Source organism: Nansenia antarctica (genome assembly GCF_963989245.1).
Source record: "Nansenia antarctica genome assembly, chromosome: 9".
Taxonomy (NCBI): domain Eukaryota; kingdom Metazoa; phylum Chordata; class Actinopteri; order Argentiniformes; family Microstomatidae; genus Nansenia; species Nansenia antarctica.
In genome coordinates, this window is record NC_137679.1 from 1,768,430 (window position 1) to 1,838,165 (window position 69,736).

Sequence of the window (69,736 nt, forward strand, 5' to 3'; positions counted from 1 at the left end):
CCATGGCTATTAATACCGGAGCCGCTGTTAGCGTACGAGAGTGGGTTAGCTGGCCATCCCCCCAGTCAGGCTTCATGGGGGTACTGACTGATGTAAAACTGGCAAGCATGGAACATTCAGCACTGCCGTATCACATGACAAACCCACCGACCAACCCTGCTGTCCTGCCGTTGACTCCTCCCCTTCTTTCAACAATCTAGGCACCTTCAAACACGAGGCGTCAAACATTTTGCCCCGGTAATCTACGGCCTATTTCTTGCCCGGCGCCACTAGGAGGTCCGCATTCCTGACAGGTTTTCCTGACCGGTGCATTCTGTCCCCAGAACAGCTGTGCCGTGACACAGGAAGTCTCCCTGACCCACATCCTGACCTTGACCTACTGATGTTTACATTACTACCTTTGTACTACTGTATATTGCACACTGCACATGTCTCCTGACATAGCTTCTGTTATACTTCTGCACATTAGATACTGTACATAAACTACCTCACTGTACATAACCCATAACTGTACATAACCTACCTCACTGTACATAACCTACCTCACTGTACATAACCTACCTCACTGTACATAAACTACCTCACTGTACATAACCTACCTCACTGTACATAACCTACCTCACTGTACATAACCTACCTCACTGTACATAACCTACCTCACTGTACATAACCCATAACTGTACATAACCTACCTCACTGTACATAACTCATAACTGTACATAGCTCATAACTGTACATAGCTCATAACTGTATATACCTCTAAACTATACTGATGTTTACTATACTACCTCTGCACATACTGTATATCACATAGTCACCCATCACTCCCTCTTGTTCTATTTATATCATCATGTTCTTATATCACTATTTGCACTTCTGGTTGGATGCTAAACTGCATTTCGTATTGTACTTGTACTCTGCCATGACAATAAAGTTTAATCTAATCTAATGTAATGTAATCCTGTCTATGGCAGACTGGCCTACAAACAAGACATGGACCCATTTCATATTAGGACCGTTTCTGAATGTGCCATAAAAGACCATGCATGGCGGACCTTAACAGCAATGCCACACAATGCTAACCTAACATGACGTCAAACTTTCCACGCACCCCCCAGTTTATTGTTAGCAGTGTCATCCTTTCCTCTGAAAATAGCGTAGCCTCGTAGCGTTGGCTATTATGTCAACTATTTCTGCTTTACAGGGTCACCTGAACTCTGCCCTAAGCCATAAGCATTCACTGACCCCTGTAGGTTAGCCTGCTCATAATTGTCATCTCTAAACACCCCTTTGTCATGAGCCTTCAGTGTGGCAGCACCCACCCTCTGGAACTCTCTCCCCACAGTGATCCACAACACCCCCACCCTGGACACCTTCAACACCCCTACCTACCCTGGACACCTTCAACACCCCTACCTACCCTGGACACCTTCAACACCCCTACCTACCCTGGACACCTTCAACACCCCTACCTACCCTGGACACCTTCAACACCCCTACCTACCCTGACACCTTCAACACCCCTACCTACCCTGGACACCTTCAACACCCCTACCTACCCTGGACACCTTCAACACCCCTACCTACCCTGGACACCTTCAACACCCCTACCTACCTTGGACACCTTCAACACCCCTACCTACCCTGGACACCTTCAACACCCCTACCCACCCTGACACCTTCAACAACTGGATGGAGGATGACTCCTCTATCGTCGGTTACATCACAGACGACAGGGATGAGGAGTACAGGGCCCTGGTGGAGAGCTTCGTGCAGTGGTGCGACACCAACTACCTTTTGCTTAACACCAGCAAAACAAAGGAGTTGGTGGTGGATTTTAGGAGGAAGAGAAGGACCCCAGCCCCCATCACCATCAAGGGGGTGGAAGTCGAGAGGGTGGACTCCTACAGGTACCTGGGAGTACAAATTAATAACAAACTGGACTGGACTGACAACACCGAGGCTCTTCTCAGGAAAGGGCAGAGCAGACTGTTTTTCCTGAGAAGGCTGAGGTCCTTCGGTGTCTGCAACAAGCTGCTGCAAATGTTTTATCAGTCGGTGGTTGCCAGCGTTCTGTTCTTCGCCGTGGCCTGCTGGGGTGGAAACATCTGTGCCAGGGATGCTGCGAAGCTAAACAAACTGGTGAAGAAGGCCAGCTCTGTGGTGGGGACCGGGCTGGACAGCCTAGAGGTGGTGGCAGAACAGAGGATGGGGAAAAAACTGGCGGCCATGCTGGCCAATCCCTCCCACCCGATGTACTGCGAGCTGGCAGGGATGAGGAGCAAGTTCAGCCACAGATTTGTTCTCCCCCGTCAAAGTACAAAAAGATTTGGACAGTCCTTTATTCCAGCTGCACTCCGACTCTACAACCAGGCCCGGCAGGGTGGGGGAGACCTGGAGATGGAACTTTTGGAACTTTTTACTTATTGAGCCTGCACTGTTTTATGTATTTTATTGAATGTTTTTCTGTTTTCTGTACTGAATGTTTTCTGCCCTAACTGAGCTGTTTGACAACAAAATTTCCCCATTGGGGACAATAAAGGTTTTCAATCAAAAAAAACCCTACCTACCCTGGACACCTTCAAATCAGCCCTCAAACCTCATCTGTTCACCATCAAGGCCTTTGGCCCCTAGTCCAGTTTTGTCACTGTCGCTGTCTTTTTGTTTTCTTTGTTTTTTTCTGTTCTGTCTGTCTGACTTTCCGTCTGTAAAATCTATAAAGCGTCCTTGGGTTTGAGAAAGAAAGGCGCTACATAAAACCAAGTTATTATTATTATTATTATTATTATTATTATTATGACACTATAACGTCTCTCTCTCTCTTACCTTCAGAAGTGATTCGGGCCATGCGTGACTCTCTGGCTCTGTATGTGAGTCTTTTTATTTTTATTATTATTTATTTTGGTACGTTTTTAAACAACAAACATCTAGACGTCACAACAAGGACAGACATTAAGGGAAAACAAATAACTCCATGAAGTAGAAAGTAAGAAAAAAGAAAGTCATTATAAGACAAAACACAACAGCAAACTAAAAAGACAATAAACAACAGCAAAGAGACAAAAACTAAAACAAAAAATGACTTATGCCAGTACACAAAAATGTGTGTGCAATGAGGGAAGGGGGGGGGGCATTACCACCATCAACAACCACGTAGATGTAAGAGTTCATATATAAAAAAAAATAATTAAAATAAAATAAAGTTAAAAAGCGGGTCTCAAATAACGTTGCCTAATTTGTCAAGGATTCTCTTCCATAAAAGATAAGAAAACACATGCGCCTTATCCCCTCAGGTCGTATTTAAGTCTCTCCCAGGGCAACACAGACATGATCTGGGTGAACCATAGCTGTTCAGTAGGAATGACATCAGCGTTCCATAACATGTAAATACTCTGTATGTGAGTGTTTATCTCCCGGTATAGTCAGCCTCTGTTGTGAACGTCAGTGTCTTGTAGTGACTCTGTCACTCATCCCTGCCTAGTCCCTGGTTTGACTCTCTTTGTTCTCGCTTTGACTCATTGTCGCTTTGTTTAAGACAGCTCCTCTACTTTTTGAATCGTGTCTCATGATGTCAGTCATTGTCGTGTCTCTCATATCTCATCTGTGATTTTGTCGGCTCTGACTGTGTATGTGTAGTTACTTTTTCACTTTTGAAAGAAGTAAACTCCTTACCAACAGAAGAATATAGGGGATTTTGGCAAATATTTTTGGGCCACTACCCACATGTTTAGCTGTGTTGCTCATTCCACGAATGCATGATCCTTACAAGTTGTACCTCGTTGTAAAGGTGACTAATCAGGCTTTCCAACAATATAAAATACAATACCAATTGGTATTATTAAAGGGGAGGAATAATCAACCGAAATAGCGTTTCCGTATTATTTTTTTGATGGGTTTAGATGCCACACTAACATTTAAATTAAGATTAATTTAAGACTTGGCAAAGGCTACGGACGAAACCGTTTGTCATGTTAAAACCACATTTTTGCATCTGGAACGAGAGTGTGCGGCTTCTACTTGGTGTTTAAGTAGTAGTATTTTGCACCTCGCCCATGTTTCTTGCGGTGTGCGCTCTCTTCTTTTCCAATGAAACTTTTTCACTGTTGACAACGGTCTCTCAAACTGCTGTAGTTTCTAATTGTCTCTCTCTCTCTCTCTGTCTCTGTCTCTGTCTCTGTCTCTGTCTCTGTCTCTGTCTCTGTCTCTCTCTCTCTCTCTCTCTCTCTCTCTCTCTTCAGTGAATCTTCAGTGGCTTGTTGTCAGCGTCTGTCTCAAGCTTTGTTGTTTATCAGGTCCTGTCTCTCTCTCTCTCTCTGTCTCTCTGTCTCTCTGTCTCTCTCTCTCTGTCTCTGTCTCTGTCTCTGTCTCTGTCTCTGTCTCTGTCTCTCTCTCTCTGTCTCTGTCTCTGTCTCTCTCTCTCTCTCTCTCTCTGTCTCTGTCTCTGTCTCTGTCTCTGTCTCTGTCTCTGTCTCTCTCTCTCTCTCTCTCTCTGTCTCTGTCTCTGTCTCTGTCTCTGTCTCTGTCTCTGTCTCTCTCTCTCTCTCTCTCTGTCTCTGTCTCTGTCTCTGTCTCTCTCTCTGTCTCTGTCTCTGTCTCTGTCTCTGTCTCTGTCTCTGTCTCTGTCTCTGACTCTGTCTCCGTCTCCGTCTCTGCCTCTGTCTCTCTGTCTCTGTCTCTCTCTCTGTCTCTCCCTCTCTGTCTCTGTCTCTGTCTCTGTCTCTCTGTCTCTGTCTCTGTCTCTCTCTCGGTCTCTCTGTCTCTGTCTCTCTGTGTCTCTGTCTCTCTGTCTCTCTGTCTCTCTGTCTCTGTTGATCCCTCTTATGGCTGTTGATCCCTCTTATCCCACATCCTTCCTATCTTTCTGCCCCTCTATTTTGGGAGGCAGTGGATCGTCATGACAACAAAGCCCGCTAAGCGGGTAACAGATATGCCACTCATCACTGTACAGTACTGAATACCAGAATGTGGCTTGGCTTTCTCTGGCTAACCAAACATCATACTTCATACGTTTGTTTATAATGAAGCACTTCTCCGGAAACTACCATCGTACCTGCCCTTACCTACTTTTGAACCCTGCTTTTTCACAAAATTATCATGTTTCTTTTAAGGCTTTTCTGTAAAAGAGACTTTTAGGTCTCAGGAAGTTCACCCTGTTTAAATAAATAAATACATATATATACCTTATATATATATAAATAGCTTCATACTAGCTTATCCTGATGTGATTTTGAAAATGTAAGGATACTGGGTGGTAGAACGCACATATCTAGGAAAAGTCATGAAAGGAGGGTCCTGAAATTTGATCGAGTGCAAAGATAAAACAAATATATTACTCACAGGGTCAAATGACCCCACCCACGGCTGTTCTGTGTAATCTTCTTATCTGACTGAATCATCACCTAGAGGAGGTGTCCGTGAGGGAGGCTAGCATAACAACGCTGAGCTAAAAGAGATAAAAAAGCCCGAACCGTGACCACAACAACCCCGACCTTCACTATGTTTGCCAGACAGCACAGGACAAGGACACACTGTCACTTTCGGAACACTGGGTCCCCACAACAACACGCTGCACTGAATGAAACACACTGTGCCAGGATTGTCTACAACGTTACAGGAACCAGCAGCAGTCTTTTATCGAATTCCCCCTTTTTTTTCTTTTATACTCCTTGCCAAACTACAGTGTAGATAACACGCTCCTGTCACACAGTCTCCTAGCTCAGTGAGAGCTCATTGCATTGCTTGTTTACCGTTGCTGTATGCACAAAAAAACCAACATTATGCCGCCTGCCCTGTGGTTATACTACAGATCACCATATTGGGAAATGTTGCGCGCTCTCTGTGCCGTGAAGCAAACACAGTAGTGAAGAGGTGGCAGGGTGTGTGGAGAGAGAGAGACAGAAGCAACAACAGGATACAAACTAACCACACTAGCCAAGCCAGCCAAAATCAGTTATTAGTTCATCCAAAAACATCCAAAGTAAAGTAAATATGTGAGGGAGTGATAAACACTCTTAAAGAACATTACAAAGCCGTGAGAGTCAGTTGCAGTTATGTCTTGTTTTACCTGTTCAGTCTTGTGTTCAGTTGGGTTAGGGTTAGGGTTAGGCTAGCTCCTTCAGTTAGGCTAGCTCCTTCAGTTAGGCTAGCTCCTTCAGTTAGGCTAGCTCCTTCAGTTAGGCTATCTCCTTCAGTTAGGCTAGCTCCTTCAGTTAGGCTAGCTCCTTCAGTTAGACTAGCTCCCTCAGTTAGGCTAGCTCCCTCAGTTAGGCTAGCTCCCTCGGGGGAGTTCTGTTTGTTTCTGTTCTTCCTTCACGGCTGATCTGGGTCACCCAACCTTTCCTCTGCTTGACAGGAAACCTGTCCTGCCTCTGAAAGAAAGAAAGTCCTTCCCTGGCCCATCCCCTTCAGCGCTGTGAGCCAGTTCTATCATGCCCTCCTCGACACCAAACCTCCCTCCCTCCCTCCCTCCCTTATCCCCTCATTCCTACTCCAAGCCACACTCCAAACCATTGTGTTTCTGTAACGTTATCATAGGAATGGTAGGCTATTACATAAGACCTATAATTGAAATAGTAAATCATTGTGATGGATTTACACTGCAGGCAGAACACCAACAGTATGGTATTCTTCTCTAAGCCTAGTCTTATGGTTATAGTGTGTATGCGTCATAATGGCTGCCTCAACAAAAGTGCGCAGTGATTGGATAGTGAACCCAACTTGAATAGCCAACTGAACAAAACCCCCCCAAAAACAATGCCATGGACTCACACGACAACTGCAGTTGTTACTGTCTGTCTGGTCTGGTTGCAAATGCTGTCTGTTGTCTGTGCTGCTGGGTTAGGGTTAGTGAAATCTGTATCGTATTCAGTACTCTGGGAAGATACCCCCACCTTTTAAATACCTAATGGACAAAAATACTACTTTTTAACACAGGGTTCCTACAAGTTTCAATAAGTCCAATTTAAGACCTTTTTATACCTTTTTTTTAGACCTCTTTGGATATAATTTTAGACCTATTCGCGACACCATATGATAGCTTTTTGTCATCCTCGAGGTGATGAAATTAGGGATTTCATTGCCACACAGACAAAAAAGGAAGCAAATTGGCATTTTTTGGGTTCCAGCTTGATTCATTTCCGCGGAAATAGACGTGGTCGGACTGATTTCCTTGCAGGATCTCGTTTTTAAGACCTAGCACCTCATTTTCAGACCGAATAACTGACATTTGGGACCTTTTTAGGCCTTGTAAAATTGGACTGCTGGATTTGAGACTTTAAGGCTTTTTAAGACCAGCGCGGGAACCATGTAACAGCAACAGCAGACGGTAGAATCACACCTGACGCATGGGCGTTACGCTGACAGTAGAATCACACCTGACACAGTAACAGCAGACAGTAGAATCACACCTGACACAGTAACAGCAGACAGTAGAATCACACCTGACACAGTAACAGCAGACGGTAGAATCACACCTGACGCATGGGCGTTAGAATCACACCTGACGCATGGCGGGCGTTACGCTTAAGTTACACTTGAGCTCACAACAAACCGGTTCTAGCACGTCACTGCGCCAACAGGGCCTCTGAATGTAGGACTTCAACCAATCAGAGAGAGAGACAGATATGGGGACCAGCCTCATTACAACTCTCTTCTAGAAGAAGGGTCTACGTACATCAGATATATCTCTGTTACGGTACATGTGGGAATACGGTACATGTGGGAAAACTAGGGTTAGGGTTAGGTGCTACGTCGACTTGGTACATGCTGGCATGTCTAACCCTAACCCTAATCCTAACCCTAACCCTAACCCTAACCGTAGCACCCTAGCACCTAACCCTAACCCTAGTTTTCCCACATGTATCGTATTCCCACATGTACCGTAACATATATATATATATATATATCCTGGGCCAACAGTCGAACTGTTCGAACCGATGCCGTCCAAAAGACGAAGCCTCTTCCGGAGCCTCAGGGCCAAAACTCAGAGGCCAACCAACAGCTACTTCCCCCAGGCCATCAGGCTCATGACTCATAAACAAGCCTACTGTAGACAATTGCCTATTATCCCCAAGCACACCCCATGTATACGGACTGCCTAACCTTAAGCACACAGCCACTTTACTCAATACTACCTCTCACACCCACGGCCACTGAGTGCAATACTCATGTCATTGATTCTACTTGTACTATTTTATCTTGTTTGACCATTTGTACTGCTCAACTGTATCCTGTCTTAATTGTCTTATGTATCTCCCATACCTTGTACACAACACTCACGTCTCGCACTATTGTCACTTTATTTGATCTTGACTTATCTAACCTCATTGTCTTGTGCTGTCAGGAACCGAAGCCTAAGACTGTGACTCTCTTACACTTGTGACGTAACAGTAAAACTTGGTACTTGAACCTTGGAAAGTGCAGTATTTTCACATTATGTGCATGTGTGTGTGTGTGTGTGTGTGTGCGCGTGTGTGTGTGTGTGTGTGTGTGTGTGGTGTGTGTGTGTGTGTGTGTTGTGCGCGTGCATGTGTGTGTGTGTGTGTGTGTGTGTGCGTGTGTGCGTGTGTGTGTGTGTGTGTGTGTGCGTGTGCGTGTGTGTGTGGTGTGTGGTGTGTGTGTGTGTGCGTGTGCGTGTGCGTGTGTGCGTGCGTGTGTGTGTGTGTGCGTGTGTGTGTGTGTGTGAGGTGTGTGTGTGTGTGTGTGCGTGTGCGTGTGCGTGTGTGTGTGTGTGCGTGTGTGCGTGCGTGTGTGTGTGTGGTGTGTGTGTGTGTGTGTGTGTGTGTGTGTGTTGTGCGCGTGCGTGTGTGTGTGTGTGTGTACATGCATGTCTGTCTCAGCATGCTCACCTCTCCCAAAGTTGGGCGTGGACTGCTGCTTGCAGAAGGGCGTGTCTCTCTTCCTCATCCTGCCTGGAGGCGGAGCCTGCTGGACACAATATGACCTGCTGGACAGAAGTAACAACCTTAACAACTACACATCAACATAGGGCAGGAAAACAGTTAATAACAGGGGTCAGGGGTCATACTGTCAGGGGAGAGAGAGGGAGGGAGAGAGAGGGAGGGAGGGGGAAGGAGAGAGAGGGGGAAGGAGAGAGAGGGAAGGAGGATGAGAGAGAGAGGGAGGTGGAAGGAGAGAGAGGGGGAAGGAGAGAGAGGGAAGGAGGGTGAGAGGGAGGTGGAAGGAAGGGGAGAGAGAGAGAGGGAGGTGGAAGGAAGGGGAGAGAGAGGGGGAGGGGGAGAGAGAGAGAAAGAGAGAGAGAGAGGGAGTCTGGGCCTGCTGGACAGAAGGTAAATGTTAAATGGACTGCACTTGTGATTGCATGGCAGGTTAAGCTGACCGCATAACATTAACAGTATCAATCACAATGCCGCGTATCAAACTCTTTTAGAAGAAAAACAAATGCGCTTCCTATTTGGTGAAAGTAAGTCATTGTATTCTATTTTCATTCTAGACTGGGAGAAAGAAGTTGTTCCCCGTTGTCGGGGGGAACTCCTTTTCAAGTTAGAAGCACCTTTCCGCCATGTCTGACCACAAGTATGGCATCAACCAGCTCTCGCCTGCGTGCCTGGAATAAAAGTCTGTGAGAAGAATGTGGAGGAGGCAGACAGACATGAAGGTGAAGGACATTCAGTTCTACACAGACACAGATAAAACAGAGAGGGGAGACGAGGGGGAGTCAGAAAACAAAACGTGGAGGAGGGCAGTTCCCAAAGGCAAAACAAGAACATCAACAACAGCTCCTTGAAGTGTCGTCTGACTGGAGAGCTCCCCGTTGGTCTCAGCCGTGAAGGGTCCAATGGCGGACTCAGGGGGGGGGGGACAGGGGGAGCGACCGCCCCTCCTGGTGCCCCCACGGTTGAGAAACGTCTTTTGAGTGGCAAAAATGCCCTTTTGAGTGGCGAAAATGAGAGGACGTGCCCTATTGGCTGCCCCTCCAATGGTCTAAACTTGACCATGTGCACAGATGGGGTCTCATGTTGTGCAGTAGGTGCCCTTTTTTTCTTTTCGCCCCCCCCCCCCTGCCCTTCAAACAGTCCACCACTGGACGGCTCCCACAGTTCACCATCTTCATCCTCTGGCCTGAAGCCAGAGATCACTTCTTTTATTGAAAATGGTAAAACTGGTGGCCTGGGGTGGTCCAGTGGTCTAGCACCATGGCCTGGGGTGGTCCAGTGGTCTAGCACCGTGGCCTGGGGTGGTCCAGTGGTCTAGCACCGTGGCCTGGGGTGGTCCAGTGGTCTAGCACCATGGCCTGGGGTGGTCCAGTGGTCTTGTACCATGGCCTGGGGTGGTCCAGTGGTCTAGCACCATGGCCTGGGGTGGTCCAGTGGTCTGGCACCATGGCCTGGGGTGGTCCAGTGGTCTAGCACCATGGCCTGGGGTGGTCCAGTGGTCTAGCACCATGGCCTGGGGTGGTCCAGTGGTCTGGCACCATGGCCTGGGGTGGTCCAGTGGTCTAGCACCGTGGCCTGGGGTGGTCCAGTGGTCTAGCACCATGACCTGGGGTGGTCCAGGGGTCTAGCACCATGGCCTGGGGTGGTCCAGTGGTCTAGCACCGTGGCCTGGGGTGGTCCAGTGGTCTAGCACCATGGCCTGGGGTGGTCCAGTGGTCTGGTACCATGGCCTGGGGTGGTCCAGTGGTCTGGTACCGTGGCCTGGGGTGGTCCAGTGGTCTGGTACCGTGGCCTGGGGTGGTCCAGTGGTCTAGCACCGTGGCCTGGGGTGGTCCAGTGGTCTAGCACCATGGCCTGGGGTGGTCCAGTGGTCTGGTACCATGGCCTGGGGTGGTCCAGTGGTCTAGCACCGTGGCCTGGGGTGGTCCAGTGGTCTAGCACCATGGCCTGGGGTGGTCCAGTGGTCTAGCACCATGACCTGGGGTGGTCCAGGGGTCTAGCACCATGGCCTGGGGTGGTCCAGTGGTCTAGCACCATGGCCTGGGGTGGTCCAGGGGTATAGCACCGCGGTCTACAGTGCACACATATGCCCATGTCGGCATGGGTTGGAATCCGGCCCATCCCCTGCTGACATGCCCTCTCTCTCTCTCTCTCTCCCTTCTTCTCCTTACTTTCCTGTCTGTCTTCACTACATCTGTCCAATAAAATGAGAAATATGAGTGGGACTGCCCCCCACTCAGAAAAAAGAAGGAAAAAAAAGAAAATGGTAAACTGTGGGACCCCTCAGTGCTGAGGTGATATATCCTGACATATACTACATATAAACATATAAACTACCTCATATATACACATATATATGTATATATAAGGTACCCAGATCATGACATTTTATCCCTACACATTATCCCTGACATGGATGAGAGCAGGGGAGGCTGGTGACTTCCAGAATTGAGGAGGCCAATTTTTTTTCCGCTTGCTCGCTTCACTCGCGATGGAATGTTCCCTGTTCTTCTTATCTGTCTTTGTTAAAAATTATTAATTTGTGTTTGGCGGTACTGAAGGGATTGGGACACTCTCAGGATCGTGGATGAAGCAGCTTTTATTGCCTGCACAATGGGTCATCAAATAAACAAAACAATTGGCATGAATCTCTGGTCCGCCTGCAGCAGCTATTGTCCCTTCTGTTCAGGCTCACAACATAATTAATAATAATAATTTTTCCATTTAGCAGACGCTTTTATCCAAAGCGACTTACAATTACGAATTACAGGGACATTCCCCCTGGAGTAACTGAGGGCTAAGTGCCTTACCCAAGGGCACACTACATTCACCACAACATACTACATACAATCAATGACATGTCAAAAGCAATCAAACACTATGTCAATCAGACACACAATATACAATTCAGAACAATACTTCATCCATTTCTAATAGTTATCCTGCAGAACAGCACTCATACACGCGTGTGGCGGAAAAAGGTACTACACGTGGAATGCAACATGAAGTTACTGACTAGCCATGCCCTAGCTCGCGAATGCTAGCAACACCACGAGTGGACTCTTACAAAATGCACCAAAACATAGAACTCAAACAACATATGTAATAAGTTACCTGCACAATGGCTCATGGTCCGCCTGCAGCAGCTATTGTCCCTTCTGCTCAGGCTCACAACATTCACCACAACATACTACATACAATTATTAATTATTAATATTAAAAATAAAACTGTTCAATAAATCCTAAATGTTGTCTACCTATTCGATGTATAAATCGCGCCAGAATCTCACCGACTTCCGAGGTCATTTTAAGCAAAAGTATTTGGCCAAATGAGCTATTATTTTCAGGGATAATAGCCATGGGTGTTCTAGCGTGTCCTGCACTGAAGTGACTGGCGTTCATGTGATTGGACGAACAAAATGTCAATCTTTCAGCCCTGGACTCAATGCATGATGAGGCAAGGCCTCCTGTGCCCACCCATTTTCAGTGATTTGGCCAATCAAATATTGCCATGAGAAAAATTGCATTACATTGACTTCTATGAGAAACCACTTTCCGACAGGAGGCCTGGACTTTCCGACAGGAGGCCTGGCCTCCTTCAATAGAAACGGATAGGGATTCTGGCCTGTAGGTGCTTTACAATTGCAATATTGGGTTTTAGCCATGGAAAAATTCAGATTTATGAACAAAACGGAAATAATATTAATATAATATAATATGTTAAATAAATAAATAAATAAAATAAATATAATTATTGCTTTTTTAAATCTCTCTCTCTTCTCTCAAATTATTGGGGAGGCCAGGCCTCCTCCACCTCTATGGAGGAGCCTCCACTGGATGAGACATACAGTCAACTCTGAGCGCAACTATCACAGTATTTTGATTATGGATATCTATGCAGAAAGTAAATGTCTTACCAGAACAGGAGACAGAGAGATTTCTTCTCAGTAGTTTTTGCCCCAGTTCTTGTTTAGCTCTCCAACAGAAGTGATCGTCCTGCCGTGGGCGGAGTCACTGAGATGGGGGGGCAGTAGAATTCTAATAAGACCTGTTCTGTGATGTAACAAAACTGAGGCAAATCTGAATGACTTTGCTGAATTCGCACGTTTTCTGAAACAGGCAGCCCCACAACATAACTGACTGGGTTGTTTCATTTCACAGTTTGTGTCTTTAGTAGACCCATCAGAGACCCAAATGCACAAGCACTGAAAAGAAAAGCGAGGGTTTTTTTCATAATCTTTCTGGAACCTTTAAGAGGAAACAGGAAAAGGTCAACGTCAAGCCACTATTTACCCCCAGAGTGAATTGTGTACGAGAATAAAAGGACAGTAACAATTTGTCTGTGTTTAAGGAACCTTTGACTTTGTGTCTAAGGCAGCAGATTAAGTCCATGCTCTGGAACCACACTGCAAAAAGTAAATCGAAGTATCGGAAATCAAGGCGATATCTGCTTGTTTTTTGTCTGACTGCACTAGTTTAAAGTTATATTTCACTTGTTTTAAGGAAATATTGGCAAGTGAAATGTCTGTTTCCTGTTCTGTTGGCAGATAATCTTGCTTATTTTAAGTAATATTTCCCCCATTTTATTGCTTTTTTTCTTGTTTTTGAGAGCTGACTTTTGGCAGTGCAACCATGTAGTCTGAACTAAGGACTGAGTTTTCCAGCTCTTCCAGTATGGAAGCACAAAGAATGTATCTTGTGATGTCACACCAACCTGCCTGTTAATTGGTTTGATAAGTTCTTTACACACTTAACTTGATTCATCGTCACTGGGTGTGTAAGTGAAAACCATTTCCAAATGCCTCACCTGATCAACCTGTTTTACAACAGTCTAAAGTTAAACCTTACAATTGGATAACACACAGAGGGTGTGTAAGGTGTCATGTTCACCTTCCTGGTTGCTGCAGTGTCAACAACAGCGCTTCCTCTCCATGACAGTTATGAATGAATGAATGGTCTTTATTGTCATTAATACAGTACATGTACCATACAACGAAATTTAGTAGGGGGGGCTCCCCTGGTGCAAGGAAAAAGACTAAAGACAAGAGGGCCAAGGGTAAAATAAAAAAGGGAAAAGAGCTGGTTAGAGTTGTGTGCTAGCCTATATAGCCTAGTGTCTCATAACAGTGACTACTTGGCTATCTTCCTTCCCAATCTCTTTGGCTCTCTCTGCCAAGAATTCAAAGCCATATATGGTGTTTATGTGATGTCTAACCCTTTCCCTCCCGTGGGAATGGTAGATCCTGTTCATCCACTGAAGGAATTCTCCTCACCCCTAGCCCACAATACTGTCAGCCAGGATACAGTAGTAGCCTAGCCTGTAATAATAATCATTCTGTGTCCTATGTGAACTAACATGATTATTGTTACAACTTTACAAGACAGAAGAAGAAGAAGAAGAAGAAGAAGAAGAAGAAGGAGACAGAGGCTGAGAGGAATTACTGGAGAGAAAAGAGGCTTCCTGACTTCTTTTGCCCGTTGTTCAATGCAGCATACCTCTGTAGCTGTGTGACAACATGTAACAAACAACAGGTTGTAACATGCAGGGATAAGAGCGTGTGGCGGTGTGTGGGTGTGTGGAGTGTGGGTGTGTGGGGTGTGTACATTACATCCAAAGAGGTGGAGAGAGAGTTTTTTTGTTTGTTAAAGGTTTAGGTTCAAAGCTTACAGTCCATCACAGCAGTGCACTTACCGTTGCAGCTCTTGCAAAGTGGAACCCCTCGTTGTGAAGCGAGCCTAGAGTTGTCAGCTGGCAGTGAGTGTGGCTGGAGACCGACGTGCAGCTGTGGTGCTGGCAGCTTCTGCTAGTGAGGAGGAGTGAGGAGAAGACACACAGCTGGTTAACTCTTTCACTGCCGGGCTTGCAGAGGAAACCACCTGGTTTCACAAGTGCTTGTGCCACGAAGCAACTGAAGTTAAAGAAATAAAAACAATGCTTGTTGTTGTTTGATTAGAGACGACACACTAGTGGTCACACGCCGTCTAGCTTATAGTGCTGTTGAATGAATGAATGAATGGACTTTATTGTCATTGCTACAGTACAGGTACCAAACAACGAAATTTAGGAGGGGGGGCTCCCCTGGTGTTAGGAAAGGGGAAAAAAACACTTTTAGAAAAAGAATAAAATCACAAGAAGGTAAGGAGCTGGTTTACATAAATAGAGGCTATGTACACAATCCACTGTACTATACTGCACAGATAGTCAACTAGGGTTGTCATATTGCACAAAAGTATTTTTTCACGTTATTGAGTGAAAGTTTGAGTGAAAGTTTGAGTGAAAGTGAAGCAAACTGTATTTCCTTGTTTCTTTGTGCTGTTTTTTTCAAAACCAGTTTTGGAAGCTAAAAAAAACAAAAAACAGTTACACTATTTATACACCATCACATACTTCCTGGTTTAGTCATAGCTTGCTCATGAATGCCAAGTCATTGCTTCACCGATTTAACAGTCTGCTCTGTCTTTCTCCCTGTCTCACTTTGTAAGTGTCTGTAGACATCCTACAATTCTGTAGATATATGTAGGTTGTTGTTTTCCTCTCCACTCCACCAGGCTCGGGGCCGAGGGGCTACCCTTTTACCACCCCGAGACCTGGTGGAGGCCTGGTTGAGACCTGTCGATATCCTAGAACACTTACAATACATTCTGAATAATCTTTGGGGGGGGGGGGTGCATTTCTTAAATTGGACCTTGAACATTATAAGTCTCTGACACACTCACACCTACCTCCTGAAGAGTGTATATTCATTATTGTTGCTGTGTCTTGCTTTGCACATATTTGAAATAAACATAAACATCTCAGTTCAATCAATCAATCAATCAATCAATCAGTGTTCCTGATCTGTGGGACAAGTTGTTTTGGGGGGTTTCTTAATTATGGTGCGCATCCTTCGGTCATCCAAGTGTTCCTTGACCTACCAGGCCATTTGAAAATTCTGAGCTCACCTGATCACCGATATACATATATGTATATACATGTATCTATCCCATCTGTGTGTTGATGGTGTCAAAAAGGCATTCTGTCATTTCAAGCTACTTTCTTTAGAAACCTATGGCGCCCCCTGTGGGAATTCATTTGTCATTACATGGTCCTGTCTATTGCTGCGTCCCCAAGCGGCCTGTCCTCCACACCGATACCCCCGAGGCAGTTTGAGGGCAGGTTCGGAGCAGGTGTCTCATCTCATCTCAAACCAGTCCTTCTCGTTTCCACAGCAAAAGAACCGGCTCCTCTCGACCAGGAAAACTGGTTCCAAAGTGGCACCAACACATCGTGACGATAATTATAAGGTTCTATCTCCATTTTTGGTCAAAATTGAGTTTTTTACATAATTTGATCCATTAGGTGTTTATTAATGCTTGTGTGGTGTTATTTTTAAAAATGTGTTGTTTTTTTGTTAGTAATTAATAAAATACAAAGGTTCCATCTCACAAAACATAATGGAATGTAAAAACGTTGACGCTCAATATCTCTGAACTGCCCTAAACGGAGATAGAACCTTATCATTCTAAACGGAGATATAACCTTATCATTCTAAACGGAGATAGAACCTTATCATTCTAAACGGAGATAGAACCTTATCATTCTAAACGGAGATAGAACCTTATCATTCTAAGCTCACGACTTGGATGGGCACACTTGGATATCGGCACGGCTGGAACGCAAACTGACCAATAGAGACACTGGACCAAACTGATCGACCAATAGAGACAATGGACCAAACTGACCAATAGAGACAATGGACCAAACTGACCAATAGAGACAATGGACCAAACTGACCAATAGAGACAATGGACCAAACTAACCAATAGAGACAATGGACCAAACTGACCAATAGAGACAATGGACCAAACTAACCAATAGAGACAATGGACCAATCATCCGGATGAGCCCACTGACGTTACTAAGCCTTTGTGTGATGTCACAAAGCTGATCATACGGATGAGCCCACTGACGTTACTAAGCCTTTGTGTGATGTCACAAAGCTGATCATACGGATGAGCCCACTGACGTTACTAAGCCTTTGTGTGATGTCACAAAGCTGATCATACGGATGAGCCCACTGACGTTACTAAGCCTTTGTGTGATGTCACAAAGCTGTGTTGTGCCTTGCTTCTCCTCCAACCTGCCCAGACACCTTACTGACTAGTACCCAACCGCTTCAAAACAGGCCAGGCAAGTTTATTTGTATAGGACATTTTATACAACAGGGGCAATTCAAAGTGCTTTACATACAGCATAAAAATACAACAAGAGGAGAATAGTATGAAAATAAAAGTGACAAGAATAGATAAGAAATAAATAGATAAACATTTAATAAGTTAATAGATAATGGATAAAAAGACAAACATAAAAGTGTTATGTCTCTCAGAGAGATGAGGTTTCACACAGAGAAGCAGAGAGTGGAAGGGTGTGTGTCCTTGAGAGATATGGTTTCACACAGAGAAGCCAAGGGAGAGAGATTCTCCCCTTTTCTCTCTTAAAAACTTAAAAAGATGACAGGTTAGCATATAAGATGGCTAGCTAGCCAGCTAGGATTAACCAGCTGCCAGAAAAGATAGGTAACTAAAGATAGTAAAGAGATCAATATAGGCTACAATGAAATTAAAATCCACTGCATATTTGAAAAGTTGAATTCTAATGTAACAAATTCATGGGTGCAATGCTGCGCAATTTGGACTTTGTGGCCAGTGACGACCCCAGGCCAAGTAGAATAGCTAAATATATTGATGTTATGAGTATAATCATATTACAATGCTCACATGAATTATGTAATATGATGAAGAAATGTTCATGTCATTGTCAAAACAAATTTAGAATTTAGTTGCTTGAACATTTCAACGCTAATGGCATGTGTAAAACAGTTGGTTTATTTTGGAACGAAGCAATTCGTTAAAATACATTAAATTATTTAGCTATAATGAATCATTATGGCTATCGATGAGCAAATTTGCCCTGATACATACATTTTGGTATCAAGTATTTTCTAGTAAATCTGGTATCGGTATCAAGGTAATAATTCTGACAGTTAATGCTGGCCCTGTTCCATATTTAAGCGTTATGGAACGAGAAGCCGTGGTATATCGTGGATATTGGCACAGCTAGCGGGGTGGTGGAGTTTTTTATACCACATGTATCTATCAATATTTCACAAAAGAAAGACAAGACAAACTTTTAATTAATGTGTTTTAATGGAACTGTGTTTTATTGTAAGTGTATTCATCCGCTGAATCAACAGAGTAATATGAAAAGATGTGTCAACATTCCATTTAGCCGTGCGTATGTCATGGATATCGGCACGGCTGGAAGGCAAACTGACCAATAGAGACAATGGACCAAACTGACCAATAGAGACAATGGACCAAACTGACCAATAGAGACAATGGACCAAACTGACCAATAGCAGACAATGGACCGGATCTATCCGTTGTATGACTGACAGTTTTAATCCTGGCCCTGTCCCATATTTCCCCCTAGGTGCTCGGCCGGGCCGGGGAGTATGTGTCTGCCCCCAGCATCCCCGGGACGGTGCTGGTCAACATAGCGGACCTGATGCAGAGGTGGACCAGTGATGTGTTCACATCTGCAGTACGTTTTCACATCTTTCCCCAACTGTTTCCAGATAAACGTGACTTTTTAGACTAGCTATGTTATGGCCTTGGGTTAATTTTGACTTGTTGATGAAAGGATGATGAAGGAAGCAATTGACCATGAGAGGAGGGGGGTTGTGGACTCATTCACCACTGGTACAGGGTTGTGGCACGAGGCGAAGCCGAGTAGGAAAACCACCCTGTACAGTGGTAAATGAGTCCACAACCCCACCGCCCTCCAATGGTCAATTGCTTTTCTACAACAGCCACCACAGAATATCAAAAATAAATACACAGTTGTAACATTAAATTCATTTATTTACAATCATTAATCGTTTCAGATATATATCCTTCCGACACAGAATATAGTCCCATAAACCAGATCAACCATTGCGTTGTAGGTCAGCACAGGTGTTCTTAATCAGATTGATTGGGAGGCGCATTGATACTGGAAATGCGGCCTGAACTGAAGGTCGTTGAGATATTTACCACTGTTGCTAGCCAATCAGAATCCAGTATTCAAACATGCTGTTGGAGAATGATTGTTTTAGCCCAAACTTTTCCCTCTTAGGTCCATAGGATCTGCCGCCCCCTGCTGGTGACAGGAGCACACGCCAGTCTCTGGCCTTCTTCGTGCAGCCAGACGATGAGGCCGTTGTCAGCTGTTGTCACGGGCCAGACAAATCCTCCAGTCCAGACTGGGGCCTACCTCACCCAGCGCATCAATGACTCCTACTGAAGGAAGGGAACATTTACAGTGTCCGTAATGCCAACTTTTAACACTAGGAAAGCCGTGAGGGCACATTGAGTGTCATAATCAAAATAAAAAGAATGAACATATTCAGCCATTCCATATAATCACATGTAACAACCCCTGTGAGCAGTTGCAGGGGCTGACAGGCTGACGTTACCAGCGAAGTTCACGACAAATAAACAGACTTTATCACTGTGAAGCTCATAACTATGATAACATAATGCCTGTAAACAGCGCTGCCCCCTGCTGGCCACAGGCAGGTAGTGCAGCTGCAGACTGCAGGCTTCTTGTAAACCACGTGACTTCATAGAGAGAGAGAGAGAGAGAGAGAGAGAGAGAGAGAGAGAGAGAGAGAGAGAGAGAGAGAGAGAGAGAGAGAGAGAGAGAGAGAGAGAGAGAGAGAGAGCGAGCGAGCGAGCTCAGGCTGCGCTGCCTTGCACAGCCAATCAGAAGGCTGTCTCTCGACTTAAGAGTTGCTGAAACTGTTTTTAACATTTAGATGTATCTTTTATTACCCACTCTCCCTCCTTTCTTTCTTTTTGAATACAATGTTATGTCTATGTTGGTTTGTCTCTACTCTGTCCATTTTAAATCTTAGTGTTGACGTGTTTCCACAGAGGAAGGTTTGGTGCTGCTGTTACTGTGTTGTTGATGCAGCTTCAGGCCTGGTTTTACACAGTCTTCTTACGCTGCTGTGTTCCTTTCTGGTGGGAAACCACATGGGAAATGCATTCCACTAGAACAGCCATGAGGGGTCAGTCATTTGTCATTTGTGAGTAAACAAAAGTGTTCTATCTTTTAGGGTTAGGGTTAGGGAAGGGGTGAAGGACCCTCAGGTTTCTTACGGCTACGTTCCCCGCTAGGACGGGTCCTGAATGAACTGGACCAGAGGCTGGCGTCTCAAACATACCAGTACTTTATTACAATAGAAACATAACAGGTAGCAAGAATGAAAAACAAAAAACACTAAAAGGGTGTGGGCCTATAGCAGGGCAAGAGCACAAGGGGCTACTAGGAGGGGAAGAGGGGGGCCGGGGTTGGACGTTGCCCTGGAGGGCAGGCACAGACGTGAACCGTTGTTTAAGGGTGCGTACAAGCACAGCAAATGGTGTAGGATCTGTAAAGCTAAAAGCTAGGGGTTCTGAGTGGGTAATACACAGCACACCAAGGAAAGATGGAACTGGATGGTTTAGTTTGTTAACATCGGGTTCCTCTGCTTTCTAAAGTATAGAAACAGCTGTTGTGTTGAAAAGGTCAAGTACAGTAGAACTAACCACCCTAAGCAGTGTACACTCTGTTCAAGTACAGTAGAATTAACCACCCTAAGTAGTGTACACTCTGTTCAAGTACAGTAGAACTAACCACCTAAATAGTGTACACTCTGTTCAAGTACAGTAGAACTAACCACCCTAAGTAGTGTACACTCTGTTCAAGTACAGTAGAATTAACCACCCTAAGTAGTGTACACTCTGTTCAAGTACAGTAGAATTAACCACCCTAAGTAGTGTACACTCTGTTCAAGAACAGTAGAACTAACCACCCTAAGTAGTGTACACTCTGTTCAAGTACAGTAGAATTAACCACCCTAAGTAGTGTACACTCTGTTCAAGTACAGTAGAATTAACCACCCTAAGTAGTGTACACTCTGTTCAAGTACAGTAGAACTAGCCACCCTAAGTAGTGTACACTCTGTTCAAGTACAGTAGAATTAACCACCCTAAGTAGTGTACACTCTGTTCAAGTACAGTAGAATTAACCACCCTAAGTAGTGTACACTCTGTTCAAGTACAGTAGAACTAACCACCCTAAGTAGTGTACACTCTGTTCAAGTACAGTAGAACTAACCACCCTAAGTAGTGTACACTCTGTTCAAGTACAGTAGAACTAACCACCCTAAGTAGTGTACACTCTGTTCAAGTACAGTAGAATTAACCACCCTAAGTAGTGTACACTCTGTTTGAAGCACTTATCTGTCCTCTCTGCCATCTAATACTGTGCCAGGAGCTTTGTACAAATGGAATGGACTTTATTTGTCATTGCTACAGTACAGGTACCAAACAACGAAATTTAGGAAGTAGTCAAATAAATCACGCCTTTATTTTGGAAAGACATGATGTGTTTACATTTGATCCATTTAATTTGTATTGCATAGAAACAGACAAGATGTGCATTAGAAATAAAATATGACAGTTACAATATGACAGATACAATATGACATAAGGGCCAAAACATTGTTCATCAATAAAATACTACGATAAAATTACACTCATACATGATTAAGATTCCTAACTAATATCATCAATGTTTCATTTCTGCAGCAACATAAGCAACTGCAGGTAAACATGTATGGGTGTGGTTGTGGGTGTGTGTGTGAGAGACTTGGCTGTAGATGTAGCAACCTGTCTTGTTTTTTACATACATAACCTCAGCGTGGGGGGGCTATGAAGGTCTGGGGGCTGAGCCCTTGCTACCCTCTCACCAGAGGCCTCCTCGGGAGGGGGGGTTCAAATCTGGTGTGTGTGGGACCTTGGGTCTGGATGTGGCGAGCTGATGAACTTCTCTCCATAGAGAATGAATGGGAATCAGTGACAGGTGTGCATCAGGCACACACACACGCACAGGCGCGCGCACACTTACATTCTCCTAGAGGTCCGGTTTGGGTACTGTCGGATTCGGCTCGACGCGCTGATGTGGATAGAGGTATAGAACTCACACGCACACACTCACACTCACAAATGTATATATATATACAAATGTGTGTGTGTGTGTGTGTGTGTGTGTGTGTGAGAGAGAGTGTGTGTGTGTGAGTTCTATACCTCTATCCACATCAGCGCGTCGAGCCGAAACCGACCGTACCTCTAGCTCAAAGTAAGTGTGTGTGTAGGCTTCTCCTCTACTCTGCACAGAGACACAGATCCACCCCCCCCCACCCTAAACCCTGGGTAGAGGGGCTCCGTGAAGGTGGTTGTGAGTGTGAACAGGAGGGTCAGTGTGTCAGAGGAGACGCTGTAGAAGGACAGAGTGCCGGCCGGCCAGTCCAGATACACTCCTACTCTGCTGGAGGAGGGTGCAGGTAGACGGATTGTAATATCATTGTTCCTGAGGATGTAATCACCACTCCAGCACTCCAGGCTCCAGGATTTGTCATTGTGTCCCAGACAAGAGTCTTTACCCTCTGCTTTCCTGTTGATTCCTTTATAAGCCACTCCTATACCAGTGTACCCACTCATCTCTACCTCCCAGTAACAGCGGCCAGTCAGACCCTCTCTACACAGCACCTGTGGCTGGTGGTCAAACCTCCCTGGGTGATCAGGATACGGCTGCTCCTCTCTCCCCCATGTCACCTTTCTGTTCTCCTCAGACAGAGAGAGCCAGCTGTGTGGTGTGTTTGGGTCCAGTGTGAGCTCACAGGCATCTGATGAGGAAGACCATTCAAGTTAATGTTAGTTCACACAAAATATGTCTGGCTGGCTAGTAGGAATCTAACGATACATCACGATGGAGTTAATTATCCATACAAATCTGTGAGATGAAAAATTAATCGCGATATTTGTTTCGGACAAAGCGAGAAATATGGACGTTGCAGTGAGAGAGGCCGGGCTAGAACCACATAACATCACCATGTTATAGTGTTTTGTCCACACGTTAAACTTGGCCACCCAAGAGGTTGAGTGTACCCCGCGTCAGCCGCGTGCTGGGTCAGGTGAGGCGGGTTGCAGCCTTCTGCCACCGAGGCTCCACAGCCACCGCTGTGTTCTAACTGCTCCTAGAACGCTTCTTATTAATGTCTTGTAGCTAACAGCCGTGTGCAGTTTAAAACATGCAGAGCTACATTTTTTGTTTAGTGATGGGGGAAACGAAGCTTTCTGACGCATTGACACATTCAACACGATTGTGTCTGAATAAATGTCGATCTATCGGTGTAGAACCACGGCAACCATACAGCAGCTCCATAATGAAACCATGGCAACCACACAGCAGCTCCATAATGACATCTGCTAGTCAGGTCATGGTATGGGTTAGGGTTTGGGGTTACATAATGACATCTGATGGTCAGGTCATGGTATGGGTTAGGGTTAGGGGTTACATAATGACATCTGCTAGTCAGGTCATGGTATGGGTGAGGGTTAGGGGTTACATAATGACATCTGCTAGTCAGGTCATGGTATGGGTGAGGGTTAGGGGTTACATAATGACATCTGCTAGTCAGGTCATGGTATGGGTTATGGTTAGGGGTTACATAATGACATCTGCTAGTCAGGTCATGGTATGGGTGAGGGTTAGGGGTTACATAATGACATCTGCTAGTCAGGTCATGGTATGGGTGAGGGTTAGGGGTTACAAAATGACATCTGCTAGTCAGGTCATGGTATGGGTGAGGGTTAGGGGTTACATAATGACATCTGCTAGTCAGGTCATGGTATGGGTGAGGGTTAGGGTTAGGGGTTACATAATGACATCTGCTAGTCAGGTCATGGTATGGGTTAGGGTTAGGGGTTACATAATGACATCTGCTAGTCAGGTCATGGTATGGGTGAGGGTTAGGGGTTACATAATGACATCAGCTAGTCAGGTCATGGTATGGGTTAGGGTTAGGGGTTACATAATGACATCTGCTAGTCAGGTCATGGTATGGGTGAGGGTTAGGGGTTACATAATGACATCTGCTAGTCAGATCATGGTATGGGTTAGGGTTAGGGGTTACATAATGACATCTGCTAGTCAGGTCATGGTATGGGTTAGGGTTAGGGGTTACATAATGACATCTGCTAGTCAGGTCATGGTATGGGTGAGGGTTAGGGGTTACATAATGACATCTGCTAGTCAGGTCATGGTATGGGTGAGGGTTAGGGGTTACATAATGACATCTGCTAGTCAGGTCATGGTATGGGTGAGGGTTAGGGTTAGGGTATGGGTGAGAGGCCGGGCTAGAACCACATAATATTACCATGTTATAGTGTTTTGTCCACACGTTAACCTTGGTCACCCAAGAGGTTGAGTGTACCCCGCGTCAGCCGCGTGCTGGGTCAGGTGAGGCGGGTTGCAGCCTTCTGCCACCGAGGCTCCACAGCCACCGCTGTGTTCTAACTGCTCCTAGAACGCTTCTTGTGAATGTCTTGTAGCTAACAGCCGTGTGCAGTTTAAAACATGCAGAGCTACATTTTTTGTTTAGTGATGGGGGAAACGAACCTTTCCGGCGCATTGACACATTCAACACGATTGTGTCTGAATAAATGTCGATCTATCAATGTAGTCGATACAGCAGCTCCCTAATGAAACCATGGCAACCATACAGCAGCTCCATAATGAAACCATGGCAACCATACAGCAGCTCCATAATGACATCTGCTAGTCAGGTTATGGTATGGGTTAGGGTTAGGGGTTACATAATGACATATGCTAGTCAGGTCATGGTATGGGTTAGGGTTAGGGGTTACATAATGACATATGCTAGTCAGGTCATGGTATGGGTGAGGGTTAGGGGTTACATAATGACATCTGCTAGTCAGGTCATGGTATGGGTTAGGGTTAGGGGTTACATAATGACATCTGCTGGTCAGGTCATGGTATGGGTTAGGGTTAGGGGTTACATAATGACATCTGCTAGTCAGGTCATGGTATGGGTTAGGGTTAGGGGTTACATAATGACATCAGCTAGTCAGATCATGGTATGGGTGAGGGTTAGGGTTAGGGGTTACATAATGACATCTGCTAGTCAGGACATGGTATGGGTGAGGGTTAGGGGTTACATAATGACATCTGCTGGTCAGGACATGGTATGGGTTAGGGTTAGGGGTTACATAATGACATCTGCTAGTCAAGTCATGGTATGGGTTAGGGTTAGGGGTTACATAATGACATCTGCTAGTCAGGACATGGTATGGGTTAGGGTTAGGGTTAGGGGTTACATAATGACATCTGCTAGTCAGGTCCTGGTATGGGTTAGGGTTAGGGGTTACATAATGACATCTGCTAGTCAGGTCATGGTATGGGTTAGGGTTAGGGTTAGGGGTTACATAATGACATCTGCTAGTCAGGTCATGGTATGGGTGAGGGTTAGGGGTTACATAATGACATCTGCTAGTCAGGTCATGGTATGGGTTAGGGTTAGGGGTTACATAATGACATCTGCTAGTCAGGTCATGGTATGGGTTAGGGTTAGGGTTAGGGGTTACATAATGACATCTGCTAGTCAGGTCATGGTATGGGTTAGGGTTAGGGGTTACATAATGACATCTGCTAGTCAGGTCATGGTATGGGTTAGGGTTAGGGGTTACATAATGACATCTGCTAGTCAGGTCATGGTATGTATCGACTGATTGACAAGTCAGGAATTTGGGGCAAAATCCAATAAGCCCACCGTCATCTGTGATGTCATGTTCAATAAAGGTGCTGTGACAAACTGTGGATGTGTATGTGGCCGTGTATGCGGTCTTAAATGTTGGTGTGTCTAGTAGACTACAGCCTAGTAGAAAGTTTAAGCAAACTCTGGTTTCTCTTCAAGAAACGCACAGGCCTTTCGCCCTTACTAGAGACTTCTATTAAAGCTAGTCTCCGGTGGGGTGTGGGTTTTTGTGTTTTTTTGAGAAATCTAGGGTTTTTCCTTTTTCCTCACTAGGCTCTATGCCCCTCCTTTTTTTCTATTCTTGGTCGGGGAGCACGTCTTCTCAGTAGGTGGCTTGTCCGCTGCTGGGAGGTGGCTCCCCCGACCCCCCCCCCCTCTTTGAGCGGAACAGGCCGGGATCCGAGAGGAGCTGCCGGAGACCCGCGACTCTTCCAGTAGGTGGCCTTTTCACCACTGGGGCAGTTCGGCCGCTGGGCAGCCCCCCTCCAAAGAGCGGAAAGGCCGGACCCCGAGAGGAGCTTCCAAAGACCGCGACTCTTCCAGTAGGTGACCAGTAGGTGGCCTGCCCGCCACTGGAGCCACTGGAGCACGAGTTCGGCCCCTGGGCAGCCCCCCTCCAAAGAGCGGAAAGGCCGGACCCCGAGAGGAGCTTCCAAAGACCGCGACTCTTCCAGTAGGTGACCAGTAGGTGGCCTGCCCGCCACTGGAGCCACTGGAGCACGAGTTCGGCCCCTGGGCACCCCCCCTCCAAAGAGCGGACAGGCCGGACCCCGAGAGGAGCTTCCAAAGACCGCGACTCTTTCAGTAGGTGGCCTGCCCGCCACTGGAGCACGAGTTCGGCCCCTGGGCAGCCCCCCTCAAAAGAGCGGAAAGGCCGGACCCCGAGAGGAGCTTCCGAAGACCTCGACTCTCCCAAGCACGCCAGAGGTGAGAGAGGGCCCAACACCCACCAGCCGACCCAGCTGAGCCAGTGGACCCCAACCAGACCAGGAGGGAGGACAACTATAACATCTAAGCTAGGAGCGAGAGGGACACAGGGGAGTGCTTTCAAGACCGTAGGTCTTTGGCCACCTGGTGTCCCCACTCGCTCTCAGGTGTCCCTCTTTTGTCCCCAGACGGGAACCCAGTTCCAGACCCAAGCCAGAGTCCAAAATCTGCCGTGAGGACCTGAGAGGAACAACACCCCTAACCTAACGGCAAGTACCCTATTCCCCCCCCCCCCAAAAAAATTATCTACAACCTCCCCCTAACCCTATTCCTCTCCCTCCTTCCTCCCTGATCCCCCACCCCCCCCACCCCACTCCAACGATGAACCCCGGAGCGATGCGGCGCTACAACGCCGTCAGGTTGACGCTCAACCCAACTGAGGAGGCTGCCATGGATGGAGCCCCCCAACAGAAGACTACCAGACCAGTAACAACGATGACCCGCCTGGAATTCAGCAGGGCGGTTCTACAGAGAGGTATGGGCTTTGTGCCGTCTGATCTAAACTGCCTGGTGAAGCCCCCTGGGCCGAATGAATGTTTTGAAGTTAGCTTTAAAACCCCCCAACTGTTAGAGGAATTCTGGACCTTTCATAGGATTAATGAACACAAACCCCCACTTAACCGTTTTACAGCCCACCCACTAACGGATTTAGAATCAAAAGTGGTCACAATTCAATTCCACAATGAGGTGATTCAGGAATATGATATTGAGGTGTGGCTACACCGTCATGCCACCCTTAAATCGGGGGCCCGGATGGTCCTGGATGAAGACGGAGTGTGGACGGGGGCCAAGAAATGGCTGGTGCAACTCCGTCCGGACCCGGAGGGGATAGGCGGAGTCCAACATATCCCCAGCACCATCAACCTGGGGAACAACAGGGGCTCCGTCTACTACTACGGTATGCCGAAGCTCTGCAGGAACTGCGGCCAATTGGGCCATCTGGCAGCGGCCTGCAAGGCCGTGGTATGTAAAATCTGCCGCCAAGACCACCCGACGTCGGAGTGCACCACGACCAGACCTTGCAACCTGTGCGGGGGACAGGGGCATCTTTACCGTGACTGCCCAAGCTCCTATGCAAGTAGAGCCCGGGGCTATAAATCCAACCAACCACCACCCCAACCCCCACCCCCACCCCAACCCACACCCCCACCCCCACCCCAACCCCCACCCCAACCCACACCCCAACCCACACCCCAACCCACACCCAACATGGAGGAAGAGAAGGGAGAGACGGAGGAGGACCGGCGCCCGAGCGATGGAGGGGACGATCAGAGCTCGAGCGACGGAGAAGGAGAAGGAGAGGAACCAACCGTCCCAGCACTCCCTACAGACAACCTCAACACCCACCCCCTCCTAAACCCCATGGCCACCTCCACCCCCTGCAAAAACACCATGAAGGGGGAGCCGGCCTCTATTGAGATAGCCACCAGCAGCACACCGCAGATCCACCTCCCCTCCCAATCAGACAGTGAAAATGACTGGAGCATGGCTCAACCAAAACGCAAAAGACCACAAAAAAAGGCAATCCGGAAAAAACCAGACAAAAAGACTACTCCAGAACCCAAACCCCAACGCCATACAGGTAAGCCGGCTCCCCCCCCCAAACCCTCCTCCCCACCCTCTTCCTCTCTCCAGTCATCACATGCTCCTCACCCTGCACAGCCCACCAGCCACCCCCAGTCCATGCTCACCGGACCGTACGGGCCACCGAAAATCACCTCATCAACAACACAGATGAGGGGGCCACCAGGCAGTCAGAGGGGAGACAACCCCCACACCATGAGCAGCCAAGGGGAGGTACCACACTATCTGGCCCCCAACGACCCATTGGAGGGCCTCAACCTCATGTGCAATAGTTTAGCAAAAATTGGAACAAACCAAATCCAAGAACCATGAGGATAACAATCTCATCTCTCAACACCAGAAGCCTCCGGCAACCAGACAAACGGGAGGTCGTCTACCAGTACATCACCCAACATCAGTCAGACATGTATATCCTCCAGGAGTGCGCCATCCCATTCAAGGAGATGGACGCCACCCTGGAGGAGGAATGGACACGGGGGGACTCTCTCTGGTCAGGCTCAAACATTGATAGAGCTGATGGGGTCGGCATTTTGGTGGCCAACCCTTTTCTGCAGACCAAAAAGGGGGAGGTTGTAGAGAGCGGGCGAATCCTGGTTCTGGACCTAGAGATCCAGGGTTCGCCGCTGAGGGTCATCAATGTGTACGGCCCAACCAACGTGGCCAAGAGAGTCTCCCTTTTCAAGAAACTTCGGTCTCTCCTCCTCATCCCCACACCAGTCCTAGTGGGGGGAGATTTCAACTGTGCCCTCCGGGATGAGGACCGCAGCAGGCCCAGGAGAGACCGATCCACTACAGAACTTCAGTCCATCATAGACGACTTCCAACTGGTAGACGCCGGTGGCACCTCCCCGCCGACACACACAAGGGTGAGTTCCTCCGGGAATTCTTCCTCCAGGATAGACATGTTCTTGCTCTCGCCAGGTCTGAGGATGGGAACCCTGACCAGCCAGGCGGCCCACTTCTCGGACCACAGGATGTTGACAGTGTCCCTGGAATGGGATGGCCAAACAAGAGCGGGTAGGGGTACCTGGAGGATGAATACATCGATCCTTCAGGACCCAACAGTGGTGCATTCCTTCTCCAGGCGCTACCTGGAGTGGAGGACCCTAAAAGAACTGTTCGACTCCCCGATAGAGTGGTGGGAGATGGTTAAGGCCAGGACAAAGGGCTACTTCGGGTCAGTCGGAAGGAGGAAAGCGGCAGAACAGAGGGCCAGGTTTCAACACCACAACGCGGCCCTCCAACGCCTAAGTCTCCTACAACTGGGTGGTCTGGATGTGGCCCGAGAACTGGCTGAGACCAAACAACACCTTGCCACCCTCTACCGGGAGCAACAACAAAAGAAACAGTTCAGGGAAAAACTCCAGGGCCTGGAGGAGGAGGAGAAATGCACACGCCACTTCTTCCGCAAGGCACGGTCAAAACACAAGCCTATCCTGTCCCTATACGACACCAATGGGGACACCGTGTCAGACAGAGGCAACATCCCGGGGGTGGCAAGAGAGTTCTACGAGAGTCTCTACAACATCAAGACAACCGACGAGACTCTCATGGCCACCTTCCTGGATGGTCTGGACCGGGTCCCCGAGGGTGGTGAGAGTGAGAACCCAGAGCTGACCACGGAGGAGCTCACCCGGGCCGTGCACTCCTTGAATACACACAAGGCCCCTGGACCGGATGGGATCCCAGCAGAGTTCTACAAGACTCTCTGGGATCTCCTCAAGGAGGACTTGGCGGAGGTCTTCAAAGCCGTCTACAGGGAAGGGAGGCTTGGAGAGTCAATGAGACAGAGTACGGTCACACTGATCCCCAAGAAAGGGGACCTCAAGGACCTCCGGAACTGGCGCCCCATCAATCTCCTCCCAGTGGACTATAAAATTATGACAAAAGCCCTCACCCAACGGTTTCAAACCCTCCTCCCCTCAGTTATAGCCCCTGACCAAACCTGTAGCGTCCCCGGTAGGTCCATCAACGACAACCTGCTCCTGGTGAGAGACCTCATCCTGCACTCCCAGGAGCGGAGGTCCCCTTTAGGCCTTCTCAGCCTGGATCAGGAGAAGGCCTTTGACAGGGTTAGCCATGGTTTCCTGCGGAGGGTGCTGAGGGGCATGAACTTCCCCCAGCACCTGCTCAACTGGACCGAACTCTGCTACAACAACATCACGAGCAGAGTTCGGATCAACAACCAGTTGACAGACCCCTTCCCCATCAAAGCTGGAGTACGGCAGGGATGCCCCTTGGCCCCTCTACTGTACGTCATCTACCTGGAGCCGTTCCTACGGAAGATCAGGAGCTCCCCCAACATCATGGGCTACCCTCTACCAGGGGCCCGGGGGGAGAGGCTCAAGGTGGTGGCGTACATGGATGACATTACCATCGTCGGCACAGATAGTCGCTCCATTTCCACAGCAACGAAAGTGGTGGAGGACTACTGTGCAGCCACTGGCGCCCTGATCAATAGGGGTAAGTGTGAGCTGTTTCTGTCGCAGCACTGGCAGGAGAACCTGGCAACCTCCTTCCCTGTAAAGACGGAAAACATTAAGCTGCTGGGGATCACCTACCAGAAAGATGGAGGAGCCTCCGGCAGCTGGAAGGAGACCATCCGCCAGGTCCAAAAGAAGATCTGTGAGTGGAGTGCACGGCCTCTCACAATGACAGGCAAGATCCTGGTCCTGAAGGCTATTGTTCTTCCCATTCTCCTTTACCTGGGCAGGGTGTTTCCCCCAGACAGAGCAGTATCCAAAACCATCGAAAGGATCATGTTTACCTTTGTCTGGGGGAGCCAGATGGAAAAACTAAAACGCACCACCCTGTACAAAACAGTGGAGAATGGGGGGAAAGGGGTCCCAGACATCCTAAACATCATTAGGGCACAGGGACTCTCCAACCTCATCAACAACATCAACAACAAAGATAGGAAAGCCAGGTTCTTTGAAATATACTATGCCACACCCATCCTCCGGACACTCAGGGTGACCGCATCAATAAATCACACTGTGCCCTACAGCTGGGACCCCCCTCCAGTCTACAAGATATGGAGGGACTTTGCCTTCAAGACAGGATTGTCCGCGGCTGGGCTGGCCTCATGGAAATACAAAGACATTATGACCTTCATAAGGTCGAAGGAAACCATTACTCACCCCAAGGCCAGCACAGCCGTGGACTCCAAACAGGTATGGAAAAACATTAATCATAAATGTACTAACAATAAACAAAAAGACATTGCCTGGATGGCTGCTCATGGTTGTCTCCCCACTAGGGAATTCTTGCATAGGCGGCACATCGCAACGACTGAGAAATGCCCCCACGGATGCACGGACACAGAACACATTAACCACCTGTTCTGTGAGTGCTCCGTGGCCAGGCGGGTCTGGGCCCTGTTTGTTCCCTCTGTCTCCCTAAACAGCCTGCTGACCCTGCCCCGCTTGACGAGCGAGAACATCCTGTATGGTCCTCCCGGGGGGTGCACAACCCCCCAACTACAACAACAGTGGAGGATCATCAGCGCCGTCAAGCAGGTACTCTGGGAGACGAGGAACATCAGGGTCTATCAGAAACAGAGCGTCCACCTGACAACCCTGAGGAGGAGAATCACCCTCTGCCTCAGGGACCATGCTATTGTTGACTTTAAAAATAACCCGGATCAAGCAAGAGCGGTGTGGGGGGTGGAGAGATGGAAAGACGTCATCCTCTAAACCCCCCCCCCATGCCGCGCCGCATCGCCCAACCCCCCCCCACCCCGGGCCTACCTCACTACACCACCAGTTCCTGCACTATCACCTTCACCACCGTTCCAGCACAAGCCCTGGTCAGCAGTATCACCATCACAAGGACCAGGAGAGGAGCAGCGCACAACACCAACAGGGAAGTTTACTGCACCTTCCACCACCTACACATGTACACAGCACTGACCCACTTCCTACCCTCACCAGAATATCACCACACACAACCCACAGCCGAACCAGCCGTCTCTGCCAGCACCACCAGCACCAGGATGACCAACACCACTGGGTCACAGGGAAGTACTGATCACCCGCCTGACACCAAAATGCACACTACACAAACCATGCACACCTCCCTTCTCTCACTCCTGTATCTTTTCAGGCACATGTCATATCCAGCTCTGACACCTACCCAGGCTTCCAGACCCAGGAGCAGAGACCGGCGGGAACCACCACGTCACCCCAGCACCAACCCCAGGTTCCAACTCAGCAACCCCAAACCCCCTGTTCCGGGCCCCCCCCCCCCAACTCCAGGCCCCCAGCTACAGGCCCAGTCCCCTACCCGCCAACCCCCAACCCCCAGCCCGGAACAAGCTGAGAAGAGCCAGGGAGCTTTTTCCCTGGATAAGCTGTGTACAGGTTTTTCGCCTCTGCTTGCCTGCCATGCGCCGAGCTCTCTGGGCCTCTCCTCAGGGGCCTCCGGTCGGCCTGCGTGCTCGATCTGCTCCGCCGCTGGGGCGCCTGGTCCGGCTAGCCTCGTGAAGGGCTACAGGAGTCTGAGCCTGGTGGGCTGGGCCGGATGCGCCGGTGGTGGGGCGGGTCGGGTGAGTCGGGTGTGTGGGGTCCCTCGGGGGAGGGAGGTGGGGGAGCCACGGCTTTGCACTGGTGGGCAAACTGGATAGTAGTCGCTCTACAACTAGAGGGCTGCAGGGGAATTTTTTTCCCGGATGCACAGCGAACAGGTTTTTTACCCCTGCCTCCTACCGACACTGGAACCTGGACACTGAACACTGAACACTGAACATTACACTACACTGGACAATACACTGAACACTGAGCACTTTAGTTAGTTTAATGTTGGCTGTTGTTGAATGTAATGTCTTAAATGTCTGATTGTTTGATTAATTGATTGTATATACGGTGTTGTGTTTTTATAAAAACCAATAAAAAACACCTAGTAGAAAGTTTAGCTCGTTTGAATTGATGACCTGTCATGAATGTGTCTGTAGTCAATATGACGTCATTCATCTGATATGTAAAGATAAAAATGTCAACGACATTTAGGCACGTGTGGGACATGGCTGTGTGACAATTGGGGCAGATATAGATAGTCAACATGTCATAACATGCAGAGATAATTGTTTTGTGTTTTGAGCCCATGACACTTGATTGCAGATTACATGCAAGACTAGCTAGCTCGCTAGAATAAAGTTTGATGTGTCTTTGGTATTGACAGGTGGAGGGAAGCTGTCATGCTGGTTATCTATCCATGTTGTTGGGCTTTAAGGTTCAACTGTTATCGCTGTAGCTCGCTGCACTCGTCTTGCAATGCTGTAGTGGAAGTGTGCATTGTTGGTGGTGTGTTGGTGTGTTATTGTAAGTGTACAGCTAAACTAGCTAGCTACATTGACATTGGGAATGCAGTTGAAGAAGTGATTCTGCGTGCAGGGTCATCAACATGTAAACTGAGGGGGAAATGCTTTTTAACATCCAAATAGACCATTTTTATGACCTGTCTTCAGTTGTGCTTAAGGAACGACATATCAGCAGCAATACTTTTTGAAAATATGATTTGAGTCTAGCCGAACACATCCCATAATTATGTCAACAAAACAATACAGTATAATAACTCCTTATTTGGTTGGTTATGAAGAGGTACAAATAAGCGATTCTTTAAGAAAATACAGTATTTAGTAGTGTTTGTCTGAGAAAAAAATTATGAATCGGTTATAAATTACATTTACATTTTTGGCATTTAGCAGACGCCTTATTCCAAAGCGACTTACAATCAATACATTTGAATACTAAGCATGTGAATCAGCAGTCCACCATTCGTTGCAGGAAGAGTACTCTAGCTCGGGCCCGGGGCCACTGATAGAAGGAAAAACCTTCTCCCTATTATCGCCTTCTACTAACACTTTTTTATTTTTATTTTTTATTACTGTCTGCAATCTCATTTTGTTAAAAGAAATCGTGAGAAAATCGTATTGTGAATCGTCTCGTATCGTGAGTTGAGTGCATCGTTACATCCCTACTGACTAGCTTTTCATATGTCAGCGCCCTGGCAATATTAACTACATGTGAGAGAGAATGCTGTAAAAAGATACAATAAGTCACTATGCAACGTCATGGTATAATCACTATGCAACTATGCCTCAAACATCAAAACCTCCTGATGTTTCTCCTCAAACATCCAAACTTACATCTCCTGAGACGACATGTCAATGAGTCACCACTGTGGTCCTCGCTGTAAAACAAAAAAGAAACATGACATTTGCATGATGAAGAGGTTACCCAACAAGACAGAGAACCCAACAACCATATTCAGTATTTACCTGAGTCTCTCCACTTCAGCAGGATAGAATGGCTCATTCCCTGTCAGGTCCAGGACTCTCAGGTGGGAGGTGTTTGAGTTGAAGGCGGAGGCCAATGTATCACAACTCTCCACTGTAAGACCACAGCTGTAGAGCCTAGTAAAACATGATCATTGAATAATTGAAGTGTTCACTGGTTACTGAAACTGAACTTGTGTAAAGGACCTCTGGTGATAATATCTGTCTGTATGGATCATTTAATCATGTTTGTCCAACTGTGTTAGACAGGTGCCACATGACCTATTGTTTAATTCATCATCAAGCAGTTTGACCATTTATAAAAAGTCTCCATAGGAGGGAAGCTGCTATGTTCCAGTTCTATGTCCTCTGTCAGGGGATGGGGGTGGAGGCTGAATGATTGTATTACAAAGGTTATGGCCTTTACCTCAATGTCTCTCTTTTAACTATGGATATGTCCTTGTTTATTTATATGAGTTTATATTCATAGTTTTTTGATTTCAAACTTTGTCAGATATTCAAAATGTAATATGTGGATTAAAGGTGAAATAGTGTATTACCCAGTATGTCTACTCACGTCAGTGTCTCCAGTTTGCAGTGTGGACTCTCCAGTCCAGCAGAGAGCAGCTTCACTCCTGAGTCTTGTAGATTGTTCTGACTGAGGTGCAGCTTTCTCAGGTGGGAGGAGTTTGAGCTGAGAGCTGAGGCCAGCGCTTCACAGCATCTCTCTGTGAGGTCACATCCACCCAGCCTGAATAAGAATTCAATAAAAGGATGCAGTAAGTCCATAACAGTTCAGTGTAGCCTACAGTAATAATTACAATACTGATAAAAGATTGTACTCAGTGAGTTCAGCCCTTGACCTTGTTTCTTCTCTTAACAATGTCCTTTACATTGCTTCTCCATATGAGTAGTCAACACAAACATGTGTCATTAGAGGTACGATCGCTGGCTGTCCTCTGGTCACCTGACAGACAGCTGCACCCTTTGACTCAACCCCGTCTGAACTAACGCTACGCTTCAGAGAATGATGTGGTTGGATCAAAAACTGTTAAAGTTACATTATGGAGGATGTTGCCTCTGGGGGTGATCTTGAGCTAAAAGGGAAATAGTCAGAAATATAATATATATAATAATACCCAGAAATGATCTCATTGGTCAGAAAGAGACACCTAAAACTAAAGATTGCTTTTTACTGAGGCCAGACATTTATTGATATTTTATCATAGGAGAATGATAACTTTATGGACCTGTTATGATAATTGAATTGTTATTGACTTAGTATTTTTAATGAGCCCTATTGCCTATTGTGTAGTTGTTATTATTTATTAGTATTTCTTCTCCTTGACATTTCACTGTGCTGTTGAGAGGTTGAGAGGTTGAGAGGCTCGTAGCAGCATTTCATTGTAGCGTTTACATCCTGTATCCTGATTGATTTGACCATACACTTAACACACCATACACCATTCACTCAACACACCATACACCATACACTCAACACTTTAGCAAAAGTTTGAGGTAAACAATTAATTTACCGGTAGCTAAAATTCTGTTTTTTAGTGTATCATTAAGAGTAACTTACTTTTACATTGAAAGAAGACTAATGATTGTATCAAAAAGGTTATGGCCTTTACCCCAATGTCTCTCTTTTAACAATGGACAATGGACCTTGTTTATTTATATGAGTTTATATTCATAGTTTTTTTATTTCAAACTTTGTCAGATATTCAAAATGTAATATGTGGATTAAAGGTGAAATAGTGTATTACCCAGTATGTCTACTCACCCCAGTGTCTCCAGTTTGCAGTGTGGACTCTCCAGTCCAGCAGAGAGCAGCTTCACTCCTGAGTCTTGTAGATTGTTGTTCCTGAGGTCCAGCTCTCTCAGGTGGGAGGAGTTTGAGCTGAGAGCTGAGGCCAGCGCTTCACAGCATCTCTCTGTGAGGTCACATCTCCACAGCCTGAATAAGAATTCAATAAAATGATGCAGTAAGTCCATAACAGTTCAGTGTAGCCTACAGTAATAATTACAATACTGATAAAAGATTGTAATCAGTGAGGTCAGCCCTTGACCTTGTTTCTTCTGTTAACAATGTCCTTTACATTGCTTCTCCATATGAGTAGTCAACACAAACATGTGTCACTAGAGGTACGATCGCTGGCTGTTTAATTTAAACTTTTTTAGATTTTTACAATGTAATAACTTATCAAAACTACATTAACAATCTAATGAAGAAGCTCAATCAATTGGATCTCCCAGTTTGGCACCTCACCTCAAAGGAAATAACTGAACCAATAGGAAGACTAGAATAGAGTCTATAAGCTCCATGGCAACCTTCCCCCTTGGACTCACCACTGCTCTGCACTTTCACACTCCAATGATCTGACTTTTCAGAATTACACAAATAATCGAGCCATTCAATCTTTCTTTCAGATCCAAAATATTAACTCCCCTCCAACACTCACTGCTCTTCTTCCAAGACAAAATACAAGACAGGAACGCATCACTAGATCAATTTCACGTGCACTTATCCCAGTTCCAGCTTACAAAAACAACTACGGTCAGAGATCATGTTTTCACACACACACACACTAAAACCTGGAATGAGATCCCATATTCCATTAGAGCAACAACCTCTATCTCACATGTCAAACATATGAACACCATCTGAGGGAAGGACACACCTGCAACCACTGATCCAACTCACACACACCATCTCACTCACTCCACTTAAGTGCTCTCCTTTGTAGTTATTGTATAACTGTTTATGTTTAGCTGTTGTCTTGCTTCTGTGATAGTTCTCGTTTGTACTTTTTGTATTGTTTGTCTTTTTGTGCTGCAGAACAGGAACCAGTTTTAACTGAGTCAAACCAGCTTTAACTGAGTCACAACAGTCACAACCATTTTTAACATCTTACTACATTTTAACATCTTGTAGTGATCAACCAGTGCCCAGGGAAGCAAACTACAGACTCGTCAACTGAATGCACCACACCTGAGCCTCCTCCTTGGGAGTCACAGATAAGGAGGAGAGGAGACAGCACACGGGGGGAGGAGTGAACAGAACCAGACGTGTTGTGAGGGTGAGGGACGGTTTCCGGCACAGCAATTCTGTAGTAGAGGATATTGACGTGTGTTTGTCTGTTGCCAGGCTGGTCTGGGCCTAGCCCTTGGAGAGAAGGGGGAAAGAGACCCCCCACAGCCCATAGAGTGGAAGCTCCCTCTGATCCGTGCCTACAGAACCACCCCTGTTCACGGACCCCCCCCCGCACGCCTCCAAGACCCGGAGGCCTTAGTGACTTATATTCTCTGGACCCTTAAAGGGCCAGGCAGAGACCTGAGGTGGACTTTTATTTCCCTGTGCTGATCATTCTTTAGTAAACACGCCCGTTGAGGCTGAACTGCTCCCTGTTGTCGGTGTCTGTTTCTACCTTATTATACCCGGTCCTACGTGGTGGTCACCACAATCTGTAATGTTTCCTTTTATTTTTTTCATGTATAATAATAAATAAGAAAAGAAGGAAAAAATATGTATAGTAAACGTGCAATAGTGTATATTACCCAGTATGTCTACTCACGTCAGTGTCTCCAGTTTGCAGTGTGGACTCTCCAGTCCAGCAGAGAGCAGCTTCACTCCTGAGTCTTGTAGATTGTTGTTCCTGAGGTCCAGCACTCTCAGGTGGGAGGAGTTTGAGCTGAGAGCTGAGGCCAGCGCTTCACAGCATCTCTCTGTGAGGTGACATACACCCAGCCTGAATAAGAATTCAATAACATGATGCAGTAAATCCATAACAGTTCAGTGTAGCCTACAGTAATAATTACAATACTGATAAATGATTGTAATCAGTGAGGTCAGCCCTTGACCTTGTTTCTTCTCTTAACAATGTCCTTTACATTGCTTCTCCATATGAGTAGTCAACACAAACATGTGTCACTAGAGGTACGATCGCTGGCTGTTTAATTTCAACTTTTTTAGATTTTTAAATATTCTTCGGCATGACCTAACTCTCTCTGACGCACGCACGCACGCACACACGCACACGCACACGCACACGCACACGCACACGCACACGCACACGCACACACACACGCACACGCACACACACACATACACGTACACACACACACACACACACAAACACACACACACACACACACACACACACACACACACACACACACACACACACACACACACACACACACACACACCTCGGCGGACCTAAATCTCTCACACAAACGTTGCCTAGGCCCAAACTCTCTGATCATTATGTGATGGCAAGTTCAGGAGTTGGACTTTCTCTTGAAATAATATTATTTTTTTCCTCAAATGTCCTCAGAGAAAACGGCACCGAACGCAAAGAGTCTATTGAATTAATATCACTCATATTGACAGTGTGGCGATGGCGATGAGGTGAACTGTCAAGTGTCAACTGTCAAGTGTCAACTGCCGCTAAAAATTCAAATTCTAGTAGAGTTGCACATGCAGGGTTGCCAGATGGGATTGACAATTTACAGCCTAACCAGTCTATAACCGCTAAATACAGTAGCCCATTCGGCGGTAACCCGCCCCATCTGGCAACCCTGTGCGCATGCGTGTCTATGCTTTTTTGATCATCAAAATGATCACGTTCAGTAAACAGGCCGACTGCACTGTAACTACTCTGAATCACAGAGCGCATGCGCGAGGTAAGCTCTCTCCTTGACAGATTTCCATTAGGAGAATGGGATAGATCTGTACAGCAGGGCAGCGGTTTTAAACCAGAACGATCTAACACACTGAGAGACAAACATTTAAATGCTTTTTTTTCTTAAAAGGCTTGGGCATGTGCCGCATGTATAGCTTATTATGACGGCTCGCCCATGGGTTAATACCGGTGGTATTCCAGTTTACTGGTAATCTGATCGTCATTACGATAACATAACTAAAGTTAATGAAGTTAATGTATTTGCTTTGTGTTTGGTTTGTGCAATGTTTTGCAATAAAAGTCAGGAAATGAAGGGATTATGTCCATGAGAGTTACATTTTAAGAAATAAAGGCCTCCCTCTAATATAAGCCTCTCAATATTAGAGGGATTACGGTATCTAGGCCTACATTCTAGCTTTGTCTGAGTTTTTCATATGACCGGGTGTGTGTTGGTAATGTTTTTAACCCAGGAATGTGATGTTGATAAACTCTGTCCCCCGTTGACCTCTGTACACAGTTTAGTGTGTCTGATGTTTTGATGACACCCACTGGAAGAGAACTCTAAATTGTTGTTGTATGATTCTTTCATATACGTGAGGGTGACAGGAAAAACAGACAGGAGTCATTTGGGGATTTTAATCCCTCCTACTGTAAAGACTGTAAATATCTGAACTTGTTGAATAAACACCACCTTTTCTGTCAAACCGCCGCATATCCGTGTTGGATCGTTAATTGGAGGATTAGCTTTCATTAATCTTTTCTAAGATTGTAGAAATGTCTTTTAATTCTTGGTACTAAACACAACGCAGAGTCAACAGAGACATTCATAAACAACAAAAGCCAACAATTGAGATACTCACTTGGCTGTTTGTGAGACTCGGAACACTGGCAGTAGCCCAAGGAGACCCTCCTCTGAACTGGAGTAACGGCTGAGGTCAAATTCATCCAAGTTGTCTTCACCAGTCAGCAACACAAAGACCACGGCTGACCACTGTGCAGGTGAGAGGTTGGCCCCTCTGAGATCTCCATTCAGACAGTGGAACAGGTTGATGCATCTCTCTGTAGAGGGATTCTCCTGGATCTTCTCCTTGATGTACTTGACTGTTTCCTTATTGGTCTGTGAGCTGCTTCCTGTCAGTGTCAGAAGGCCTCGTAGGAGATTCTGATTGGACTCCAGTGAGAGGCCCAGGAGGAAGCGGAGGAACAGGTCCAGGTGTCCATTCTCACTCTGCAAGGCCTTGTCTACTGCGCTCTTGTGGAGGCTGATGGTTGCTGTCTCTCTGATTGTGGGGGGTGTGTTCATAAGATTGGTATTGCTGTCGTTGAATGTGAGGAACACAAACAGAGCAGCAAGAAACTCCTGAACACTCAGATGCACAAAGCAGTACACTTTCCCTCGGTGCAGTCCAAACTCCTCCTTAAAGATCTGTGTGCACACTCCTGAGGACACTGCTTCTCCGACGTCAATGCCACACTCTCTCACTTCGTCCTCGTAGAAGATCAGATGTCCATTTTCCAGCTGTTTGAAGGCCAGTTTTCCCAGTGACAGAATGATCTCTTTGTCCCAGAGTGAATCTCTGTCATGGTCTCCAGAATACTTCACATTCCTCTGTACGGTCTGAAACACCAGGAAGTGTGTGTACATCTGTGTCAGAGTCTTGGGCATCTCTCCTCCCTCTGCTTCACCCAACAGTCTCTCCAGAGTAGTGGCTGAGACCCAACAGAACACTGGTATGTGGCACATGATGTGGAGACTCCTTGATTGTTTAACATGTGAGATGATTCTGTTGGCCATGTTCTCATCACTGATTCTCTTCCTGAAGTACTCCTCCTTCTGTGGGTTGTTGAACCCTCGTACCTCTGTCATCCGGTCAACACACTCAGGAGGAATCTGATTGGCTGCTGCAGGTCGGGAGGTCATCCAGAGGAGAGCAGAGGGAAGCAGATTCCCCTTGATGAGGTTTGTCAGCAGCACGTCCACTGAGGCTGACTCTGTGACATCACAACATCTCTTGTTGTTCTGGAAGTCTAGAGGAAGTCGACACTCATCCAGACCATCAAAGACAAACACAACTTTGTATTTGTCATAGTTGGAGATTCCTGATTCTCTTGTTTCCACATAGAAGTGATCGAGGAGTTCCAACAAACTGTAGTTTTTGCCGATGCATAAATTCAACTCTCTGAAAGGGAGTGAAAATATGAACTGGACATCCTGATTGGCTTCTCCTTCAGCCCAGTCCAAAATAGACTTCTGCACAGAGATTGTCTTTCCAATGCCAGCGACTCCCATGGTTAACACATTTCTGATTGGTCTGTCTTGTCCAGGTGAGGGTTTGAAGATGTCCTTGCATTTGATTGGTCTCTCTTTTGTAGCTGGTCTTCTGGATGCTGTCTGAATCTGTCTGACCTCATGTTCATTATTGACCTCTCCACTTCCACCCTCAGTGATGTAGACCTCTGTGAAGATCTCATTGAGATGTTTTGGGTTGCCTTGTTTAGCTATTCCCTCAAACACACACTGACACCTTCTCTTATGGTTGAGTTTTAGTTCAACTTGGCACAACAAAGCACATTCATCTGAGGGAACAAATAATACAGAAAATGTCCTTTAGTAGTCTAGTTGAGAAACTTGCAAACCTTTAACCTCATTTGCATAATCAGTAAATGCATGCATGATACAGACAATGCTCTTTGACCATTGACCATTTCCAAACACAAACAGTGAATACATTCAAGAGTATGCAGTATTTACACCACAGTCCTTTTCATGGTGGACATTCAGTATAACTGACGTCTTCACTGCTTTTCCTGTCTGTGTCCTTTCCTGTGTTTCTATGGTGCAGTTATTGGTAGTTATTGGTGTAGTTATTGGTAGTTATTGGTGTAGCATGTGTTGGCTGGGGATTAACAGACTCATAGTAGGAATCTCTTACTGTACTCCAGTGTGTCAGCGAGCTCCGTCTGGTTCATGGTTCTCAGCATGTGCAGTGTGATCTGTAGAGCCCCCTTCCTGGCCCCCATCCTCTGCCTCTCCTCCTCTCCATCCCCTCCCTGGTCCTCAGCACGTCCTGGGTGCAGGAGTCTGTTCTTATGCTTCTCCAGCTCCTCCTTGAAAAAGTCCACACCCTTCTGCTCAAGCAGCTGAAGAAGAAATGAAAACCGCTTTGAAATGAAAGTCAATGGACAAAATACATTATACTTGTGCATACTGTTTCACTTTAGAAGACCAGAATATTGTTAGGGTCCCCTCCCCTAAGTACCTTGGGATTGGGTTAGATGAAAAGGTAAATTATACTAATACTAACCCATTGACAAGCTGAAACTAAAGAGACCAAAACACTAAAGTTGAAATTGGGTTTTTATTTCAGGAACAGGATTTTTCTTTTCAATGTCAATTACAAATGGTCTTATTTGAAACCCTAGTACCTTAAAAGCTCTTGGTACAGTATATCACGGTGCCTTAGGATTAATTAATAATGCTCGATCACTCATCACTGTGAATGGTCTGCCAGGGTGCAATGGAGCTCTCTCTCCACCAGGAGGCTAAAGCACTGGTTCACCTTTGTGTACAAAGCCTTGATAGGGCAACTCCCTCTGTGTCTCTGTTCCTTACTAGATCAGCCACTCAGTCCTAGTAGTGTTACTAGAACAGTATTCACACCCGCTGCTGTCCTTGTCTGTTCCTCAGGCTAGAACTGAGACAGGGAACATATATTTTTTACCCATAATGCCCTTCATCCTGGAACACGCTTCAAACATTCTAAAGTTAGAGGAGTTAGTATCCTTGCCTGTTTTTAAGTCTCTGATCAACGACAATGTTTTTGATGCTGCAGTTGTTTTGTATTTCATTATGTGTTGGGAACTTGACATTTAGTATTTTCTGTATATTTGTATTGTTGTAACATTTCATGTACACACTGCTACTTCCCTGTGTGCCTTCTTGTCAGGTCACCCTCGCAAAATAGGTTTTAACCTCAATGGGTCTTACCTGGTTAAATAAAGGTTACATAAATAAATACAATATTTTATTTGTTCCTACACTTTGAAGCCATTTCATGGACCCTGATTAATTCTACTGAAAATCTGATAACTCATTACCAAGACCCACCCCCACAGTTTACAAACAGCTGGACAATAGATGGTGGCTTTACAAATGTAAGACAAGACTCACCTCAAACACAGAGGACAGGTCAGGACCACTGGGGATCTCTGCCTCTGATCTGGGTCGGCTCCTGTGGAAATAAAACACCTTGTCTCAATGTTGGCATTGGGTCATATTCTCCTTGTTGCTTTTGGTTGCTCAGAACACTTTGCATCATTCAGAGGTGTGCTCTCTTCCATAAACTTTATTATAAGTGGAAGTGTAACCAGAGTGTCCATCCATAGATCACAGATGTGTAATGATGGTTATAATCATGCCTGGTGAGGCAGCAGGGATTCCTTCACAGGTTCTTTACAGCATTAAAGGGATGTTAGAGGTTGTGACTCATGTGATATTACCTTTGTTCACTGTCAATGTTTTCTTTATGAAAAAATAACGGAGGATCCATCGACATATCACTCTTCATGGATACACAGCTGGGGGCAGAGCTGCATCCTGATTGGACAGTGCTGCAACAAAAGACAGGCCTTCAATCTGTGACTCAACACACACACACACACACAAACACACCTGTACATACACACACACACACACACACACACACACACACACACACACACACACACACAAAGCATTACATGTAGAAGTTGTGAGGACTTGTGTGATATTACCTTTGTTCACTGTCAATGTTTTCTTTATGGAAAAATAACGGAGGATTCATCGACCGATCACTCTTCATGGACACACAGCTGGGGGCAGAGGAGCTGCATCCTGATTGGACAGTGCTGTAACAAAAGACAGGCCTTCAATCTTTGACTCAACACACACACACACACACACACACCTTGTTCTGTCCAGTGCATGTAACATGTAGAGGTTATTAGGTGAACACATGATATTACCTTGGCTCTGTGTCAAAGTCTCCTTTAGAAGAGTCCATGGCCTGATCTCTCTCCATGGACACACAGCTGGGCTCAGAGGAGCTGCATCCTGGCTGATCTGAGCTGGAATACAAATGTAGATAACTCACTCTATGAGTTAGAACACACACACACACACACACACACAGACACACACACACACACACACAGGTTTCTCTCTCTCCTCTCACCTCAACGGCTCCATGGTCAAATGATGTAGTGGCAGCCAGTCCCACACATCTGACTCCCCGGATCACAGGAGAGGATTGAATCAGCCTGAGAATCCATACAACGTGAATTTAACATAGACACATACAGTACTCTCTCTCTCTCTCCCTGTATCTCTCTCTCTCTGTCTCTGTCTCTCTCTCTCTCTCTCTCTCTCTCTCTCTCTCTCTCTCTCTCTCTCTCCACACGGCCTTAGCTCCTTCCTCACAGTCTTCCTCACTAGTTCCTATCTTCACAGAGAGAAGCTTTATTGTTGTAATGAACTCCCACATGACTGGCTGTTATTCTGCTCACAGTTCAAGAGTCCATCAGATACATCCCCGCAATATGACACCTGTACACACTAGGACCAGACACTGAACCACACAAGTGGAGACAGATCTAGAGTCATGTACACTAGGACCAGACACTGAACCACACAAGTGGAGACAGATCTAGAGTCATGTTCACTAGGACCAGACACTGAACCGCACAAGTGGAGACAGATCTAGAGTCATGTACACTAGGACCAGACACTGAACCGCACAAGTGGAGACAGATCTAGAGTCATGTACACTAGGACCAGACACTGAACCGCACAAGTGGAGACAGATCTAGAGTCATGTACACTAGGACCAGACACTGAACCACACAAGTGGAGACAGATCTAGAGTCATGTTCAATCAGACTGGCAGGCTGGTCAGTTCAGCTCACAGACAACAACAGTCTGATGCACCATAAGAGTGGGTGCTTGGATTGGATGTTCCATTGACGTTTCTGCACCACACAATAAACATGACATCATTCTGATCATAAAAGAACACTGTTGACAACAGCACACAAGGCTCAGACCTTTCCTAGGCTAGAGGATCTCTCCTTGTTCACACAGTAAACCACTGCTACATCACTGCTACATCACTGTTACATCACTACTACATCACTGTTACATCACTGTTACATCACTGTTACATCACTGCTACATCACTGCTACATCACTGTTACATCACTGTTACATCACTGCTACATCACTGTTACATCACTGCTACATCACTGTTACATCACTGTTACATCACTGTTACATCACTGCTACATCACTGCTACATCACTGTTACATCCCTGTTACATCACTGCTACATCACTGCTACATCACTGTTACATCACTGTTACATCACTGCTACATCACTGTTACATCACTGTTACATCACTGTTACATCACTGCTACATCACTGTTACATCACTGTTACATCACTGTTACATCCCTGTTACATCACTGCTACATCACTGCTCCATCACTGTTACATCACTACATCACTGCTACATCACTGTTACATCACTGTTACATCACTGCTACATCACTGCTCCATCACTGCTCCATCACTACATCACTGCTACATCACTGTTACATCACTGCTACATCACTGCTACATCACTGTTACATCACTGTCACATCACTGTTACATCACTACTACATCACTGTTACATCACTGTTACATCACTGTTACATCCCTGTTACATCACTGCTACATCACTACTACATCACTGTTACATCACTGTTACATCACTGCTACATCACTGTCACATCACTGTTACATCACTACTACATCACTACTACATCACTGTTACATCACTGTTACATCACTACTACATCACTGCTACATCACTGTTACATCACTGCTACATCACTGTTACATCACTACTACATCACTGTTACATCACTGCTACATCACTACAACATCACTGCTACATCACCGTTACATCACTGCTACATCACTGTTACATCACTGTTACATCACTGTTACATCACTGCTACATCACTGTTACATCACTGTTACATCACTGCTCCATCACTGCATTGTTCTCTTCAGTCAGGCCTGCTGTTTCATGTGCAGCTACAGCCATAGTCTAGTGTACTATGTAGCCGTAGTCTAGTGTACTATGTAGCCATAGTCTAGTGTACTATGTAGCCATAGTCTAGTGTACTATGTAGCCGTAGTCTAGTGTACTATGTAGCCATAGTCTAGTGTACTATGTAGCCAGTCTAGTGTACTATGTAGCCATAGTCTAGTGTACTATGTAGCCATAGTCTAGTGTACTATGTAGCCATAGTCTAGTGTACTATGTAGCCATAGTCTAGTGTGCTATGTAGCCATAATCTAGTGTACTATGTAGCCATAGTCTAGTGTACTATGTAGCCATAGTCTAGTGTACTATGTAGTCATAGTCTAGTGTACTATGTAGCCATTGTCTAGTGTACTATGTAGCCATAGTCTAGTGTACTATGTAGCCATAGTCTAGTGTACTATGTAGCCAGTCTAGTGTACTATGTAGTCATAGTCTAGTGTGCTATGTAGCCGTAGTCTAGTATACTATGTAGCCATAGTCTAGTGTACTATGTAGTCATAGTCTAGTGTACTATGTAGCCATAGTCTAGTGTGCTATGTCGCCATAGTCCAGTGCACTATGTAGCCATAGTCTAGTGTGCTATGTAGCCATAGTCTAGTGTGCTATGTAGCCATAGTCTAGTGTACTATGTAGACATAGTCTAGTGTACTATGTAGCCATAGTCTAGTGTACTATGTAGCCATAGTCTAGTGTACTATGTAGCCGTAGTCTAGTGTACTATGTAGCCGTAGTCTAGTGTACTATGTAGCCAGTCTAGTGTGCTATGTAGCCATAGTCTAGTGTGCTATGTAGCCGTAGTCTAGTGTACTATGTAGCCATAGTCTAGTGTACTATGTAGCCATAGTCTAGTGTACTATGTAGCCATAGTCTAGTGTACTATGTAGCCATAGTCTAGTGTGCTATGTAGCCATAGTCTAGTGTACACGTGGCAACCCGTATCTCAGCATGTCTCGCTGACATTTCAACTTGGATGGCTGACCACCATCTCAAGCTCAATCTTAACAAGACTGAGCTCCTCTTCATCCCCGGGAAAGCCTGCCCTCTCCAAGACTTCTCCATCACAGTGGAGAACTCTACTGTAACCCCCTCCCTGACAGCCAAGAACCTTGGAGTGATCCTGGATAACCGACTATCCTGTGCGGAGAACATTGCAGCAACGGCTCGCTCCTGCAGATTCCTCCTCTACAACATCAGAAGGATACGACCATTCCTTACCAGAGAGGCAGCGCAACTCTTGATCCAGGCACTGGTCATCTCCCGCCTGGATTACTGCAATGTACTCCTGGCTGGGCTCCCCGCTTCAGCCATTAGACCTCTGCAGCTCATCCAGAATGCTGCTGCCCGGCTGGTATTCAACCTCCCCAAATACTCGCATGTCACCCCTCTCCTTCGCACCCTGCACTGGCTCCCGATAGCAGCTCGCATCAGATTCAAGACCCTGGTGCTTGCATACCAGGCAGCTAATGGGACAGCCCCTGCCTACCTGAAGGAAATGGTAACCCCCCAAACCCCTGCCCGCTCACTCCGCTCCTCCACCTCGGCTGGCCGACTGGCCCCTCCTCCTCTACACAGTAGTCGGGCTGCCCGATCACGTCTCTTCACAACACTGGCTCCCCGCTGGTGGAATGAGCTCCCCACGGCTGTCAGAACGGCAGAGTCACTACCCATCTTCCGTCGTAGACTGAAGACCCATCTCTTCAGGTTACATCTTAACTGCTCCTCCTGAGACATCTTCCGACCCTCACCTCTACGTCTCCTAAAGACACCCGCTTTCCCCTCTACTGTGTCCCTAGAACTTCTATTGCCCCCCTTGTACTGTTTCTCAGTTTCTCCAGTAAAAAAAAAAAAAAAAAAAAAAAAAAGTTTAGTAGAAGGCGATAATAGGGAGAAGGTTTTTCCTTCTATCAGTGGCCCCCGGCCCGAGCTAGAGTACTCTTCCTGCAACGAATGGTGGACTGCTGATTCACATGCTTAGTATTCAAATGTATTGATTGTCGCTTTGGAATAAGGCGTCTGCTAAATGCCAAAAATGTAAATGTAAATGTACTATGTAGCCAGTCTAGTGTACTATGTAGCCATAGTCTAGTGTACTATGTAGCCATAGTCTAGTGTGCTATGTAGCCATAGTCTAGTGTACTATGTAGCCAGTCTAGTGTACTATGTAGCCATAGTCTAGTGTACTATGTAGCCATAGTCTAGTGTGCTATGTAGCCATAGTCTAGTGTACTATGTAGCCATAGTCTAGTGTGCTATGTAGTCATAGTCTAGTGTGCTATGTAGCCATAGTCTAGTGTACTATGTAGCCATAGTCTAGTGTACTATGTAGCCATAGTCTAGTGTGCTATGTAGCCATAGTCTAGTGTACTATGTAGCCATAGTCTAGTGTACTATGTAGCCATAGTCTAGTGTGCTATGTAGTCATAGTCTAGTGTGCTATGTAGCCATAGTCTAGTGTACTATGTAGCTGTAACGGAGTAGAAAGGTCAAGTTCAATTATAGCTAAAATAGGTATAAACTGCGCCCTCTAGGGGTTTAATGACGTGGTATATCCGGGGTGTGTCCGTGACCCGGATGCTGTGTAAATATAGCTGGACAGTGCAATTGCACGGGACGTAACGTGATCTCCCTCAGTTCATTCTTAACCACTGATGCGGTAAGGTCATGTTTTCTGCAGGGTCTGAGATCGCATATAATTTAAGAGATTATTAATGTACCTATGTTTTATTTGAATGTTTAATGATCAAGATAGCTGTTTTGAGTTTCCCTGGTTATAGTATTTTAGTTTGGAACATGCCACGAGTTTAGTAATGTGAGTTTTAAGTTGTTAACATTGATGGCGCTAACGTGAATGTTCGTGTAACACCATTTTAGAATGTAGCTCGATGTCCCGTAAGTCCCGTGTCCAGAATTTGATGCACTGTTTTCTACAGGTAATATTATTATTGTTGTGGTATATGTCTGTTGTTCTGTTAGTAGACCGTATTGTATGAGGTTGGGTCTTCCACCTCGCTAGTTTGCAACACGCTCGCGGCTTACCTAGCAGTCAGGTTGCAGCCATTGTTGCACGTGGTGCGCATGCGTATTCCAAGTGCGTGGTTTTTCCATGCATTTGGATGTTATGATTTCTTGTTGTTGTTGATAAATGAATACCACTATATGATCACACAAGTGAAGATTTATGTAGTCTACACATTTTGTATTTTTGTTTTATATTATTGTTATAATTTGTGTAGTGTGAATGACTACTGTATGCTCAGTTCATTCTTAACCACTGATGCGAATGTAGCTCGATGACCCTGCAAGTCCCGTGTCCAGAATTTGATGCACTGTTTTCTACAGAATAAATGAACGTGAGCCATCCAGCTGAGAGTGATTCATGAAAAGATACACCCCGTCACATTGGTGCCGTGACCTGTGGACCTGAAGTCAACTCTTCACCTTGACCCGGGACCACTCTGCTGGATCACTCTGCTGGACCGCTCCTGCTGGTGGGCGGCGTATGGTTTCACTCAGTTCATTCGGTGATGTTATGCACAAATGGATTGTTGAATTAATGAATGTGATCACACATGTGATCTGTGATTTATTTTAGTTTTATTGCTGTTTTGGTGACATTTTTCTTTACTGGTCTTTTATCCGATTAGTCTGTATAGTACTGTTTTATTGAATTGTAATTCAACATGAGCCACAGACCAGGATGTTTCAGTACGCCACTAAGCAGTAGCATTGGGAGGGGTAGAGCGATCCTCCTCAGTGGAGGTAGGGGGATTCCAGTGTTGAGTTATGATATTCCTGTTCAGGGGGGTGATGTTCATGTTGTGGGTAGTCAGGATGCTGCTGGGGCCCTTTCAGTTAGTGGGGACACAGTTCCTTCTCAGAGCCACGACATTGATCATGCATCGAGCACACAGGTCAGTGATACCCCATCCCCAATCTCTGCTTTTCAGTTACCTGATGTAGTGAGCCAGATGAGTGACATAATTAGAGATGTTGGTCTACAGCTGGCAGATAGCATACTTGCACGCCTTGACTCAACGCTACCCCCTCTTAGCACTGCGCATGCACAGACCACGCCCACTGATACATACACCCAGAGTCTAGACCTGTCCCAAGTCCAGTTGGTACCTCACAGGAGGGTGAAGGAGCCTCCAACGTTCAGAGGGGATGATAAGGACGCAGTGAATGTGCGTGAGTGGGAAGACATAATGAGGAGTTATGTGAAGAAGGCGAACATCAGAGCAGATCAGCAGGCGGAAGAAATATTCACCCATCTCAGGGGCAGGGCTAAGGATGTAGTGAAGTATGGGACGAGGAGCAGTGGCATTAATGTCGCTGAAAACCCAGAGGCCATCTATGGTCTTCTACGTAAGCATTTTGCTGCTGTTCCCTGTTCACCTATCCCCCTAGCCGATTTCTACACCACGCTGCCGAAGAGTGGTGAGGATGCGTATGACTACTGGCTACGCCTCAATCAAGCTGCAGATGTTGCCACTGATCGCCTCAAAGAACAAGGTAAAACACTTGAGTGCCCTCTCCTGGAGGTGACACGTATGTTCATCAGGAACTGTCCATCCAAAGAGCTTGCCATGACTTTCAGATCAAAGACGATCGATAAGTGGACTGCTGTAGAGGTCCAAGATGTACTTGACGAGTTCCACACTCAGGTGTGCTCGAACGGTGCTGCCGCAGCCGTGAGTAAAAGGCCCAGTGAGGGTGTGCTAGTGAACAGAGTTGAGATGTCAGGCACTGATATGTATTCACCTGAAAAGCAGGATACTCGCCCAGACAAGGGGGCAGAGGCCTTTGAACGTATCATCTCAATGCTAGAGAAAGTCCTAGTGGAGAAGTCTGCTCCTGCTAAGGACATGTCAAACAAGCAGTATAGACCCAGCCCCCCCAGGATTGAGGGTCTGAATAACCTGCCGTGTGCTGTGTGTGGCGACGCTAGACACTCTGCTTGGACTCACTGCCGTGATCAGAGGCTCTGCTTCCAGTGCCATTCGCCTGGACATCCCAGATCCAAGTGTCCGATGCAGGGGCGTGCCCAGTCGGCGCAGCAGGGAAACTTATAGATCTGCATTCAAGGGAGGACTGTGCAGATCCTGTTGATATCTCTCCCAATGATGAAATGGCTGATTGTGAGTCAACATACAAGTCATTCATCTCCAGAGCGCCTTCGAACAAGACAGTAGTATTTCAAGGTCTACACAGAGTCCAAAGGTCTGATAGTTTATTCTACACCACTGTCTCCGCTGCAGATGTCTCTCTTAGAGCGATGATAGACAGTGGTTCTATGGCATGCACGCTTAGCGAGGCTGCGGAGGCGCGTCTCTTGCAGCGTAACCCTGATCTGAGAGGATGCCCCGCTGATGATGTCATCATCATAGGATGTGGTGGTCACCGAGTTGTACCTAAGGCAATATACAATGTCGATGTGGTGGTGTATGACTGCAAGATGGTCATCCCAATGCTTGTGGTGCCTGGACAGACCGATGACATGATACTAGGCAGTAATGCCATCAAGAAAATCCTAGAGTTGATGAGGAAGACTGACAGCTATTGGCGGCTGATATCTGAACATGGTGGTGGCAGTGATGGGGACTGTCATCACTTCTTCTCTCTCCTTTCCAATACAGAGAGATGGAGGGGTGAGACAGTGCCTGAGAAGGTTGGCACACTGAAGCTACAACAGTGTGTGATGCTACAGCCAAATAGTGAGCATCTTGTATGGGGCAGACTCCCTGTGTCGGCACCTATATCAGAGGGCAGTACGGTGGTTGTGGAACCAACTCAGTCCAGATGCAGACCGAATAAAGTTCTGGTTGGCAGAGTTGTTACGCCGATGTGGGGCGACCGATGGCTGCCTATGAAGGTTGTGAATCCCACCGGTGAGCCGGTAGTGCTGAAGCGAAACACCAAATTGGCGGACGTGTTTCCCTGCATTGCCGCTGAAGATCTGTCCCCGCCCGACCACATTCAGTCTTCCCCACAATCCGTGACTGGTGAGTCTGTAGCAAGGCCCAAAGAAGACATCAGAAAGGCACTGGAGGAACTTGGTCTACGCGACCTAGACTTGGACGCGTGTGAAGTCTCTGACCTGTGGAGAGAGAAGCTTTGTCAGCTTGTTGTGAAATACGAGTCAATCTTTTCACGCCACAAGTTGGACTGTGGTGAGGCGTCTGACTTAGTGCACAAGATACAACTGGTGGACGAGAGGCCATTTCGCCTGCCCTACCGCAGAGTGCCACCGAACCACTACGAGAAGCTGAGGTCTGCCATCAACGACATGGAGGAGAAGGGCATAATTCGTAAGTCCAACAGCGAATATGCCTCGCCCTTGGTTCTTGTGTGGAAGAAGGATGGAGGGTTGCGCATCTGTACGGACTTCAGATGGCTTAATACGAGGACAACGAAAGACGCACATCCGCTGCCTCATCAGGCTGACGCGCTGGCTGCACTAGGTGGTAATGCCTACTTCTCCACAATGGACCTTACCTCTGGTTTCTACAACGTGCCTTTACATGAGGACCACAAGAAATACACTGCGTTCTCCTCTCCCTTTGGCCTGCATGAATATAACCGGATGCCTCAAGGGTTGTCCAACAGCCCGGCTACATTCATGCGGATGATGCTCTCGATCTTTGGGGATCAGAATTTCACCAGTCTATTGTGCTACCTAGACGATGTTATGGTCTTCGCTCCTACAGAACAGCTGGCACTCGAGCGTCTAGAGATGGTTTTCTCTCGTTTGAAGTACAACAATCTCAAATTGGCTCCAAAGAAGTGCTATCTTCTGCGGAAATCAGTACAGTTTCTCGGCCATATCATCAATGAGTCAGGAGTGCAGATGGACCCTGGGAAGGTTGAAGCCATTAGCCAAGTACAGGTATCCGATCTGATGGACAGTGATGGGGTGTCTCCTTCACAGAAGAAGATTAGGTCCTTCTTGGGCATGATGCTTTACTATCAGCACTTCATTGAAGATTGTTCCTCTAAGGCCAGACCCCTATTCAAGCTTCTCTCTGGACAGAACGCTGGAGAAAAGGCACGCAGAGGGAGAAAACCAGTGAAGAAATGTCACAATCTTGTAAAGCTCAAACCAGCTGACTGGACGGCCGAGTGTAGGGATGCTTTCGAGACATTGAAGCGCGATCTCCTGCATTCTGTAACCCTGGCCCATCCTGATTTCACAAAGCCATTTATCCTAGCAGTGGATGCTTCATTCGATGGGATTGGCGCCGTCATCTCTCAGCTCCAGCCTGGTGATAAAGTTGCAAGACCAGTTGCCTTCGCTAGTAGGACGCTGTCACATGCTCAGTTGAACTATCCAGCTCACCGACTTGAGTTCCTGGCATTGAATTGGGCTGTATGCGAGAAGTTTTCCCACTGGCTGAAGGGAGTGCATTTCACAGCGTGGTCGGATAACAACCCCTTGACCTACATCCTAACGAAGCCCAAGTTAGATGCATGCGAACAGAGGTGGGTGGCCAAACTTGCTGCATATGATTTCGATCTGAATTATATCCCAGGGCCTAGGAACATAGTCGCTGATGCGCTGAGCCGTGAGCCATTTGTTAAGTCCTGTGTGAGTCATCGCCTGGTGAGGGAGCCTTACCTGTCCTTGCTGGATCAGGTGAATGGAGTAGTGGCTGGTACGGTGCAGGACGCTTTCCGGCTGACTACCAACTGTCAAGGTGTTCAGCACACTAATGTCGACACAGATGAGGTCCTAAGTCCTGAGTCTTCTGGAGGTGCCATTAGTGCTGAGGAGGTGTCTGCTGTCATGGACGTCCATCGTACTGGGGGTGTTTCTCAGCTGCCCTACATTAATCCGGAGTATTTGCAATTGCCCGAGGAAGACCCTTCCATCGCCATCCCACAGAGTCAATTACACAATCTCCAGCAACAAGATGCTGTAGTGAGCAGGGTTCTCTTTTATATGCAGCGACATAGGAAACCAAATGCACACGAGAGAACAGCTGAGTCTAGCTGTGTGCTCAGGCTGTTGAAACACTGTAAGAAGTTGAGAGTGCGTAGTGGACTCCTCTACCGTGTGAAGAGAGACCACATCAGGGACAAGAGGATCTTTCAGTTCGTCACTCCAGAAGCTCTGAAGCGACAAGTCTTGCATGGAGTCCACGATGCTGCTGGCCACCAGGGTCGCTCAAGATCATCCTCTCTAGCCAGTGAACGATTCTTCTGGACAGGCATGCAGAGGGATGTTGAGAATCACGTGAAGCACTGTCAGATATGTATTTTGGGGAAGACTCCTGAACCACACGCCCGAGCACCTCTTGAGAGCATCCGCACTTCAGCTCGTATGGACTTAGTGTGCATCGATTTTTGGACCGCAGAGCAGAGCGACAAGAAGACCATTGATGTTCTTGTTGTTACGGACCATTTTTCTAAAGTAGCTCTTGCCTTCCCCTGTCGGAACCAGACTGCGAAACAAGTTGCCCGCTGTCTATGGGACAAGTTTTTTTGCATATATGGGTTCCCCAAAAGAATCCATTCGGATCAGGGAGCTAACTTTGAGAGTCGGCTTCTAAAAGATCTACTAGAGATGGCAGGTGTGCATAAGTCCCATACGACTCCATACCACCCCATGGGCAACGGCGTCACAGAGAGGTTCAACAGGACCCTCGGGGGCATGATAAGGGCTCTCCCTCCACTGAGCAAGTCCAGGTGGCCACAGATGCTCCAGACACTGACCTTCTGCTACAACTCCACTGTGCATGAGACCACGGGCTTCGCGCCATTCTACCTGATGTTCGGACGGGTCCCACGGCTGCCCGTGGATGTCATGTTTCATCATGTGCTGGAGGATGATGCCGTTGTCAGTCGTCATGAGTTTGTGCAACATCTGAGGAGAGATCTTTCTGAAGCAGCACAGATCGCTCAAAGGAATGCCATCAGGGAACAAGATCGCCACGCCAAACTGTACAACCAGAAGGTCAGAGGACTGCCGTTGGGTGTTGGTGACACAGTGCTGCTTGCCAATCGAGGTGAGAGAGGGAAGAGGAAGATCGCAGACCGGTGGGAATCAACTCCTTTCGATGTGGTGTCTGTGAGATCGGACATCAACGTGTACAGGATCAGAGATGTTGTCACGAATAGAGAGAAGGTTGTACACAGGAACATGCTGCTTCCGGTTGACTTCTTGACAGTTCCGGAACAAGATGGGAACCCGGCATCCCTAGAGGAGTCGCAGGCTATAGCTTCCTGTGCCAGTGTTCAGGGCTCTGTCACCTCTGATGTTGAAGAGGCCTCTCGGTTGCGCACCAGGGACTGGGTCTTGGAGTCGCCTGAGCATGCGGGGGCAGAGAGCATCCATGAGGAAGAAGTCAACGGGGGGACTATGCCCGTGCCGAATGCCTCGAAGGAAGACCGACCAGATGAGTTGCTGGATAGTGTTCCTGATGACTCTGTACCTGACTGCCACACTGATTATCCCCCTGACACAGTATGTGACACAGTACACTCACCTGAAGCTAGATGTGATGCCCATGGTGACCTTCCAATTCTAGTTGAGGTTGAGCCGGAGTTGGTAGTTTGCACACGTTCACAGAGTGCTCAAGTTCCATCAGTTGTCACGAGATGTGGGAGGAGTGTTAGGAACCCAAATAGGCTTATTTGTGAGATGTCAGGGCAGATGCTTAAAGGGAGTACTGAGCCTTTCATAGGTTCTGCATTTAGTTTCATTGCGGCGTCTATGTAGGGGCGTAGTGCATCCAGTTTTTTTTCTCTGTTTATTTTGCTTCCGGTCTGAGTCGTGACCTAGAGTCATGAGATCCTCTTGTAAGGGCAAAGTTATGTACAACTGTGGGATGTAGATGGCAACTCTTTCTCCTCTGTGATAAGTACGGGTTTTGGTACCAATCTGTCCTTACACACTTCTTATGGAAGAATTTATAATGTTGAGTTTTGGTACATCAGTGCTCGAGATCCACGTTGTTTTTTTGTTTTGTCATTTGTTTGTTTTTTCGCTCCTGTTTTTTTTTTACTGTCCTCCGGTTTTCATGCTGTTGCCCCATTTTAGTATAATTTAAGGGGGGTGTATGTAACGGAGTAGAAAGGTCAAGTTCAATTATAGCTAAAATAGGTATAAACTGCGCCTTCTAGGGGTTTAATGACGTGGTATATCCGGGGTGTGTCCGTGACCCGGATGCTGTGTAAATATAGCTGGACAGTGCAATTGCACGGGACGTAACGTGATCTCCCTCAGTTTATTCTTAACCACTGATGCGGTAAGGTCATGTTTTCTGCAGGGTCTGAGATCGCATATAATTTAAGAGATTATTAATGTACCTATGTTTTATTTGAATGTTTAATGATCAAGATAGCTGTTTTGAGTTTCCCTGGTTATAGTATTTTAGTTTGGAACATGCCACGAGTTTAGTAATGTGAGTTTTAAGTTGTTAACATTGATGGCGCTAACGTGAATGTTCGTGTAACACCATTTTAGACTGTAGCTCGATGACCCTGCAAGTCCCGTGTCCAGAATTTGATGCACTGTTTTCTACAGGTAATATTATTATTGTTGTGTTATTATATGTCTGTTGTTCTGTTAGTAGACCGTATTGTATGAGGTTGGGTCTTCCACCTCGCTAGTTTGCAACACGCTCGCGGCTTACCTAGCAGTCAGGTTGCAGCCATTGTTGCACGTGGTGCGCATGCGTATTCCAAGTGCGTGGTTTTTCCATGCATTTGGATGTTATGATTTCTTGTTGTTGTTGTTAAATGAATACCACTATATGATCACACAAGTGAAGATTTATGTAGTCTACACATTTTGTATTTTTGTTTTATATTATTGTTATAATTTGTGTAGTGTGAGTGACTACTGTATGCTCAGTTCATTCTTAACCACTGATGCGAATGTAGCTCGATGACCCTGCAAGTCCCGTGTCCAGAATTTGATGCACTGTTTTCTACAGAATAAATGAGCGTGAGCCATCCAGCTGAGAGTGATTCATGAAAAGATACACCCCGTCACATAGCCATAGTCTAGTGTACTATGTAGCCATAGTCTAGTGTGCTATGTAGCCATAGTCTAGTGTACTATGTAGCCATAGTCTAGTGTGCTATGTAGCCATAGTCTAGTGTACTATGTAGCCATAGTCTAGTGTAGTATGTAGCCATAGTCTAGTGTGCTATGTAGCCATAGTCTAGTGTGCTATGTAGCCATAGTCTAGTGTACTATGTAGTCATAGTCTCGTGTACTATGTAGCCATAGTCTAGTGTACTATGTAGCCATAGTCTAGTGTGCTATGTAGCCATAGTCTAGTGTGCTATGTAGCCATAGTCTAGTGTACTATGTAGCCAGTCTAGTGTGCTATGTAGCCATAGTCTAGTGTACTATGTAGCCATAGTCTAGTGTACTATGTAGCCATAGTCTAGTGTTCTATGTAGCCATTGTCTAGTGTGCTATGTAGCCATAGTCTAGTGTACTATGTAGCCATAGTCTAGTGTGCTATGTAGCCATAATCTAGTGCACTATGTAGCCATAGTCTAGTGTACTATGTAGCCATAGTCTAGTGTGCTATGTAGCCATAGTCTAGTGTACTATGTAGCCATAGTCTAGTGTGCTATGTAGCCATAGTCTAGTGTACTATGTAGCCATAGTCTAGTATACTATGTAGCCATAGTCTAGTGTGCTATGTAGCCATAGTCTAGTGTGCTATGTAGCCATAGTCTAGTGTACTATGTAGCCATAGTCTAGTGTACTATGTAGCCATAGTCTAGTGTGCTATGTAGCCATAGTCTAGTGTACTATGTAGCCATAGTCTAGTGTACTATGTAGCCAATCTGAAGCCAGGATCACATGTGACTCATTAGTCTGAACAGCGACCAGGAACAGCAGCCTCCTGCCAGATTAGTGTACACTGTACAGTAAATAGTACAAAAATAGTTTGGATCAATGTCATGTTCACAACTGCCAATGATGAGTGAAAATGAGCAAATCCTGATTCTGTAATTAAAGACTTGAAGAAGTAGAAGAAGTAGAATATGATAAACAAGCCCTAAGGAGAAAATAGAGTACACATCATTGTACGTTGCTATTTTCAGAAATATGTAAGTTTCTATATGAGTAATCCTGATTTGTCAAAGGGTCAGATTCACTTCTTATATAAATGATAATGAATGACAGTACAGATTATACATATGCAAATAAAGAGAGTTTGTACAAAAAGATGGACTGACCAGTAGTAGTGTAGTGAGCTCTCTCCTTCATGGTCAACTCATTTATTATCACTGTAACAATTCATTCTTGTGTATTTCATTGTAGCCTACATGTGTGGGAATTTGAAAGAATTCTGGTCATCACCAACACCTGAGCATATCCATCTAGGTCATCACCAACACCTGAGCATATCCATCTAGGTCATCACCAACACCTGAGCATATCCATCTAGGTCATCACCAACACCTGAGCATATCCATCTAGGTCATCACCAAGACCTGAGCATATCCATCTAGGTCATCACCAACACCTGAGCATATACATCTAGGCCTACAGGGATTTTCCACGTATACACCTACTCATCTATCAGGTTGCATATCACAGTACCTGCACACCTTGTATTCCCTTGTAGTAACAACACAACCAATAACCTGCGTACTCACTACTCAACACATATTCACTAGGATGCAGGGTTGTCATGTGTAACGGAGAGTAAACCTGTGGTAAAGCCTCCATGAGAGATATGGACACTGAGGGACATGGACATGGGAAGGTTATATGTTCAGGGGCTCAGCTGTCATATCAAGTTGGGAGTAACATGCAGTTTGGAACAGCAATGCCACTGTGACACATAACAGCCCCTGCACCGGTTATGTGTCAACACCACTGATAGAAACAAGAAACAAGAAACAAACCAAACACACCTGATAACGTAGGCTGAATGTTAAGTCGATCGATTGGAACTAGATTCTTTATCATGTAGTTATCAATATTCTACGTGCACCTGGCGTGTGTGTGGCGTGTAGACAGACTGCATGGAACTGACGCGCGCGGATCCTGTACCTACGCCTGTCAATACAAACATTCTACAACCTGTGGCTGAAACTACCAGACTGCCAAGGCGGCCTTGATAAGAATAAGGAATGACTCATTCTCAACACTCAAATAATCAGAAGACCATAAAGACCTTCAGTAGAACTTATAGGCCTTGAAGACACACACGGCCTGTGCAAAAGTGCCACAAGTATGAACCCAAAACAGACGCCTTGACAAGTCAATATGGTATTGCTTACAAATATCGCTAGCGTAAATGTACTGTACAGTAAACAGAACTTATATAACCCTAACCCAGGACTGGACAGTATACATAACTTATATAACCCTAACCCAGTACTGGACAGTATACAGAACTTATATAACCCTAACCCAGTACTGGACAGTATACATAACTTATATAACCCTAACCCAGTACTGGACAGTATACAGAACTTATATAACCCTAACCCAGTACTGGACAGTATACAGAACTTATATAACCCTAACCCAGGACTGGACAGTATACAGAACTTATATAACCCTAACCCAGTACTGGACAGTATACAGAACTTATATAACCCTAACCCAGTACTGGACAGTATACAGAACTTATATAACCCTAACCCAGTACTGGACAGTATACAGAACTTATATAACCCTAACCCAGTACTGGACAGTATACAGAACTTATATAACCCTAACCCAGTACTGGACAATATACAGAACTTATATAACCCTAACCCAGTACTGGACAGTATACAGAACTTATATAACCCTAACCCAGTACTGGACAGTATACAGAACTTATATAACCCTAACCCAGGACTGGACAGTATACAGAACTTACCCATAATGGTGATCACAGCCAGGGGTCTGAGGGCGTTGTCTGGGCCTTGTACTCTGCAATGACAATGAAGTTGAATCTAATCTAATCTAATGAAGTTGAATCTAATCTAATCTAATTCAGATTTTTATTACAACAATATAAAAATCGATAATATATTATAATGATTTAAATATATATACATACTGTTTTAGATCAAATGTGTCTTTAAAACACGCACATCCTTTCCACTTCATTATTTTACACCAACATCCAATATCAAACACAGCAAATGGAGTTACACCTATGATGTAATAACAATAGCCTACACACACTTACACACAATATCACTGACTTCAACCCTATAGTCTACACACATACACACACTTACACACAATATCACTGACTTCAACCCTATAGTCTACACACACACACACACACACACTTACACACAATATCACTGACTTCAACCCTATAACCTACACACATACACACACTTACACACAATATCACTGACTTCAACCCTATAGTCTACACACATACACACAATATCACTTACTTTGGTGGACAGTTTATTGCTCCTCGACACAGAATGTAAAATGGACGCAGAGGAAATACGCAGGAGAAATATCACAAAGGAAACTAACTTCACAGTTTGAATAATACTGGTGCTAGACAGCTATAATAAAATGCCTGTAAACAGCGCTGCCCCTGCTGGCCACAAGCAGGTAGTGCAGCTGCAGGCTTCTTGTAAATCACGTGGAGAGAGAGAGAGAGAGAGAGAGAGAGAGAGAGAGAGAGAGAGAGAGAGAGAGAGAGAGAGAGAGAGAGAGAGAGAGAGAGAGAGAGAGAGAGAGAGAGAGAGAGAGAGACTTGCACAGCCAATCAGAAGGCTGTCTCTCGATTTGAGTTGCTGGAACTGTTTTACATTGTCAGGTGTTGATTTATCTTTCATTACCCCCCCCCCCCCCCTAAACTCTCCCTCCTTTTTTATTTATTTTTGAAGACAAATATTATTATTTTTTTCAAGTATTTTTATTCAAAAGTTACACAATACAATATGATTAAACATGTTGATTTTCATTATTTTTTTTACACATTTCTGCCCACCCCCCCACCCAACCCCAAACATTTCCTGCAGGGCCCTAAAGTTACATTGGCATAGTAATAACATTAAAAAAGGAAAAAGAAAATAGATTAAAATAAATGTTCACACTGGACAATCATAATGTTGTTGTATCACAGCTGCAACCAGGTAACTACCAAGACAGTACATATAGGATCTACAGAGACATAGACAGGTCATCGCAACATTACATGGACCAACACTAGAGAGGTGACATGTCAGAAGCCTGCATCCCTCAGGTTGGAACTTCAGGGAGAGTCTTAAGACCATCAAAATATGCCAACACAGAGCCCCATGTAGAATAACATTTGCTTGTGGAACCTCTAATTGTGTATTTAATTTTTTCTAATTTAAGATATAGCATTAGGTCTCTCAGCCATGCTGAGACTGTGGGCGGTTTCGGTGATTTCCAATCAAGCAGTATTCTCCTCCGAGCCAATAGGGAAGCAAAAAACATGCTATTCTTTTGGATGTTAGTCAGTTCTCTCTGAAACCCCGAAGATGGCAGTCAAGGCATTCGGTCGTACATCAATACCCAGTGCCTCGGACATAATTTTAAAGAAATTTGACCAATATCCAGTCAGTTGAGGACAGGTCCAAAACATATGGGTAAGGTCTGCTGGGGCATTGTGACACCGATCACAAATATCGTTAAGCTCAGGGAATATTTTGGATAGTCTGTGTTTACTGAAATGGACACGATGAAGAACTTTAAATTGTATAAGTCCAAGTCGGGCACAAGAGGTGCTCCTATTCACTCTGTCTAATGCATTGTTCCATGTTTCATCCGCTATTTGTTGACCAAGTTCTTCCTCCCAGCTTGTTCTAATCTTATGAATTGACTCTCCTTTAAGGGACATTATGATGTCATAGAGTCTCGATATATGACCTTTTTGACTGGTGGGAGTATCGAGGATTGTGTCAAGTACAGATAATGGAGGCATGTTAGGGAAGGACGGGCATTGACTTTGGATGAAATGACGGATCTGGAAATAGCGAAAGAGGTTTGAGTTAGGTAGATGGAATTTATTTGAGAGGTCACGAAAGTTTGCAAATATGCCATCTATGTATAGGTCTCCAAATTTTACAAGGCCCACCTGTTGCCAAAGAGAAAAAGTTACATCTTGCTTTGCTGGAATAAAGAGGTGGTTGTGACATATTGGACTCTGGATTGAAAAGCTTTGAAGTTTGAAATGTGCTCTAAACTGGGACCATATTCGGAGAGTAGAGACAACAACTGCACTGTTGGTGTATTTAGAGGGAGATAATGGCATCTTAGATGTGACCAGGGCGTGAAGAGAGGACGAAGAACAAGACTTTGCCTCCATCAGGCACCAGCCCGCATCTGAAGAGTGAGTCCAGTGGACGACTTTCTGTATGTTAGCGGCCCAATAATAGAAAAGAAGGTTTGGAAGAGCTAGGCCCCCCATCTGTCTATGCCTCTGAAGTAGTTCTTTGCGGACCCTCGGAGATTTACCACCCCAAATAAAAGATGATATAAGCCTGTCTATAGAATTAAAGAAGGATTTTGGAAGGAACACGGGTAGACATTGGAATAAATATAAGAATCTGGGTAGGGCATTCATTTTGACCGAATTTACTCTGCCTGCCAAGGACAAGTGGAGAGCATCCCATCTCTGAAGGTCAGATTTAAGTTTGTTTACGAGAGGTTCGAAATTAAGTTTGTAGAGGCCTGTGAAGTCACGGGTAATATTAACTCCTAAGTATTTAAAACCAACTTTGGATGTTTGAAAGGGCAAGCTACTCTGGGGGATCTGAAGCGCCAAGGCGTTTAACAGGAAGCATTCGCTTTTAGAGAAGTTCAGCTTATATCCAGAGAAGAGGCCAAAACTGGAGAGTAGCTTCGTGATGTCAGGCATACATGACACAGGGTCGGACACATATAATAACAGGTCATCCGCATATAAAGATAGCTTGTGTTCCGAACCCCATCTCTGTATCCCATGCATAAAGTCTGCAGATTTGAGTGCTATTGAGAGGGGTTCAAGTGCCAAGACAAATAACAAAGGGCTCAACGGACAACCTTGCCGTGTTCCCCTTGACAAGGGAAAGTACTGAGAGCGGGTCCCATTTGTGACCACCGATGCCCTAGGAGAGGAGTAAAGCAACTTAATCCAGGAGATATATTTGGGCCCAAAACCAAATCTTTGTAAAACTTCAAACAGATATGTCCACTCGACCCTGTCGAATGCCTTCTCAGCATCCAGTGAGATAACTACTTCTGGTATAGTATCAGACACAGGGGAGTGTATCACACCTAAGAGACTACGAATATTCGAATAGGAGTGGCGTCCTTTGATAAAACCAGATTGGTCTGTCGATATTATATCAGGTAGGATGGAGTCTAAGCGGGTAGCCAGAGCCTTCGCTAGTATCTTGGCATCCACATTCAAAAGTGAGATAGGCCTGTAGGAACCACAGTTAGAAGCAACCTTTCCTGGTTTAAGCAGAAGTGTAATAGATGCCTCTGTAAGTGTTTGTGGTAAGGTTCCTCTGTCCATGGAGTCCTTGTACATGTCTAGAAGCAAAGGGGCCAATTTAGTGGTGAATTTTTTGTAGAATTCGATTGGATAGCCATCCGGGCCTGGAGCTTTCCCACTCTGCATTCCCCTAATTGATTCAATTATTTCCTGCATTTCCACGGGTCTATCTGCAATTTCTTTTTGAGAGCGATTCATTTGGGGAATATTTAATTTATCAAAAAACTTTAGCATAGGTGAACTGTCAGAAGGTGTTTCAGAGGTATATAACTTTGAGTAAAAAGTTTTGAAAGTGTCATTAATTGCAGTTGGATTAACTATGTGTTCATTTGAAGTATTTATAATCTCTGATATAAATTGAGTGGCAGACCTGCATTTGAGTTGATGAGCCAGAAGTCGTCCTGCCTTTTCTCCATGTTCGAATACTAAACCTCGTGAACGAAGTAATAGTCTCTCAGCCTGATCAGTAGAAGACAAATTATACTGTGTTTGAAGACCCAATCTTTCTTTGTATATCTCTGGTGAAGGGGATATAGAATATTGTCTGTCCAGTTCAGATATGGAGTTCAGAAGGTTAATCTGTTCATTTTGTTTTGCCTTCTTTAACTGGGCCGAGTATGCTATGATCTCACCTCTAATGACAGCTTTTAGTGTTTCCCATAATAAAGATGGGGAAGTTGAATCATTTTTGTTTGTTTCAAGAAAATTGTCAATTGTCACAGACACTGTCGAACAGAAATATGTGTCTGCAAGTAAGGCTGTATTTAATCTCCATGGTGGGCGTTCTCTTCGGTTAAGAGAGAAGGAGAGATCCATCAAGACAGGAGAGTGATCGGATTCAACTATGGTTGAATATTTAATTTTCCTTATTGAGGGGAGAAGTGATTTGTCTATAAAAAAATAATCGATCCTGGAGTATGTGTGGTGTACATGTGAGAAAAATGAAAACTCTTTGCTTTGAGGAAAGCTGTATCGCCAGGGGTCCACACATCCTATCTGGGATATAAAAGTGTTCAAAGCTGCAGCCATTTTTGAAGGGGATCTAGATTTAGGGTGAGACCTGTCTAAGCTTGGGTTGATGGCACAATTAAAGTCACCTCCCAGGATTAATGATTGTGACTGCACATTAGGCATGGACGAAATAAGCCTTTTGATCAAATGTTCATCATCCCAATTTGGAGCATATACATTCGCAAGCAAAACTCGTGTGTGAAGGAGGGAGCCAGAAACCATAATAAATCGACCTTGTGGATCAGAAATGATATCTGTTGGAGTGAATTGTATTTTTTTGTTTATTAAGATTGCTACTCCTCTCGCCTTAGCACTAAAATTAGAATGGAATACTTGCCCCACCCAAGATTTCCTAAGTCTATTGTGATCCTTGACTACCAGGTGTGTTTCTTGCAAAAAAGCTATATCAATGTTATGATGCTTAAGATGGTTGAAAATTCTAGTTCTTTTAACTGGTCCATTAAGGCCTTTTACGTTCCAGGAAGTAAAGCTCACTGGTGATCCAATATCCTTCACTGTGCTATTTGGTATATTAGCCATTTAGAATATTTGGTACCGTATACAGGACTTGGAAGGATATAGGCTGTATACCGCATTGAAGGTAAAAGTGCAAAAATTATGAGAAATAATAAACGTTAACCAATGATAACCCCAGAGGACCCTGCACCCCCTACCCACTGAACTAAATCCCGATGACCCCCCTCCCACCCCCACCCCTCCCATCCCGAAAAACACCCATGTTCCTATGCTCGCCTTCTGAACACTGACGAGCTGCAGGACCTTAAACTTCTCTTGCCTCTCCCGGCAGGACATCCTAACTACAAAAACCTCCCTCTTCTAAGAGGTTCCCGACATAAGTATATCAATTAAAACATGTAGGCTAGTAACTTATATGAAGTGTAACAATACACAGCAATTAAACACACAGTGTAACCTAAACAAAGCATAAACATATTTGTGTATTATTAACATGACCAACTTGGCAAAGAGCATTGTTAACTATGGTAAACATAAGACCGTGGGCAATAAAACCAAAAACAAATCAAACCACATCACCGTACTCCTCCGTGTGTGCTATGCTGCCCTCTGGTGTTGAGCAGCTGAACGTCAGTACACAGTCTGTAATTCGCCTCCTCCGTGTGTGCTTTGCTGCCCTCTGGTGTTGAGCAGCTGAACGTCAGTACACATTCTAATTAGTGGTTGATACGTACCAGCTTGTAACAACAGTTCTTGACATTAAACTAGTCTTCTCCAGCTGTTGCAGTGTTGATGCGACGATCATAGAACTCTTTAGCCTCTTCGGGTGTCTGGAACTCGAATGTCTTGTTCTGAAAGGTGACGCGGAGTCTGGCCGGGTGGAGCAGACTGAACTGGATCTTCTTGTGGTAGAGAGCTGATTTGATGTCGTTAAATGCTGCTCGTTTCTTGGAAAGGGCCGCGCTCAAGTCTGGGTAACATCTGATGACTCTGTCGTGGTAGCGCAATTCATGCTGCCTGGCCCAACGCAGCGCGCGCTCCTTCTCCTGATAGCGAAGGAAGCACACCACGAACGGCCGTGGGGGAGCGCCCTCCCTGGGCTTGGGACGAAGGGAGCGGTGCGCCTTCTCCAGCTCCGGTGGTCTCTCAAACACTTCCCTGCCCATGACTTCCACCAACATCTCAGATATGAATTGGATCGGGTCCTGGCCATGTTCGCTGCCCTCAGGTATGTTAACAATGCGTAGATTAACCCGGCGAGATCTATTCTCAAGGTCCTCAATTTTATCCAAAAGGGACGCGTTGGCTGTTTGTAGTGACTCCACTGTTTTCTCCGTGGCATTGACTCGTTCGAAGTTTTCACCTGCTGCTTTCACCTGGTTTCCATCGAGACCAAGCGGCTTTGGAATGAGTTCACAGTGGTTCGCAGGGAATCGACAGAGTCTTGTAATGGTTTCACAGAGTCTCTGATCAGAGTGGACATATCTTCTTTGAGGCTGGCACGTTGTTTTGCCAATTCCGAAATTAACTTTGTCATAGAGAGCGTGTCTTCACCATTGTCATCTTCCGCCTGGCTAGCATTGGTGGTGGATGCTGCGGCCATTGTTGCTGCTAGCTTGCTGCTCAGAGATCTAGTTTTTGTCGCTGTATCTGGTTGTTTTCCTTTATAGATCGGCATTTCTTGTTTGAAACTGAACTATATCTTTATGCCCACAATTTGGGAGTGCTTCGTAAGAGATTAGCTACATGTACAAGTTAGAATATAAGTGAAATGTCGGGAGCTCCTCTTTTAACCGTCTTCCTTCTACATAGCCAAACCGGAAGACCCGACAATTTTATTTCTAAATGCAGCATAGCCCCCCCCCCAAGGTCTGGTAGTGAAGCATAGCCCCCCCCCCCAAGGTCTGGTAGTGAAGCATAGCGTAGCCATAGTCTAGTGTACTATGTAGCCATAGTCTAGTGTACTATGTAGCCATAGTCTAGTGTACTATGTAGCCATAGTCTAGTGTACTATGTAGCCATAGTCTAGTGTACTATGTAGCCATAGTCTAGTGTGCTATGTAGCCATAGTCTAGTGTGCTATGTAGCCATAGTCTAGTGTGCTATGTAGCCATAGTCTAGTGTGCTATGTAGCCATAGTCTAGTGTGCTATGTAGCCATAGTCTAGTGTACTATGTAGCCATAGTCTAGTGTGCTATGTAGCCATAGTCTAGTGTGCTATGTAGCCATAGTCTAGTGTGCTATGTAGCCATAGTCTAGTGTACTATGTAGCCATAGTCTAGTGTACTAAGTAGCCATAGTCTAGTGTACTATGTAGCCATAGTCTAGTGTACTATGTAGCCATAGTCTAGTGTGCTATGTAGCCATAGTCTAGTGTGCTATGTAGCCATAGTCTAGTGTGCTATGTAGCCATAGTCTAGTGTGCTATGTAGCCATAGTCTAGTGTGCTATGTAGCCATAGTCTAGTGTACTATGTAGCCATAGTCTAGTGTGCTATGTAGCCATAGTCTAGTGTGCTATGTAGCCATAGTCTAGTGTACTATGTAGCCATAGTCTAGTGTGCTATGTAGCCATAGTCTAGTAGAGCACATGGAAAAAGTTTGGTGCTTTTGTCCGGCGCGTCCCCATCATTTTCAAATATGGTCTTAAGCCACCGCACTATAACTCCTGGCTAACTTGCTGATGTAATGTAAGGCTGTAACGAAATATTGTGCTAGTTAGATAGCTTAAGTCATTGAACACAAAGTGTACCTGTAAATCACTCGACAATTATTATATGATGTAATTAAAATAAAATGTAAATTAACATTACTATACCTACTTTTCCAAGCTTTGAACGACAATCCTTCACGTCCCGAAGACCGTTAAAGAAGAAGGTAGAAAAATCTGCCCTTGCAGTTTCATATAGGAAACCCTGTGCGTTGAGGTCTGAGCTGCCTTGTGCGCATGCGCTGCTGTTATACCAACGAACCAGATGTCCCAACAACAAATTGCAATTTCAGTTTATTCACAAGTGTATGTTTAGACGTTATTGGGGTCCACTCCATTCCTCTGATGTACATTTTTACGTTCACTTATAGTAATTTAAATGTTCCTGTCTGAACAATTCAGAATACTAACTCTACTGAATAAAGCCTAGTTGTCTTTTTTACAGTGTTGTAGTAGAGTGTTACCATCTCGTTAGCTGTGTAGTTTTATTCAGTTAATAGGTCTACCAATGTCTGGTCTAACTTTCATGTGAATAGCTGAAATGGAAATATGTTGAATTAAAGAATTGTGTGTTGAAGCTAGCTGTTTGATATGCTGTTTTTATGTACAGTAGCCTTTTATGTACAGTAGCCTACTATTATTGTACCAGTAAGAGAGAAGAGAAGATATTATTATCATTATTACTATTATTGTACCAGTAAGAGAGAAGAGAAGATATTATTATCGCAGATCGTTTTATTACAGTGTCTTTTTACATCAAAAAAATACAAATAAAAAAACTTCTACATTTCACCAATGACATCGCCATGCCTAACCATGGTTACACCAATGACATCGCCATGCCTAACCATGGTTACACCAATGACATCGCCATGCCTAACCATGGTTACACCAATGACATCGCCATGCCTAACCATGGTTACACCAATGACATCGCCATGCCTAACCATGGTTACACCAATGGGTTAAAAACCTCCAACAGTTAGCAACAATGTTGAGTGATAGGTCTGCAAATGCCCCATTTCTCACAGTCTTTTGGCAAATATGTTAGTTTAAGTGGCTTTAAACAGGCTCCAGTTATTTGACTTGACGATGATACTTATTTAATTACATAATTTGATAACGGTGAGTTAAGTTCATCATTCAAGTAAAGATTCTAATCTTCATATTAGCTCAAGATTCCTTATGGGCTAAGTTCTATCACTTTGGTAAAGAATTGTTTTTAAAAGGTAACGTAAAAACTGTCTCAAATATTTATGAAAAAAAACTGAACACACTGATATCCCTCGAAAACGCACACACACACACACACACACACACACACACACACACACACACACACACACACACACACACACACACATCTAAATATTGAACATTTACATAAGTGTTAAATTTGTGTGAAATATTACAGAATGTTTTGATGTAGCTTGAACTGAATTTAACTACTGAACGATGTAGTTTAACTGCTGAACGATGTAGTTTAACGGCTGAACGATGTAGTTTAACTGCTGAATGATGTAGGCTAGTTTCAAGCAGAATACTTATAGACTGGTAACTGATTGCCCTGTTTGTTTTTAATCTCTGCTTCAGTTTGTCTGCCCTGCTTGTTACCTCTCTTGGAAATACAGCACCCTTCCTTTGGCTCTACATTTCAAAAAGGTTTGGATGTTAAATCAAACAATTACTATGAGGTTAAAGTACAGATTGTCAGCTTTCATTTTAAAAGGTTCCAGTATGTAATCATTGTAATGACTACGTTCAATCGGTTGCGATCAAGGAAATGAGATCCATTGACAGAAATATTCCATGAACACTATTTTGATCTAAAACTTGATCTAAAAAC

General features: G+C 45.5%; 1 protein-coding gene across 4 annotated transcripts; it reads right to left on the reverse strand.

Annotated features, from left to right (window-relative positions):
• Window positions 1–21,375: 21,375 nt before the first annotated feature.
• LOC308165280 (NLR family CARD domain-containing protein 3-like) lies at window positions 21,376–60,651 on the reverse strand. Of its 4 annotated transcripts, XM_080539432.1 has the most exons (15): window positions 60,626–60,651; window positions 60,091–60,143; window positions 44,326–44,410; window positions 44,117–44,218; window positions 43,886–43,999; window positions 43,613–43,723; window positions 43,284–43,344; window positions 42,046–42,253; window positions 39,973–41,689; window positions 38,003–38,176; window positions 36,211–36,384; window positions 35,002–35,175; window positions 34,428–34,562; window positions 34,296–34,339; window positions 21,376–22,648 (listed from the first exon to the last, which is right to left on the reverse strand). In XM_080539432.1, exons 3-15 carry the CDS (start codon window positions 44,337–44,339, stop codon window positions 22,092–22,094), a joined length of 3,585 nt encoding a protein of 1,194 aa, XP_080395558.1. In that variant the 5' UTR covers window positions 44,340–44,410; window positions 60,091–60,143; window positions 60,626–60,651; the 3' UTR covers window positions 21,376–22,091. The 4 variants fall into 4 exon arrangements, with proteins under 4 accessions (XP_080395558.1, XP_080395560.1, XP_080395561.1 ...); XM_080539434.1 differs by lacking the exon at window positions 43,886–43,999; XM_080539435.1 differs by lacking the exon at window positions 36,211–36,384.
• Between the last annotated feature and the right edge of the window lie 9,085 nt (window positions 60,652–69,736).

Excerpts from the sequence above, each read along its gene's own strand:
- LOC308165280 (XM_080539432.1), bottom strand. Across the intron at positions 36,385-38,002 it reads TGCAAACTGGAGACACTGAC|GCTGTGGAGATGTGACCTCA; the intron begins GTGAGTAGACAT and ends ATTCTTATTCAG. Across the intron at positions 34,563-35,001 it reads TGCAAACTGGAGACACTGAC|GCTCTACAGCTGTGGTCTTA; the intron begins GTGAGTAGACAT and ends ATGTTTTACTAG.